At 40.5% G+C, this 72,089-nt stretch overlaps 3 protein-coding genes across 3 annotated transcripts; 1 reads left to right on the top strand and 2 right to left on the bottom strand.

Annotated features, from left to right (window-relative positions):
- Positions 1-7,096: 7,096 nt before the first annotated feature.
- On the bottom strand, positions 7,097-12,690 carry LOC120039527 (zinc finger protein 239-like; the record flags this gene model as incomplete). Its single annotated transcript, XM_038984934.1, has 2 exons — positions 7,097-8,080; positions 12,573-12,690. Coding segments are annotated over 2 exons (720 nt in total), but the record flags the coding sequence as incomplete, so codon positions are not given.
- Positions 12,691-49,950: 37,260 nt separating this feature from the next.
- On the top strand, positions 49,951-63,473 carry LOC120039521 (zinc finger protein 2 homolog; the record flags this gene model as incomplete). The annotated part of the gene is made up of 3 exons (XM_038984929.1): positions 49,951-49,965; positions 50,196-50,578; positions 62,849-63,473. Coding segments are annotated over exons 1-3 (1,023 nt in total), but the record flags the coding sequence as incomplete, so codon positions are not given.
- Positions 59,385-62,419, bottom strand: LOC120039519 (zinc finger protein 239-like). The gene is made up of 5 exons (XM_038984928.1): positions 62,393-62,419; positions 61,286-61,303; positions 60,209-60,824; positions 59,780-60,049; positions 59,385-59,410 (listed from the first exon to the last, which is right to left on the bottom strand). The coding sequence occupies exons 1-5, from the start codon at positions 62,417-62,419 to the stop codon at positions 59,385-59,387; spliced, it is 957 nt and encodes a 318-aa protein (XP_038840856.1).
- Positions 63,474-72,089: the final 8,616 nt, after the last annotated feature.

Raw genomic sequence — 72,089 nt, 5'->3', positions numbered from 1 at the left:
GTGTCTCTTCAACCTCAGGAGGCCGAAGAAATAAAATGTAATTTCATTAACGTCTGCTAACCATGTGTATGTGACCAATAACACTTGATTTGGTACTTAAACGTTTTATATCTCCACTGTCCTCATGAACAGATAGGGGAGAGTAGCGGAGGGCTTGAAGGAATGGAACAACTCTAATTCAGTCTCCACTGTCCTAATGAACAGATAGGGGAGAGTAGCGGAGGGCTTGAAGGAATGGAACAACTCTAATTCAGTCTCCACTGTCCTAATGAACAGATAGGGGAGAGTAGCGGAGGGCTTGAAGGAATGGAACAACTCTAATTCAGTCTCCACTGTCCTAATGAACAGATAGGGGAGAGTAGCTTGAAGGAATGGAACAACTCTAATTCAGTCTCCACTGTCCTAATGAACAGATAGGGGAGAGTAGGGGAGGGCTTGAAGGAATGGAACAACTCTAATTCAGTCTCCACTGTCCTAATGAACAGATAGGGGAGAGTAGCTGAGGGCTTGAAGGAATGGAACAACTCTAATTCATAGACAGAGCTGTGGATGCAAGGACCGACCATGAGATCAAAATGATCGTTTTAAATACGTTTTGAGTCAAATACAGTGTTTGTTTACATTTGCATTGTTTACACACAACGGAGCTTTACGAGCTTATATTTGGGGTTCTGGTGAGGAGCACATTTCAGTGCAATGCCCCTTTGGCTTTAAAACCACACATTAGTTCAACAACTGCAGAGTTTCTGGCTGTGTTTTTAAGACAGTACTCACGGGTGTTAATCAGATCTTCAGTCTCCTCTTCCTCTCCCTCTTCATCTCTCCAAACGTCTTCCTCCTCCTCTTTTATTGAGATAGCCTCCTCTTCCACTCCAAAAGGTTCTTCCTCTTCTTTAAACGTGATACTGATAGCCTCCTCTTCCTCCTCTTTCATTCTGAAAGCTTCTTCCTCTCCTTTTACGGAAACATCCTCCTCTTCCCCCTCTTCTTTCACGACAACGTTCAGCCACAGACCCTTTTTCTCCGTCCAGCAGACCTCTTCTTTAGCAGGAGGAGAGTAGCTTGGAGAGCTCATGGTGGGCTAGCTAGCATTGACGATTAGCTTAGGTTCAGTATAATCAACAAATGTGTAAATTGAGCAAACAAGTTACGCTTAAGTTAAATAGTAGATACGTAAAGAGGATTGTGTTAAAAACACCGAGATCAATAATGGTCCAAAGAGCTTCAATGTTTTCGGTTGTATGTTGGATACCAGGCTACGGAGGTGGTTGAATGAGTCAGCATCCGTGTTGTTGAAACAGCTTCCGGTGTCGTGTAGGCCACTAGATATGACGTCACCATCTGAAGACGCATATCGCCGTCAGCTGACTGGAATGAGTAACGCAGTTTAGAAAAATATTCACTACATTGTTTATTAAATTAAAGATGAGCAAATATGTTTTGTCTGACTTCTTACAGCCAATACTTTCGTCTATGCAGACCTGTAGCTACATGTGAATATGTACATTATGAATATATAATGATATAATAGTTCCGTGTAGCTCAGTTGGTAAAGCATGGCGCACGCAACGCCAGGGTTGTTGGTTTGATATGAGTCTGCTTAATTAATAACATTTTAATAAATTAATACCTAGTTAAGGATTTAACTCCAATCCTGACAATATAATGTCAGTTGTCAGTTGTGGCTGCTTTGCCTGATGTATTGTTGTCTCTACCTTCTTCCTCTTTGTGCTGTTGTCTGTGGCCAATAATGTTTGTACAATGCTTTGTGCTGCTACCATGTTGTTGTCATGTTGTGCTGCTACCATGTTGTTGTCATGTTGTGTTGCTACCATGTTGTTGTCATGTTGTTGTCATGTTGTGCTGCTACCATGTTGTTGTCATGTTGTGCTGCTACCATGTTGTTGTCATGTTGTGCTGCTACCATGTTGTTGTCATGTTGTGCTTCTACCATGTTGTTGTCATGTTGTGTTGCTACCATGTTGTTGTCATGTTGTTGTCATGTTGTGCTGCTACCATGTTGTTGTCATGTTGTTGTCATGTTGTGCTGCTACCATGTTGTTGTCATGTTGTTGTCATGTTGTGCTGCTACCATGTTGTTGTCATGTTGTGCTGCTACCATGTTGTTATCATGTTGTGCTGCTACTATGTTGTTGTCATGTTGTTGTCATGTTGTGCTGCTACCATGTTGTTGCCATGTTGTTGTCATGTTGTGTTGCTACCATGTTGTTGCCATGTTGTGCTGCTACCATGTTGTTATCATGTTGTGCTGCTACCATGTTGTTGTCATGTTGTGCTGCTACTATGTTGTTGCCATGTTGTTGTCATGTTGTGTTGCTACCATGTTGTTGCCATGTTGTTGTCATGTTGTGCTGCTACCATGTTGTTGTCATGTTGTTGTCATGTTGTGCTGCTACCATGTTGTTGCCATGTTGTTGTCATGTTGTGCTGCTACCATGTTGTTGTCATGTTGTGCTGCTACTATGTTGTTGTCATGTTGTTGTCATGTTGTGCTGCTACCATGTTGTTGCCATGTTGTTGTCATGTTGTGCTGCTACCATGTTGTTGTCATGTTGTGCTGCTACCATGTTGTTGTCATGTTGTGTTGCTACCATGTTGTTGTCATGTTGTGCTGCTACCATGTTGTTGTCATGTTGTGTTGCTACCATGTTGTTGTCATGTTGTTGTCATGTTGTGCTGCTACCATGTTGTTGCCATGTTGTTGTCATGTTGTGTTGCTACCATGTTGTTGTCATGTTGTGCTGCTACCATGTTGTTGTCATGTTGTTGTCATGTTGTGTTGCTACCATGTTGTTGTCATGTTGTGCTGCTACCATGTTGTTATCATGTTGTGCTGCTACCATGTTGTTGTCATGTTGTGCTGATACCATGTTGTTGTCATGTTGTGCTGCTACCATGTTGTTATCATGTTGTGCTGCTACCATGTTGTTGTCATGTTGTGCTGCTACCATGTTGTTGTCATGTTGTGCTGCTACTATGTTGTTGTCATGTTGTGCTGCTACTATGTTGTTGCCATGTTGTGCTGCTACCATGTTGTTGTCATGTTGTGCTGCTACTATGTTGTTGTCATGTTGTGCTGCTACTATGTTGTTGTCATGTTGTTGCCATGTTGTTGTCATGTTGTGTTGCTACCATGTTGTTATCATGTTGTGCTGCTACCATGTTGTTGTCATGTTGTGCTGCTACTATGTTGTTGCCATGTTGTGCTGCTACCATGTTGTTGTCATGTTGTGCTGCTACTATGTTGTTGTCATGTTGTGCTGCTACTATGTTGTTGTCATGTTGTTGCCATGTTGTTGTCATGTTGTGTTGCTACCATGTTGTTGCCATGTTGTGCTGCTACCATGTTGTTATCATGTTGTGCTGCTACCATGTTGTTGTCATGTTGTGCTGCTACTATGTTGTTGTCATGTTGTTGTCATGTTGTGTTGCTACCATGTTGTTGCCATGTTGTTGTCATGTTGTGCTGCTACCATGTTGTTGTCATGTTGTGCTGCTACCATGTTGTTGTCATGTTGTTGTCATGTTGTTGTCATGTTGTGCTGCTACCATGTTGTTGCCATGTTGTTGTCATGTTGTGTTGCTACCATGTTGTTGTCATGTTGTGCTGCTACCATGTTGTTGTCATGTTGTTGTCATGTTGTGTTGCTACCATGTTGTTGTCATGTTGTGCTGCTACCATGTTGTTGTCATGTTGTGCTGCTACCATGTTGTTGTCATGTTGTTGTCATGTTGTGCTGCTACCATGTTGTGCTGTTGTCATGTTGTGTTGTTGTCATGTTGTGCTGTTGTCATGTTGTGCTGTTGTCATGTTGTGCTGCTACCATGTTGTTGTCATGTTGTGCTGCTACCATGTTGTTGTCATGTTGTGCTGCTACTATGTTGTTGTCATGTTGTTGTCATGTTGTGTTGCTACCATGTTGTTGCCATGTTGTTGTCATGTTGTGCTGCTACCATGTTGTTGTCATGTTGTGCTGCTACCATGTTGTTGTCATGTTGTTGTCATGTTGTTGTCATGTTGTGCTGCTACCATGTTGTTGCCATGTTGTTGTCATGTTGTGTTGCTACCATGTTGTTGTCATGTTGTGCTGCTACCATGTTGTTGTCATGTTGTTGTCATGTTGTGTTGCTACCATGTTGTTGTCATGTTGTGCTGCTACCATGTTGTTGTCATGTTGTGCTGCTACCATGTTGTTGTCATGTTGTTGTCATGTTGTGCTGCTACCATGTTGTGCTGTTGTCATGTTGTGTTGTTGTCATGTTGTGCTGTTGTCATGTTGTGCTGTTGTCATGTTGTGCTGCTACCATGTTGTTGTCATGTTGTGCTGCTACCATGTTGTTGTCATGTTGTGCTGCTGCCATGTTGTTGTCATGTTGTTGTCATGTTGTGCTGCTACCATGTTGTTGTCATGTTGTGCTGCTGCCATGTTGTTGTCATGTTGTTGTCATGTTGTGCTGCTACCATGTTGTGATGTTGCCATGTTGTCATGTTGTGTTGCTACCATGTTGTTGTCATGTTGTGTTGCTACCATGTTGTTGTCATGTTGTTGTCATGTTGTGCTTCTACCATGTTGTTGTCATGTTGTGCTGCTACCATGTTGTTGTCATGTTGTGCTGCTACCATGTTGTTGTCATGTTGTGCTGCTACCATGTTGTTGTCATGTTGTTGTCATGTTGTGCTGCTGCCATGTTGTTGTCATGTTGTGTTGCTACCATGTTGTTGTCATGTTGTGCTGCTACCATGTTGTTGTCATGTTGTGTTGCTACCATGTTGTTGTCATGTTGTGTTGCTACCATGTTGTTGTCATGTTGTGCTGCTACCATGTTGTTGCCATGTTGTTGTCATGTTGTGCTGCTGCCATGTTGTTGTCATGTTGTGCTGCTACCATGTTGTTGTCATGTTGTGCTGCTACCATGTTGTTGTCATGTTGTGCTGCTGCCATGTTGTCATGTTGTGCTGCTACCATGTTGTTGTCATGTTGTTGTCATGTTGTGCTGCTACCATGTTGTTGCCATGTTGTTGTCATGTTGTGCTGCTACCATGTTGTTGTCATGTTGTTGTCATGTTGTGCTTCTACCATGTTGTTGCCATGTTGTTGTCATGTTGTTGTCATGTTGTGTTGCTGCCATGTTGTTGTCATGTTGTGTTGCTACCATGTTGTTGTCATGTTGTGTCGCTACCATGTTGTTGTCATGTTGTGCTGCTGTCATGTTGTTGTCATGTTGTGCTGCTACCATGTTGTTGCCATGTTGTTGTCATGTTGTGTTGCTACCATGTTGTTGTCATGTTGTTGTCATGTTGTTGTCATGTTGTGCTTCTACCATGTTGTTGTCATGTTGTGCTGCTGTCATGTTGTTGTCATGTTGTGCTGCACATTAAAAACACCAGCATGTTGGACATTAAAAACACCAGCATTATTCCCATGCATAATAGAGTGTGTTTTTTAACCTTTATTTAACTAGGCAAGTCAGTTAAGAACAAATTCTTATTTACAATGAAGGCCCACCAGAAGGCAAAAGCCCTCCTGCGGGGACGGGGACTAGGATTAAAAATGAATAAAAATATAGGATAAAACACACATCACGACAAGAGAGACACCACACTACATAAAGAGACCTAAGACAACAACATAGCAAGGCAGCAACACATGACAACACAACATGGCAGCAGCACAACATGGTAGCAGCACAAAACATGGTACAAACATTATTGGGCACAGACAACAGCACAAAGGTAGAGATAGCAATACATCACACGAAGCAGCCTCAACTGTCAGTAAGAGTGTCCATGATTGAGTCTTTGAATGAAGATATAAAACTGTCCAGTTTTACTGTTTTCTGCAGCTCGTTCCAGTTGCTAGACATTGAATTGACGTCTGTGTCTCTGTTGAAGGTTGTAGGTCTTCCAGCAGGACAACAACCCTAAACTCAAATCAAATCTGGAGTGTTCTGTTCTGGAGTGTTCTGTTCTGGAGTGTTCTGTTCTGGAGTGGCCAGCGAAGAGTCCTGGAGCCTCATGTATCAATATTGTGTAGAAACTATTATATAATATATATATATATATTCCAAATACTACTTTCGAATGGAATTTAGAATGTTTGTAGGCATAGAAAAGGTGTGATTTGTCAAACAACCCTACGAGTGTCACAGCACACTGGTAGGAGATAACCATTAATAAAATACAAATTGTTCTGAGCTTCAGTGCTACTGCACCACCTTGGCTATTTGCATTTCGAAATGCCCCTAATTAACCATATATGGTCAAAATCATCCCTTTGATAAAGCCCACGGGGGAAATATACAACACCGTACCATGAAATATGACACAATCAACAACAAAAAAAGCGATGAAAAAATAAAACTTTTCAGAGACTGAAATAGAGGTGCTCGTGTCAAAGTTTGAGTACAACTTGAGTACAGCTTTAATTTGTCTCCGTTGTGGCTTAAGAACACAGCGAGATTAACCAATAAGAACACAGAGAGATTAACCAATAAGAACACAGAGAGATTAACCAATAAGAACACAGAGAGATTAACCAATAAGAACACAGAGAGATTAACCAATAAGAACACAGAGAGATTAACCAATAAGAACACAGAGAGATTAACCAATAAGAACACAGAGAGAGGACTATTATAACTCAAGTTGCTTTAGCAAGAAGGTAAATATACGTTGAATGAGTAGACAACACTCCCCAATAAGCCATCCACCCTCAACAGCTTCCTCCTGTAAGGGTATAGGCAACACACTGCTGTTCTGCAGAACTGAATGAGTCGTGAGTCATGGCCACACATTCAGCAGCATCTTCTGCTCATATTTGGGAACCCATTGATGACATCATGTCAAAGAAACCCCTCTTTGACTTCAACCTGTTGTGTGATGGCGTCTATGGCAGTGTGGCAAAATGTTCCAACAGAGCAGATCAGACATCTCTCCTTCCATTTCAAAATGTATTATCTCTTAGTCTTTTAACAGTATTTACAGAATGGATTACCTTTCACACGTGCCTCTAATGTAACAAATTACTGGACTTTATACAGATTGTAATCGTTAGAAATGCATTGATGTGGTCAAATTATATATAGCCTGTCAAGATATGGAAATACAATGAAAACTAAAAATATTTTCCTTATTACTCTCACAATGTCAGACAGACGTTCTGGATCATACAAGACAAGGCTCCTGTTTCTATGAGCTGTTCTAGAAGGCTACTTACTTATATAATAATTTACATTTTGCAAATAATATAATGAACAACATCATAGGGTTGACATTTTGCATCCAATCAATCGAGGCTCATAAGAAAAATAATATACATATTTTAAAATATTTTATCTGATTTTAGACATGATCAGGTCTCCAGATAAAAAACAAAAGCAAAAGTAAAGTTTTTTTTTAATGATTTCATATAAACAATACGATTTCATTTGGCATGAACAAAAACACTAATTCTCAGTCAAAAACATAAGTCAGAACACAGCCTCTCTATTCTCTCATGTGATTTCAGGTCCTCTGACTGGGAAAATGTCTTTTCACAATGAGAGCAGTGGTATGTTGTCTCCTCCTGTGTACGTATCCTCTGATGTGATTTCAGGTTCCCCAACTGAGTAAAACTCTTTCCACAGTGGGAGCATTGGTAGGGCTTTTCTCCTGTGTGTGTCCTCTCATGCTTTGTCAGGCCTTCTAACCACCTAAAACTCTTTCCACAGTGGGAACAGTGGTAGGACTTTTCTCCTGTGTGTATTCTCTCATGTGACTTCAGGCTTCCTAACCAGGTAAAAGTAATTCCACAGTGGGAGCAGCGGTAAGGCTTCTCTCCAGAGTGTATTCTCTTATGTATTTTCAGGCTCCCTAACTGACTAAAACTGTTTCCACACTGGAAACATTGGAAAGGCTTTTCTCCTGTGTGTGTCCTCTCATGCTCTTTTAGGTTTCGTAACTTAGTAAAACTCTTTCCGCAGTGGGAGCAGTGATGTCCTTTGGCTGGTTTGGGCATCTCTGGGTCTGGTTCCCCTGAAGGACTCTTCCTGCTGTCAGAGGGAGAGTCTGGTCTTTCTCCTGCCAAAGACAAACATATTATTTAGTTAAACAGAGGCCTGAATGAAACCTCCACATGATAAAACTGTCTTCCTATGAGGTTTAATCTAGACTAGATCCCCCCCCCCCCTACATTCCTCAATAACACAAGGTCAGTTTTCACAACATTACATCATTAAACGTAAACTTGGTGAGATTTAAAAAAAAAAAAAAATGATGTAGAGCTCCAAATCTAATCTTGTTCTCATGGGTGTCATGTTTTGGTCGAAAAATGTACTAAATGGTCATAAAATTTACATTTCGACCTCCAAGTTGAACCACAAAGATGGTTGGAGGTCCACACATCAGAGAATGTTGAACTTGAATGGGAATATCAGTTGTTTTAAATTATACTGTCAACCCTCCATAAGAAACCTGTTGGAAATCATAAAAATTAAACAGAATAGAGAGGTCCATTCAAGTTGACATTCAACGGTTGGACGGACCGGCGGCCATCTTTGTGGAAGTAATTAGAAGTTAAAATGTAAATTTCATTACAATTTCAATGATGTTGTCACGACTTCTACCGAAGGTAACTCCTCTCCCTGTTCGGGCGGTGCTCGGCGGTCGGTGTCGCCGGTTTACTAGCCGCCAACGGGTCCCTTTTTCCTTTTCTGTTTGTTTTGTCTGTGATCCTTTTCACACCTGGTTTCATTTGCGTTTATTTCTGTGTGTATATAGGGCACCTGTTGCCTGCCTTAGTTCGTGCGGGATTAAGCTTGTGTGTATTTGCGCTCGATTATATGTGATGTTTGTTGTTTTCACTATTACGCACGTGTATGTAAAGTGTCGGAACTGTGTTTGTTCCTCCGTGCGTTTGCACGAGTTTCTGAATATCGAGAGCGTAGTTTTTTGGATTTTCGTCTGTGCCATTTTTGTATTGGTGGACTATATGATTAAACACGCTTCTCAGATATCCCTGCTCTCCTGCGCCTGACTCCTACACCTCTCACCGAGACGCACCTTATCACAGATGTACTGCAGTGGTCTGAAGCAGAGGTGCAAAGTACTTAAGTAAAAATACTTTAAAGTACTACCTAAGTACTTTTCCTTGACATCCAAAAGTACTCGTTACATTTTGAATGCTTAGCAGGACAGAAAAATGGTCCAATTTACACACTTATCAAGAGAACATCCCTGATCATCCTTACTGCATCTGATCTGACAAATACATTGTTTGTAAACGACGCCTGAGTGTTGGAGTGCCCCTGGCTATCCGTAAAATAACAAAACAAGAAAATGGTGCAGTCAGGTATGCTTAATATAAGGAATGTGAAATGATTTATACTTTTACTTTTATACTTAAAAGTATATTTTAGGAATTACATTTACATTTGATACTTAAGTACATTTAAAACTAAATACTTTTAGACTTTTACTCGAGTAGTATTTTACTGTGACTTTCACTTGAGTCATTTTCTATTAAAGTATCTTTACTTTCACTCAAGTAGTCATTTTCTATTAAGGTATCTTTACTTTTACTCAAGTAGTCATTTTCTATGAAGTAATCTTTACTTTTACTCGAGTCATTTTCTATTAAGGAATCTTTACTTTTACTCAAGTAGTCATTTTCTATTAAAGTATCTTTACTTTTACTCAAGTAGTCATTTTCTATTAAGGTATCTTTACTTTTACTTGAGTCATTTTCTATTAAGGAATCTTTACTTTTACTCAAGTAGTCATTTTCTATTAAGGTATCTTTACTTTTACTCAAGTAGTCATTTTCTATTAAAGTATCTTTACTTTTACTCAAGTAGTCATTTTCTATGAAGGAATCTTTACTTTTACTCAAGTAGTCATTTTCTATTAAGGTATCTTTACTTTTACTCAAGTAGTCATTTTCTATTAAGGAATCTTTACTTTTACTCAAGTAGTCATTTTCTATGAAGGAATCTTTACTTTCACTCAAGTAGTCATTTTCTATTAAGGTATCTTTACTTTTACTCAAGTAGTCATTTTCTATGAAGGAATCTTTACTTTTACTCAAGTAGTCATTTTCTATTAAGGAATCTTTACTTTCACTCCAGTTTGACAGTTGGGTACTTTTTCCACTACTGGTCTGAAGGGTCCATTCTATGAATTCTATGTGTATAATTGAAATGACACCCACCCTGTATTCAACTGATGGCAGGCGAGACCCAAAAACCTCAGATGATGTAAAGTAGGGTCTAAACTACAACATGTGCAAACAAGGAGTTTGCATGTTTTTAGATAATTGATGTTAAAAGGTTAAAAATATAATAATTTTTAAAAAAATTGGGGAGGGGGGGGATTATAAAACTGTTTAACAACCCTTTTTGTTTTTCAATGATATCAAACTCAACCGTTTGTCTATTCCAGTGATTAAAACATGGATGTCTCATGGTATGGTGGGGAATAGAAAACGGGTCAACTTTGAACATTTAAAAAAAAATGTTACCTTTATTTAACTAGGCAAGTCAGAACAAATTCTTATTTTTAATGAAGGCCTACCCGGGGAACAGTGGGTTAACTGCCTTGTTCAGGCGCAGAACGACAGATTTTCACCTTGTCAGCTCGAGGATTCGATCTTGCAATCTTTTGGTTACTAGTCCAATGCTCTAACCACTAGGCTACCTGCCGCTACCTGCCGCCCCCACATCTCCTGAATGTTTTGCCATTCAGGTCCAAAAAGTCATTTTCTGACCACTTCTTCCATGGGCAAACATCTATGGACACACTATGGATACTCTATGGACACAGGGCTAGGCTACATCCTCTATATCTACAACAGGGCTACATCCTCTATATCTACAACAGGGCTAGGCTACATCCTCTATATCTACAACAGGGCTACATCCTCTATATCTACAACAGGGCTAGGCTACATCCTCTATATCTACAACAGGGCTACATCCTCTATATCTACAACAGGGCTAGGCTACATCCTCTATATCTACAACAGGGCTACATCCTCTATATCTACAACAGGGCTACATCCTCTATATCTACAACAGGGCTAGGCTACATCCTCTATATCTACAACAGGGCTACATCCTCTATATCTACAACAGGGCTAGGCTACATCCTCTATATCTACAACAGGGCTACATCCTCTATATCTACAACAGGGCTAGGCTACATCCTCTATATCTACAACAGGGCTAGGCTACATCCTCTATATCTACAACAGGGCTACATCCTCTATATCTACAACAGGGCTACATCCTCTATATCTACAACAGGGCTAGGCTACATCCTCTATATCTACAACAGGGCTAGGCTACATCCTCTATATCTACAACAGGGCTACATCCTCTATATCTACAACAGGGCTACATCCTCTATATCTACAACAGGGCTAGGCTACATCCTCTATATCTACAACAGGGCTAGGCTACATCCTCTATATCTACAACAGGGCTACATCCTCTATATCTACAACAGGGCTAGGCTACATCCTCTATATCTACAACAGGGCTAGGCTACATCCTCTATATCTACAACAGGGCTAGGCTACATCCAGAACGTATTAAACTGAGACCTCAGTAAAAGATGTAAAAAAATACAAGTTTTCCATTTCAATTTATAAAATTTATAAATCATTAAAAAGTACCAAGAATCCATGTGAATTGTTTGAAGAGGATGCTATATCGTTACAAATGATATATGTCTAAAAATGAGCTGGATCAGAAAGGCTACTTTTGAGATTGTCAAAAATGAATATATAAAAATAGATCTCAGAATCTAGACTCTATATATTAGAGCACAATATAAGGAGTATAATGACTCCAAGATAATCTAGACTCTATATGTTAGAGCACAATATAAGGAGTATAATGACACCAAGATAATCTAGACTATATATATTAGAGCACAATATAAGGAGTATAATGACTCCAAGATAATCTAGACTATATATATTAGAGCACACTATAAGGAGTATAATGACAGCAAGATGTTGTCTGTATCATGTAGGGTTCAGAGGTCATGGGGTCTGACAGTATAATGACTAGATGTTGTCTGTATCATGTAGGGTTCAGAGGTCATGGGGTCTGACAGGAGGCATGTATAGGTCTAAAAAGTTCCTAAAAAGGCCACTTTTATCATGGTTTTCTCAAACATGGTTTGTGTTACAAATGTAAAAAAACATATCGAACATACTTCCTCCAATGAGGTTTCTATGAGAGAATTGCCAAACATTATATTCTGAGATACGAAAAATATTTTCGGGCCACGTTGGCATGGAATCACTCTCCAGTGTAATACAATGTAATTTGAGTCATGATAAGAGCAAGTCCATTCTGTGAGACATTAAAGTTGTGAATTTGCTAATCCATTGTTAAGGTTTTGTTGGTGACCCGCTCTTTGGTGGTTTACACATCTTACAGTGTAGTTATCAATTCCTCCATTAAATAATAACACATTCAAGCATCAACATTCAGTAGAACGCTGCTTTAAAACCACGCATCAGTTTATCAATAGTTTGTGCTCCTGTTTTTAAGACAGTACTTACTGGTCTTAATCAGATCGCCTGTCTCCTCCTCCTGTTCTTGTTCTTCCTTCTCCAACTTCAATGTGACAGTTATCTCTCCCTCCTTCACTCCAAAAACTGCATCCTCCTCTTCTTTTACTGTAACATCCTCCTCTTATTATTACCACCAGGTCATTATAACCACCAGGTCATTAGAACCACCAGGTCAGGGAGAAGAGCCTCACTCTGACCTCTGTCGAGTTGAAGTATCTGCTCTCCAGTTGAAATTTCAGCTCTGGTGCAGATGTGCCCATCTGCTCTCCAGGTGTAGACCCAGGGGGCCCGTTTAGAACCTTTTTAGGACATTTCGAGATGACAGATGTTTGTGTTTGGTCTATTAATGTACCTGTGAGTTGAAATTTTTATCATTTTTGCATTTGACAAAATTAGACTCCTTTAAAGTGCCAGTTTTTCGCTCAGGTAGGGTATCAGCCTGAGCTATTTAAAAACACGTTTTCAACATTTCAAGATAGCAGTTAGTTTAGTTTGATGTAAATAAAGATAGCTGAGAAGTGGGACTCTGTCATTGTTTCTGACAAGATCTCTCATTGATCTCGGGTTCAGCCACCAGGGGGCACCAAACCTCTTTGAAAAGTTCATGTGAATAGTTACCACTTCTCAGGAGATGATAGACTTAGCCTTTCAAATGTTTTGTAATGATGGGATGGCTATTGAACAGAACTTTAAAACCTGGTTTTCTTGTATGTACCAGTTCATGAAATCACACATTTGACATTTATGCTCACTGAGTCTGTACATAGTCAAAGCTTTCCTTAAGTTTGGGTCAGTCACAGTGGTCAGGTATTCTGCCACTGTGTACTCTCTGTTTAGGGCCAAATAGCATTCTAGTTTTCTCTGTTTTTTTGTTAATTCTTTCCAATGTGTCAAGTAATTATCTTTTTGTTTTCTCATGATTTGGTTGGGTCTAATTGTGCTGTTGTCCAGGGGCTCTGTGGGGTGTGTTTATGTTTGTGAACAGAGCACAATGACCAGCTTGCTTAGGGGACTCTTCTCCAGGTTCATCTCTCTGTAGGTGATGGCTTTGTTAATGGCCCATACCCTCCCCATCACCAATCAGCCCTGCCATTGTTTGTATTCATACTGTTTTGTAAAGAATGGCTTCTTGTCTTTTAGGTTGTATTCCACTGGGAAAGTGATTACAGTTTTCCTCAGTCGCTTTGGTGCATTTCTTAGATCAAAAGTGCAATTCTTGATACGACTTGTACAAATTCCAAATCATCTAGTCACTTGTGCACATCATTAAAGCAATTTCTTATTCCTTTGAACAAATTGCAATTGATAATGTACAAGTGTCAGCTTTTTTCCACATTATCAATTGCTCACGTCATGTTGATCAAAATATAGTATATGGTTCTCTGTTGAATAGTCTTACCCCTCAAAACATCTAGGCATTAGTTCCTTGCATAAGCCATTACATGCAAAATTGTTTAACTATTTGTCATAAACTGTCAAGCATAGTTTTACACATTTCTATAAGACCTTTTGTACAAAAACGTAAACTGATGAATCGTGCAGGTGAAATTGACCCTCACTCATGAAGGAATTAAGTTTTGATTTACATAGCCTGCAATTGTGACAATCACTGCATTCAAACCTGTGTAGATCAGTCAATTTTTAATATACAGACTTAAAACTCAGGATTCTGTAACAGCATACTCCATTCAAGATATGTGTTTACTGTGACAACCAGAAGTGCCTTAAGATGGTGTCATAGATGCTGTTTTGAAGGGGTAAAAGGTCAGAACTTTTCAAAACTTCATATATGTGATTAGACAACCCTCGTGAACTGTAAATCAGTCATTTCTCCCAACAGATGTCAAAGAAAAGCTCTCACACACACACACAGCAGGGATGGAGTGAAAAAATACGGTGCTTAAAGACACACAAAGCCTGCAATGGCATTACTATTATCTCCAGGCCGTGCCGAGTTCAACGAGATGCCCCGCTTGACCGTAGCTCACTCGGTCTGAGCGCAGCCACAGTGACAACAAGACGGACCCAGAGCTAGCTAGCTGGCTGGCTGGCTGGCTGGCTGGCTGGCTGGCTGGCTGGCTGGCTGGCTGGCTGTCTGTATCTCTCTCACATTCTCTCTCTCTCTCTTTCTCTACGATTAGAATGTAAAGTCTCTCCCTATCTCTCTCTCTCTTTTGGATAACTTTAGGAAATAGATTCTCTCTCTCAATTCAATTCAATTCAAGGGGCTTTATTCAATTCAAGGGGCTTCTCTCTCTCTCTCTCTCAATTCAATTCAATTCAATTCAATTCAAGGGGCTTTATTGGCATGGGAAACATGTGTTTACATTACCAAAGCGAGTGAGGTAGATAATATACAACAGTGAAATAAACAATAAAAATGAACAGTAAACATTACACATGCAGAAGTTTCAAAACAATAAAGACATTACAAATGTCATATTATATATATATACAGTGTTGTAACAATGTGCAAATGGTTAAAGTACAAAAGGGAATGAGATCCCTGAATGGTAAAAAAACATCTCCAAATAGAATATGTTTGTATCACAAATTATCTTACAGATATTTTGACCATATCTGACAGGCTCCCAAAGGCAATCAAAGGATCTAGCTCACTTAATGCCCCATACCCTCCCCATCACCAATCAGCCCTGCCATTGTTTGTATTCATACTGTTTTGTAAAGAATGGCTTCTTGTCTGTTAGGTTGTATTCCACTGGGAAAGTGATTACAGTTTTCCTCAGTCGCTTTGGTGCATTTCTTAGATCAAAAGTGCAATTCTTGATACGACTTGTACAAATTCCAAATAATCTAGTCACTTGTGCACATCATTAAAGCAATATCTTATTCCTTTGAACAAATTGCAATTGATAATGTACAAGTGTCAGCTTTTTTCCACATTATCAATTGCTCACGTCATGTTGATCAAAATATAGTATATGGTTCTCTGTTGAATAGTCTTACCCCTCAAAACATCTAGGCATTAGTTCCTTGCATAAGCCATTACATGCAAAATTGTTTAACTATTTGTCATAAACTGTCAACCTCTCTCCGCCTCTCTCCCTTTTCACTCCCTCTCTCCGCCTCTCTCCCTTTTCACTCCCTCTCTCCTCCTCTCTCCCTTTTCACTCCCCTCTCTCCGCCTCTCTCCCTTTTCACTCCCTCTCTCCGCCTCTCTCCCTTTTCTCTCCGCCTCTCTCCCTTTTCTCTCCCTCTCTCCGCCTCTCTCCCTTTTCACTCCCTCTCTCCGCCTCTCTCCCTTTTCACTCCCTCTCTCCGCCTCTCTCCCTTTTCACTCCCCTCTCTCCGCCTCTCTCCCTTTTCACTCCCCTCTCTCCCTTTTCTCTCCCTTTTCACTCCCCTCTCTCCCTTTTCACTCCCATCTCTCCGCCTCTCTCCCTTTTCACTCCCATCTCTCCGCCTCTCTCCCTTTTCACTCCCTCTCTCCGCCTCTCTCCCTTTTCACTCCCTCTCTTCGCCTCTCTCCCTTTTCACTCCCTCTCTTCGCCTCTCTCCCTTTTCACTCCCTCTCTTCGCCTCTCTCCCTTTTCACTCCCTCTCTCTCACAATTTAAATCTCTCTCTCCCTTTTCACTCCCTCTCTCCGCCTCTCTCCCTTTTCACTCCCCTCTCTCCCTTTTCACTCCCCTCTCTCCGCCTCTCTCCCTTTTCACTCCCCTCTCTCCGCCTCTCTCCCTTTTCACTCCCCTCTCTCCGCCTCTCTCCCTTTTCACTCCCTCTCCCTCTCTAAGAACATCCCATTTGAATCAATAAGGATTGCAGTTGTGGGTGACTATCTGGGTGGAGCAGACTGGGAGGCTGGTATTCTGACCTGGGCTGGAGAAGACTGGGAGACTGGTATTCTGACCTGGGCTGGAGCAGACTGGGAGACTGGTATTTTGACCTCGGCTGGAGCAGACTGGGAGGCTGGTATTCTGACCTGGGCTGGAGCAGACTGGGAGGCTGGTATTCTGACCTGGGCTGGAGCAGACTGGGAGACTGGTATTCTGACCTGGGCTGGAGCAGACTGGGAGACTGGTATTCTGACCTGGGCTGGAGCACACTGTTGGAGCAGACTGGGAGGCTGGTATTCTGACCTGGGCTGGAGAAGACTGGGAGACTGGTATTCTGACCTGGGCTGGAGCAGACTGGGAGGCTGGTATTCTGACCTGGGCTGGAGCACACTGGGAGGCTGGTATTCTGACCTGGGCTGGAGCAGACTGGGAGGCTGGTATTCTGACCTGTGCTGGAGCAGACTGAGAGGCTGGTATTCTGACCTGGGCTGGAGCAGTCTGGGAGGCTGGTATTCTGACCTGGGCTGGAGCAGACTGTGAGGCTGGTATTCTGACCTGGGCTGGAGCAGACTGGGAGGCTGGTATTCTGACCTGGGCTGGTGCACACTGTGCTGGAGCAGACTGGGAGACTGGTATTCTGACCTGTGCTGGAGCAGACTGGGAGACTGGTATTTTGACCTGGGCTGGAGCACACTGTGTTGGAGCAGACTGAGAGGCTGGTTGGCTGACCTGGGCTGGAGCAGACTGGGAGACTGGTATTTTGACCTGGGCTGGAGCACACTGGGCTGGAGCAGACTGAGAGGCTGGTAAGTTGACCTGGGCTGGAGCAGACTGGGAGGCTGGTATTCTGACCTGTGCTGGAGCAGACTGGGAGACTGGTATTCTGACCTGGGCTGGAGCACACTGGGAGGCTGGTATTCTGACCTGTGCTGGAGCAGACTGGGAGACTGGTATTCTGACCTGGGCTGGAGCAGACTGTGCTGGAGCAGACTGGGAGACTGGTATTCTGAACTGTGCTGGAGCAGACTGGGAGACTGGTATTCTGACCTGGGCTGGAGAAGACTGGGAGACTGGTATTCTGACCTGGGCTGTAGCAGACTGGGAGACTGGTATTCTGACCTGTGCTGGAGCAGACTGGGAGACTGGTATTCTGACCTGGGCTGGAGAAGACTGGGAGACTGGTATTTTGACCTGGGCTGGAGCACACTGTGTTGGAGCAGACTGAGAGGCTGGTTGGCTGACCTGGGCTGGAGCACACTGTGTTGGAGCAGACTGAGAGGCTGGTTGGCTGACCTGGGCTGGAGCAGACTGGGAGACTGGTATTCTGACCTGTGCTGGAGCAGACTGGGAGACTGGTATTCTGACCTGGGCTGGAGCACACTGTGCTGGAGCAGACTGGGAGACTGGTATTCTGACCTGTGCTGGAGCAGACTGGGAGACTGGTATTCTGACCTGTGTTGGAGCAGACTGGGAGACTGGTATTCTGACCTGGGCTGGAGCAGAGTGGTAGGCTGGTGCAGTGTCATCAGGCTGTGTGGTGGAGGCCATCCTGTTCTCGGGTTCTGCTGGTGCATTTCTTAGATCAAAAGTGTAATTCTTGATACTACTTGTACAAATTCCAAATCATCTAGTCACTTGTGCACATCATTAATTAAAGCCATTTCTATTTCCTTGAGAACAAATTGCAATTGATAATGTACAAGTGTCAGCTTTTTTCCACATTATCAATTGCTCATGTCCATACCTCTTTCGCTTCACGGAGAGATGAGTTGCAGCAGGGAGTTGCATTCCCTCTTTATAGAGGCGTGCGTAACAATTATAACCACCAGGTCATTATAACCACCAGGTCATTATAACCAAACCCACCAGGTCATTATAACCACCAGGTCATTATTACCACCAGGTCGTTATAACCACCAGGTCATTATAACCACCAGGTCATTATAACCACCAGGTCATTATAACCACAAGGTCATTATAACCACAAGGTCATTATAACCACAAGGTCATTATAACCCCCAGGTCATTATTACCCCCAGGGCATTATTACCCCCAGGGCATTATTACCCCCAGGGCATTATTACCCCCAGGGCATTATAACCCCCAGGGCATTATAACCCCCAGGTCTTTATAACCACCAGGTCATTATAACCACCAGGTCATTATAACCACCATCTGATGTAAAGAATATTTGCTGCTCTGTGGTGTGTAATGAGGAGCAACCAGATGCTGCACGCATTTATGAAATTGCTTATTCCAGTTACTAATAAGCATGCACCCATTAAGAAAATGACTGTAAAAGCTGTTAAATCCCAGTGGATTGATGAGGAATTGAAAAATGGTATGGTTGAGAGGGATGAGGCAAAAGGAATGGCAAAAAAGTCCGGCTGTACAACCGATTGGCAAACATCCTGCAAATTGAGAAATCATGTGACTAAACTGAATAAAAAGAAGAAAAACGACACAATGAAACATAGATAAATGACATAAAGAATGCTAGTAAAAAGCTTTGGAGAACCTTACATACCATTTTGGTAAAACATTAACTGAATCAGATGGCTCATTTATCACAAAGCCCACTACTTTATGATTTTTTCACTGGCAAGATTTTAAACTTAGGCATGACATACCAGCAGCAAACGCTGTTTGTTATATCTGACCAAATTATGAAAGACAAGCATTGTAATTTAGAATTCCTGTCACGATCGTCAATAGGAGAGAGAGATGACCAAGGCGCAGCGTGTGCAAAATACATCTTCCTTTTAATATAGATGAAGACGTAACACGAAAAGAAACACTCTTACAAAAAAAACTAACAAAACAAAACAAACGACCGTGAAGCTAAGAACGTAGTGCACACACAGGCTACAAACGTATAACATAGACAATTACCCACAACAAACTAAAGCCTATGGCTACCTTAAATATGGCTCCCAATCAGAGACAACAGAAATCAGCTGTCTCTAATTGGGAACCCATTCAGGCAACCATAGACTTTCCTAGACAACTACACCCAACATAGACACAGCTAGACACATTCACTCAACACAAACCCATACACTACACCCAACACCCCCTTTACCATATAACCACCCTAGACACTACAAAAAACACATACATTCCCCATGTCACACCCTGACCTAACTAAAGATAATTAAGAAAACAAAGAATACTAAGGCCAGGGCGTGACAATTCCGTAAAGTCAGTGTGGAAGAGGTGAACAAATTATTGTTGTCTATCAACAATGACAAGCCACCGGGGTCTGACAATCTAGATGGAAAATTACTGAGGATAATAGCGGACTATATTAGCACTCCTATTTTCAGTATCTTTAATTTAAGTCTACTAGAGAGCATGTGCCCTCAGGCTTGGAGGGAAGCTAAAGTCATTCGACATGTGCTATGCTCTGCATAGTTAGCTCCAGGTAAAATGTTGCACTTATTCAGCCATTCTGTGACCAAAAACAAGCTACATATGGACAGTACCAAAATAAACTGATTCTGGAAATGACAAAGCGCCTCGTAACCTTGCTGGAAATGGGACAAACGGACCCCTTCTGTGGTAACAGACTGGGACGATTTGTAATCAAATCTAATTCCCAGGAACGGGGTTCAAATGAACCACAGAGACTGTGTGGGATACAAACATGGCCGTGTCCAACCCTGCTTGTTCCCTCGACTCCACTACCAACCACCAATCTCCAACAGGGTCCTTAACCTGTATCACTAGACACCTCATAGTGAGCTACAGGTAGGAATCAGCAATTAATCCCAATAATGAGCCACCTATGGGAGGGGTAACCCTTTGTGGACAAATCTCTCAACGTATTACTGCTACCCTGGGGAGATTGATATACCCCTTGAACACCATGGAACACCGGCTCCGACCCTGTCGGATGTGGCAGGGCTTGCAAACTATTACAGACTACAAAGGGAAGCATTAGCTGCCTAATGACATGAGCCTACCAGACGAGCTAAATTACTTATATGCTAGCTTCGAGGAAAGTAACACTGAAACATGCATAACAGCATCAGCTGTTCCAGACGACTGTGTGATCACGCTCTCCGCAGCCGATGTGAGTAAGACCTTTAAACAGGTTAACGTTCACAAGGCCACAGGGCCAGACGGATTACCAGGACGTGTACTCCAAGCATGAGATGACCAACTGGCAAGGGTCTTCACTGACATGTTCATCCCCTGTCTGAGTCTGTAATACCAAGATGTTTCAAGCAGACCACCATAGTCCCTGTGCCCAAGAACACTAAGGTAACCTGCCTAAATGACTACCGACCCGTAGCACTCACGTCTGTAGCCATGAAGTGCTTTGAAAGGCTGGTAGTGGCTCACATCAACACCATTATCCCAGAAACCCTAGACCCACTCCAATTTGCATACCGCCCCATCAGATCCACAGATGATGCAATCTCTATTGCACTCCACACTGCCCTTTCCCACCTGGACAATAGGAACACCAATATGAGAATCCTATTCATCGACTACAGCTCAGCGTTCAACACCATAGTATAGGTGCCCTCAAAGCTCATCACTAAGCTAAGGACCCTGGGACTAAACACTGAGCACGCCCCCATTCTCATCGAAGGGGTTGTAGCGGAGCAGGTTGAGAGCTTCAAGTTCCCTGGTATCCACATCCTTGGTGTCCACATTATAGGCTTAGTTAACTGGTGAACTGTTGAAATCATGGAAACATAATGACGATTCTAATTCTAGATTTGGAATAGAATGTGCAGCACCTTGAATATATTGTTGTTTGACTACGAATTAATAAACCAGGGAGGAATTACTGACAGAGTAGGAGCATGGTGGAGACATCCAAGAGAGGGAAATCAGGAAGGGAAATGACAGCAAGTAGTGCAGACGAAAGGGATAACAAGTTGGTGAAGCAACAGATGTGCTGGAATGACAACAATAGAGATGGAATGACAACAATAGAGATGGAATGACAACAATACAGATGGAATGACAACAATACAGATGGAATGACAACAATACAGATGGAATGACAACAATACAGATGGAATGACAACAATACAGATGGAATGACAACAATAGAGATGGAATGACAACAATAGAGATGGAATGACAACAATAGAGATGGAATGACAACAATAGAGATGGAATGACAACAATAGAGATGGAATGACAACAATAGAGATGGAATGACAACAATAGAGATGGAATGACAACAATAGAGATGGAATGACAACAATAGAGATGGAATGACAACAATAGAGATGGAATGTCAACAATAGAGATGGAATGTCAACAATAGAGATGGAATGACAACAATAGAGATGGAATGACAACGATAGAGAGGGAATGACAACGATAGAGAGGGAATGACAACAATATAGGTGGAATGACAACAATAGAGATGGAATGACAACAATAGAGATGGAATGACAACAATAGAGATGGAATGACAACAATAGAGATGGAATGACAACAATATAGATGCTACTTTGAGAACACAAACTCTCACATCTTTCACAGCACAGAGCGAGGGAGTCCAGGGGATGACTGGAGGAGCAATGGAGGAAGCATTGTGGGATTCTCTTGGCGTGAGTAGAGTTGGTGAGACTGCATGGAGGATGGTGAAGAACAGTCACTTTAACTCTACCTACATGTACATATTACCTCAACTAACCGGTGCCCCCTCACATTGACTCTGTACAGTTGGTGAGACTGAGTGGACGATGGTGAAGAACAGTTGACTGAAAAGGGCTAAAGTTGGTAATGAAAAGCAGTTTAGGGTCGGAGTGGGAATCATCAGCAAGGATGTTTTTGTGGGGTAGCAGCAATACACCTGATGAGTGTAGTCTGACAATAAACCTCAGAGAAGAAGACATGGTAGGAACCAAAGTGTTGGTCAGTGTTTCCAGTTGACCCTAATTAGATGTTTTCTTACTTCATGTAGCTGGCTAGCTAGCCAACATATTCATACATCGCTTACTCCTCTCTGATAAGATACCGCTGCACAAACATACTTATCTAGGCCTACACCAGCACTGGTAACAGGCAGTATTAGCTAGCTACGTTTGCTCTGACTCTTAATACATTTAGCAAGCTAGCTAGCCCGCTAACTAGCGATTAGCAGCTAAGATTATTTGAGCAACACCTTGCTAAGAAAAGACAATCTTTCGCCTTTAATGTAATGGCATGAAAAGAATTTCCAGAATATTATACAATGACTTATCAACAGCTCTAACTATTTGACCCCAACAGGAAATCTACACTGGCAGTTATAGAAAGACCCATTTACTATATAACCATTGATTCTTGAAGAATATAACTTATAAATGCCTCAAATGTTTTAACCGTATTACCCCTACCAGAAACCAAAACATAAGCTCGTATAACGCCACTGTTTGTAAACAAATACTATATGGCTGAGGAGGAGGGTCGATCCAAGCGTTCTGACCTCACAATGACAGTAAAGCACCCAAGCTAACTGGCTAACGTTGGATAGCTTGCTAGACACAAATCAGAGAAAACCTCACTCTTACCATTTTACTTGCCCTAGCAGAGCTGGTTAGGCTGTTTTCATGTTATCCAGAGCGTTGGTGACTAACTGTGCTGCTGGCAACAATTTAATTTGAGCTTTTGTTGCAGAAATGTTTACTGACACCGGCCATATTCAACGGGTGTTGAGCGTTATTAAATTCATCAGTATTAGTAGAGAACGAGAGCGAATTTACGCACCTGAATTAACAAAGCACACGACCCCTTGGCTAAGAATGACATGAATAATCAAGTCAATAAACATTTGGGAGTTAGAATATAGTTACTATAATGGCAAGTTTGATGTATAAGTAGCCAACTAACGTTAGGTAGCTAGCTCACATACTGGGACATACTGCTGTAAAGACATGCTATGCGTTTTGTAAGGATAGTGTAGCTAACATAACGTGTAACGTAACTTATTTGAAAAGGCATTACTTTATTACATTGCTCAACATTTGTCATAGTTATTTAAAGTTCATTTGTATCCGCTCTCTCGTTGGACTTCGGCTGCATATTTTCCCCCATTTTCTTCAAATCTGAAAACGTTGAAGCCACAACCATTTCCTGAAGAATTGCATTATGGGCCCTAAAGTACTGCGTGTTTACATCATATTTTGACGAATTTAGTACGACATCCGGGAACTTTTGGCATACTAACTACATCATACTATGACCAATAAGCAGACTATATACTCAATTAACATCACAAATAGTACAGTTAGTATGAGTATTCTAACACAGCTCAGGACTCTGGGCAGCCATTTTGTTTGTTTAAAAACTAGGTTTCCCCTTTAAAAAGCCACCCAACAATCAATCAAATAATCTGCAGTCAACCAATAACCAAGCTGTAATTCCACCACTGTTTTGGTAATAAGATGATGGATGGGGCTGGAGAAATGTAACTACTCTCAAATTCATAGACAGACCTATGGATGAAAGGACTGACCATCCATGATATCAACATTATAGTTTTAACCATGTTGAGGCTATACAGTGTTGATTTACATTGTTTCTAAACATTGGAGTAAAAAAACATTTTTTGGGGTTCTGATGAAACAGTTGAACTAAGATCATGAGGCATTTGTTATATTCTTCAAGAATAATTATTTCACTGTAACAGCCTCACCTTCTACTTGTTTTTGTATTGTAACAGGCTCCTCCTCCCCTTCCTCGAGAGCTTCTTTCTCCATCCAGCAGACCTTCTCTTCTTCAACAGGAACGGGGTTAAATTTGAGACTGGAGCTATGAGGCATGTACTGAAGTCGCTAAGCGGTATAATTCAAAGCAGTCTCACTTTATCAGCAGCACGTGATCAATGACGTCTGAAGAATCATTTCGTCGAACACCTGATTGGTTTGGTATTGGGCTCGTTCGACATTGCAGCCGACAGTGCAGGTGGCTGCTGACTGACTAATTTACAAATCACCTTGCATCATAAATAACTACTCATTATTATTTATAAATCAGTCAGTCACCGTTTACCCACAACGTAGCACGAATTTGATGCTCTCGAACACGGCCAGTGGTTTAATATATGACATAATGGCTACGCTGCAACGGCGTGTGACTTCATCTATAAAATGTGGCTGTTCTAAATTCTGTGTCGCTCAAAGCCTTGAGTAACTAACCTATTTTTGACACAATTGGCTCGAAAGCATCAATGCTTCAGGAAGCTTTATTTCCCCATCACTACTTTTCAGCATGTTTTCTGTGAATTAGACTAGGGGAGTTTTGTAACTTTTTATCCGGTAGTTGGTCTCGCTGACCATAACCGTGCTGGTTGGCTACGCTGGTTAGGCTAATAGCTAGTTGGCTAAATAGCTAACGTTAGCTGGCTGGCTAAGATAACTGCATATAACTAATGTTAGCTGGCTGGCTAAGATAACAGCATATAGCTAATGTTAGCTGGCTGGCTAAGATAACTGCATATAGCTAATGTTAGCTGGCTGGCTAAGATAACTGCATATAGCTAATGTTAGCTGGCTGGCTAAGATAACTGCATATAGCTAACATTCTTTGATATTTGGTGAGAAGGTGTTATGTATTTCCAAAGCGTTGGTTTACTTTTATCACTCAAGTCATGAGTTCAAATGATTGGTTTAATTTGAAGTTATACATTTGAAGTTATTTCTGTTGTAGTTTACATCATAGGTAATAGGCTGGTCCTCCATATTACTTCACACCTGACTTTGGCATTCTTCTGAATTCTGTTTGGTTTAATGTAATAAGGTGTAACTTTGTAATAACTCCAAAAATAGAACAGCGAGGTTAACTTTGCATTGGGACTTTAAAAATATTTTATTTCATATTTTATAAAAATACAAAACATACAAACAACAACATCACACAAACATTAACTACATCACACCTGCCCAGACCCACTAGAACACCTCTCCATGTCCATTAACTACATCACACCTGCCCAGACCCACTAGAACACACCTCCATCTCCATTAACAACATCACACCTGCCCAGACCCACTAGAACACACCTCCATCTCCATTAACTACATCACACCTGCCCAGACCCACTAGAACACACCCCCATCTCCATTAACTACATCCCACCTGCCCAGACCCACTAGAACACACCTCCATCTCCATTAACTACATCACACCTGCCCAGACCCACTAGAACACACCTCCATCTCCATGAACTACTTCACACCTGCCCAGACCCACTAGAACACACCTCCATCCTATGTAAAAGAGATAGAATAATGCACGATGGTCAATGCTATCCAGGATCCTTGGGACATCCCTACCCTAAACCCTAACCTTAACCCCTACCTTAACCATTTTAAATGTCAACTTCAACAGGCTAGGGACATCCCAAGGATGTATCTCTATCTGAAAATACATGATCTAAGTGATTGATAGTTGGTATTCAGCAGTCATAAAGCTTTATTTACTTTAATGAACTAATAAAATATTGATTTTGTCAGACAGCAGCTCTACACTTTATTGACTGACTGATCCATTCATCCTTCCATCCCTCCTCAGCCTTCCTCTCCTCTGAAGACCCAGTGAGGGTGGAGCTCAGTCAGAGAGCTGTTGAGGGACTGGTTAGGAAGAACACTTCTACAGCCAGAGAGGTGAGAGGTCACACATGGTTTAGATGGAAAATATTTATGTCCCCTTAGCGGTTCATCACGTAAACAAAAGGGAATATGTTCCATCTATGTTATTTACATTAGTGCAAATTGTCCACTGATATTGATGAAATTTCTCAGGCACACAAATTTGTTCTTTGATATTATGAAGGTCTAAAGGTATAAAATGTAATTTTCCCCACTCATTCACCCAATCTCTTTATTTTAAATATTTATAAAATGGAATATTTATATTCAGTGGGCTGACTGCATCCAAACTATGTCAAAGGCCCAGCCTGGTAGATCTGAACCTAATGCAGCTTGGAGTGATCAGATGACATAAGTCACATTTAGGTGCCAGGTGTAACTGAGGCCATAGATGCTCCATATCCATTACTTTGAGTGTTGTATATAATATGACTAAATGTGTTTCTGTGTTACAGGGGCAGTCAAGAAATGAAACAGCAAGGCCACAGAACATGACATAAGCAGAGCTGTGGGAGACCACCTCAAGCCCCTGGTAGAGCCGGGGGTGGTGTTTATAGTGGAAGGTATACTGACTTTATACTTTTTTTTCATACTAAGATATGTTTTGCTTTTGCACATATTTGTTCATTGGTTTTGCCTGAGATGTACCAGAGTCTGTTGATTGGGGGACCAAGAGTCTGTTGATTGTCAGTCATTGGGTTCATTTGTCTTACAATATGTTAAAATCAAGCTTTATTTATACAGCACATTTCAGACACGGATACAACAACGGATTTACAGGAAAAAACTATGAAAATAAACAGAAATATTTAGTACACAAACAATAATAACTGAAAGACTAATGAGCATTGTAAGGAAATGCCATTGATTAAAATATTAATAGGATGCAATATCCAACCCAAAATATAAGCTTGTTTTTTAGGAGGGGTTCTGAAAGACACTATGGGGGTGTCGACTGAAAGTTGACTGGTAACAACAACTGGGACCTAAAAGACACCCACCATGAGACCCACTAAATCTACCCAAGAAGAGGAAAACAAGAGAAAAACCCACACCAAACTTAAAGACAGGAAGCAAACCAAAAAGGTGACGCAACTAAAGGTGTTGCCTCTCCACATCTATCAAGACAACTGGAGCACTGGGCCAGACACTCTTAAATAGAACCTGGACCAGCTCAGGTGAAACACCTTCCCACTAACGAGATGGACAAGCCAACACAGGTGTAACTCATACTGACTAACGAGGTGACACCAATCAGTGCGCCCTACGTGCTAACGAGCTATACGTGCTAAAGTCCAACCTCAAAACATAAATGTAAAAACCCAAGACTAACTAACACCTTAAGAGTTTGCTCACCAACAACAGAAAACAACTTCCATTTCACATTATAATCAACTACAATGCTTTACCGTCACCAATATAAACATGGTGTCTGTCTACTGGCAAACAACAATAAAAACAATATTTATTTTTTATTATTCCCACAAAGATTTTTCTTTCTATAGCTTCTAGAACTCTCGTCTTCCTAAAACTCACTCGCTTCTAGAACTCCCGTCCCCTTGGAACGAGCCCAAACAAAACTCATCTCCAATACGGAAAAACGTGCAGTAAAAATAAACTGTGATCCATGGCAATGCCCTGGCTAAACGCAAAACACAAAACATTTTGACTGCCCCCCTTGAGACAATCAGCAACCAGGTTGTTCTCACCACGGACATGTCTGATTTCAAGAGGAAACTACTGCAATATCCGTAGTAACTTTCCACCTCACTGCGGAGCTTCTCTCTCTTCTCAGGGTTCACTAGATAGGCATGTTGTTGGATCTGGGCCCAGTCCCCAATGTCATGCTCTAGTACATTTGGTTTGGCACATGTGAAAATGACCCTTGATTTTCTAAAAACAGGGCAACAATGTCAATATAATTGTACCAAAAAATTGTCAGTTGGTTGCATGAATAATTTTCATTACTAAATGTAAATATGAAATATTTGATTGCATAGTATTATTTTCAACAGCTTTTCAAGTACATTTGCTAGGTGGGATAGCCCAAATGTCAAAACACAGTTTTAACGTGTCCAAATCAATACCTAATATGCAGAAACAGTTTGGGATAAATTGAAAACCTAACATGTGGTATATACACAAACTTCTGCCACAATAATCATATTACTTAAACAAGCTCCTTAAAAACTGCACAAGCACCAGAAATGCTGTTGTTTTGACAAGTAGCAATAAATCACAGATATCAATTAGGGGGGAAATCCGGTTGTACGTGCTGTTGAAACTAACAAAAAAAGAAAAACATGGAAATGGGAGATATCTTTCACCTCACTGGTTAGAGGACAACCTGCAGAAGACAGTCAGCTACATATTGGAGTGATGCATTTAAATGTAGGGGTAGCTAAACAAAGGAACACAACACTTATTTGTCATAACTCATCGATATCATGTTGAAATAAGTTGATTCTGGAAATAATGTGTACATCACTGGTTAGAGGACAACTCTTTTTTTGTTAGTCACTTTGTGTTAAATCACATAAATAGTACTCTTTCAATTCAGAGCCTGGATTTCCCCCAATGAGCCTAATATCCATATCATGTTGAAACCAATTGATAAGGGAGCAAACGTTTAGGGTTCTACATTGTGACATTCTGACTGACTGACTGTAGAGTATATTAATATACTATATATTAAAACATTCTACATTGAGACATTAAAATACTCCTACTACAATGTTAAAACATTCTACATTGTGACATTAATTCATTGATATCATGACACAACTCCTTCATACATTTTCTGATATTTGATCAGATATCTTTTATCAGATTATCTATGGTCACAGCTAAAAGGTGTGTGTGTGTGTGTTCTATGGTGTATATTTAGATAGGTAGAAGTATAAAAACTTTTCCCACATTGATCACAGCTAAATGGTTTCTCTCCTGTGTGTATTCTCTGGTGCACTGTCAGAGAGCTAGATTGACTAAAACTCTTCCCACATTGATTACAGCTATAAGGTTTCTCTCCTGTGTGTGTTCTATGGTGTATAGTTAGATAGGTAGAAGTAGAAAAACTCTTCCCACATTGATCACAGCTAAACAATTTCTCTCCTGTGTGTATTCTCTGGTGCACTGTCAGATCTCCAGATTGACTAAAACTCTTCCCACATTGACCACAGCTAAATGGTTTCTCTCCTGTGTGTATTCTCTGGTGCACTGTCAGAGAGCTAGATTGACTAAAACTCTTCCCACATTGATTACAGCTATAAGGTTTCTCTCCTGTGTGTGTTCTCTGGTGTAAAGTCAGCTGGCTGGATTTAGCAAAACTCTTCCCACATTGATCACAGCTATATGGTTTCTCTCCTGTGTGTGTTCTCTGGTGTTCAGTCAGATGGCTAGATTTAACAAAACTCTTCCCACATTGAGCACAGCTATATGGTTTCTCTCCTGTGTGTATTCTCTGGTGCACTGTCAGAGAGCTAGATTGACTAAAACTCTTCCCACATTGATTACAGCTATAAGGTTTCTCTCCTGTGTGTGTTCTATGGTGTATAGTTAGATTGCCAGAAGAAAAACTCTTCCCACATTGACCACAGCTATATGGTTTCTCTCCTGTGTGTGTTCTCTGGTGTACAGTCCGCTGGCTAGATGTAGTAAAACTCTCCCCACATTGACCACAGCTATAAGGTTTCTCTCCTGTGTGTTTTCTCTGGTGTACAGTCAGCTGGCTAGATTTAGCAAAACTCTTCCCACATTGATCACAGCTATATGGTTTCTCTCTTGTGTGAATTCTTTGATGTATTTTAAGTTTTACTGAGGAGTTTAATCTCTTCCCACAGTCAGAGCAGCAGTGAGTTATCTTCCCTGTGGATCTCTGCGGGTGTTTCTTGAGGTGTTCTGATCTGGAGGGACTTTTCTCTGCCTCTTCAGCCTCATGTTGTTGTTGAGGCTCCCCAGAGGATCCACGATAGTCCCGTATCTCTCCTGTGTGAACAACAAAGTCAGACGGTTAAAGGCCCACAACAGCAGAAATCCACTGTTTATTTGAGGTAAAAGGTGATGCCCAGAGGTCTGTTAAATTATTTTACAATTGTCTTAAGACAGTCAAGACCTAAGCAGTGTGCCAGATGACCTTTGGTCTCCAAAAAAGGACCCCTCTGTGTTCTGTGCTAAAATTGCAGCGATGCACATGCATTGTAATTGTAAGACTTGTTTGAATCTCCTATATGTTTGTGTTATTGTCGCAAAATCAACTGCTTTATCCTGAAACACTTCAACCAGTAAAATGTTATTTGGCTATCGTTGCCATCAGCCTGAAACTGAGGGTTTGTACATTAAGTGTTTAACAAATTGGCCCATAACTTCACCTAACAATAACATAGACCTACTATAGGACCCATAACTTCACCTAACAATAACATAGACCTACTGTAGGACCCATAACTTCACCTAACAATAACAGACCTACTGTAGGACCCATAACTTCACCTAACAACAACATAGACCTACTGTAGGACCCATAACTTCACCTAACAATAACAGACCTACTGTAGGACCCATAACTTCACCTAACAATAACATAGACCTACTGTAGGACCCATAACTTCACCTAACAATAACAGACCTACTGTAGGACCCATAACTTCCCCTAACAACATCATAGACCTACTGTAGGACCCAAAACAATAACAGACCTACTGTAGGACCCATAACTTCACCTAACAACATAGACCTACTGTAGGACCCATAACTATAACATAGACCTACTGTAGGACCCATAACTTCACCTAACAACAACACAGACCTACTGTAGGACCCATAACTTCACCTAACAACAACATAGACCTACTGTAGGACCCATAACTTCACCTATCAACAACATAGACCTACTGTAGGACCCATAACTTCACCTAACAACAAGATAGACCGACTGTAGAACCCATAACTTCACCTAACAACAACATAGACCTAGGACTATAAATCATTTAATATTTCAGGTGAAACATGGAAACTAAAATGTCTGTCATGACATTTCATAACCTGATCACTAGATAATTTTGTGAATAATCCCACTAGACTACTCTGTAATGTGTTGTAATTATAAATGTCCTGAATAAAGGAAAATAGCTCTGTGTGTTGTACAATAGCCTATCCATCAAGGAACAGTTCTCTACACATTATGAGCTAAGTATCTCTGTGTCCAAACAGACTAACGAGAGCCTACAGTAAATCAAGCAGACAATAACACATTATAAACAGAGGTCGACCGATAATGATTTTTCAACGCCGATACCAATTATTGGAGGGCCAAAAAAGCTGATACCGATTAATCGGCCGATTAAAAAAAATATGTTTTTATTTATTTGTAATAATGACAATTACAACAATACTGAATGAAAACTTAATACATCAAAATACATCAAAATCAATTTAGCCTCAAATAAATAATGAAACATGTTCAATTTGGTTTAAATAATGCAAAAACAAAGTGTTGGAGAAGAAAGTAAAAGTGCAATATGTGCCATGTAAGAAAGCTAACGTTTAAGTTCCTTGCTCAGAACATGAGAACATATGAAAGCTGGTGGTTCCTTTTAACATGAGTCTTCAATATTCCCAGGTAAGAAGTTTTAGGTTGTAGTTATTATAGGAATTATAGGACTATTTCTCTCTATACCATTTGTATTTCATTAACCTTTGACTATTGGATGTTCTTGTAGGCACTTTAGTATTGCCAGTGTAGTCAGATACTTAGATACTTGTATGCTCAGTATAGCTTCCGTCCCTCTCCTCGCTCCTCCCTGGGCTCAAACCAGGAACACAACGACAGCCACCCTCAAAGCAGCGTTACCCATGCAGAGCAAGGGCAACAACCTCTCCAAGGCTCAGAGCGAGTGACGTTTGAAACGCTATTAGCACGCACCCCGCTAGCTAGCCATTTCACTTCGGTTACACCAGCCTCATCTCGGGAGTTGATAGGCTTGAAGTCATAAACAGCGCAATGTTTGACGCACAACAAAGAGCTGCTGGCAAAACGAACGAAAGTGCTGTTTGAATGAATGCTTACGAGCCTGCTGCTGCCTACCACCGCTCAGTCAGATACTTAGATACTTGTATGCTCAGTCAGATTATATGCAACGCAGGACACGCTAGATAATATCTAGTAATATCATCAACCATGTGTAGTTAACTAGTGATTATGATTGATTGATTGTTTTTTTTAAAGATAAGTTTAATGCTAGCTAGCAACTTACCTTGGCTTACTGCATTCGCATAACAGGCAGTCTCCTTGTGGAGTGCAACGAGAGGCAGGTGGTTATAGCGTTGGACTAGTTAACTGTAAGGTTGTAAGATTGGATCCCCCGAGTGGACAAGGTGAAAATCTGTCGTTCTGCCCCTGAACAAGGCAGTTAACCCACTGTTCCCCGGTAGGCCGTCATTGAAAATAAGAATGTGTTCTTAACCGACTTGCCTAGTTAAATAAAGATTAAATAAAGGTGTAAAAAAAAACGTCCAAATCGGTGTCCGAAAATACAGATTTCCGATTGTTATGAAAACTTGAAAATCGGCCCTAATTAATCGGTCGACCTCTAATTACAAACATCAATTTGTTAGGGATGTTGGATCCAAGCACGGCATACTGTCTTTACCAGAATAATGAATGAAGAAGCACTTTGGTTGTTGTTGCATGTCGTGATGTTTGTCATTTGACTGGCATTCAGAAAATGATTTCCTGGATCAGCGGATGATAGTTGAACATGTGACTAACTAAACAGCTACAGTATTAAGAATTATGTGTAATTATTGAAGAACCGCGTTAATGACAGTATCCATTTGGGTGTTGTCCATAAAATACCTGATTACTGTCCAGAACTCACTGGAGCAGGAAACTGAGGGCCTAGAATATTTTATACAATGTTGCAAGCTTGCTATCCGAGTTTCCTGACCCAGTTGATAGTTGATACAATGTTTCAAGTTTGTTGTAGATTGGCCATTTGCAGCCAATGTGATTTCTAGGATATTTATTTCTATCAGGATATTTTCTACCTGCAGAATGCAATGTTTTTATTTGTTGGCTTTATGTAGGCTATTTTTTTACATAGTTGGCAATGGCAATAAAAGTTATTTAGATTTGTATAATTTTCATTTAGATAGAATGTAGATTAATCACAGACAATAATTTTGAGATACTATTATAAATTAAATGAAACTGTTCCAGTAAAATGTGCATATGAAAATCATAACTGGCACCAGATCAGTAGAAATGGTCAGATAAATTGGCACTCCAACTGGAAAAGGTTGTAGACTGATGGTGTAGTCTATTACTCGATCTATCTGTAGACTATTAGTCTATTACTGCAAACTTCAGGAGCAAAACGGCAGAATTTACGAAGTCCAGCAGCGGAGGGGGGACTCCCTCTGGTCGGGTCGTGTTGACGACCGGCTCCCTCTGGTCGGGTTGTGTTGACGACCGGCTCCCTCTGGTCGGGTTGTGTTGACGACCGGCTCCCTCTGGTCGGGTTGTGTTGACGACCGGCTCCCTCTGGTCGGGTTATGTTGACGACCGGCTCCCACTGGTCGGGTTGTGTTGACGACCGGCTCCCTCTGGTCGGGTTGTGTTGACGACCGGCTCCCTCTGGTCGGGTTGTGTTGACGACCGGCTCCCTCTGGTCGGGTTGTGTTGACGACCGGCTCCTACTGGTCGGGTTGTGTTGACGACCGGCTCCATCTGGTCGGGTTATGTTGACGACCGGCTCCCTCTGGTCAGGTTGTGTTGACGAGCGGCTCCCTCTGGTCGGGTTATGTTGACGACCGGCTCCCTCTGGTCGGGTTGTGTTGACGACCGGCTCCCTCTGGTCGGGTTGTGTTGACGACCGGCTCCCTCTGGTCGGGTTATATTGATGACTGGCTCCCTCTAGTCATTTGTGTGTATAATTTATTTAATCAAACAGCCTGCTTAAAGCATCAGACAAGTTCAGTACATACAGATTTTATAAAAACACATGGGGCGATTGGTAGAAAGAACAGATGACTCGTGGTTGACCAAGATGTATTTTAGTTGGGGACAGCACTAGAACATGATTTTGGGGCTCCCGAGTGGCGCAGCGGACACTGCATCTCAGTGCTTGAGGCGCCACTACAGACACCCTGGATCAAATCCAGACTGTATCACAACCGGCTGTGATTGGGAGTCCCATAGGGCGGCGCACAATTGGCCCAGCGTCTTCCGGGGTAGGCAGTCATTGTAAATAAGAATTTGTTCATAACTGACTTGCCTAGTTAAATAAAGGTTACATTCAAATAAATAAGTAAATAGTGTTTCATGACAAACCATTTTTTACAAATCTGTCAAGGCACCAACTTTGAGAAGGGTTTAAAACAAAGGTTTCAAACCAATTCATGAATGTAATTGCATCTAGGTATGTCTTGCCTTTAATGTAAGGGCATTAAAAAGAAATGGCTGAATATTATACAATGACTTATCAACAGCTCTAATAATTTGCCTCCACAGGAAATCTTCACTGGCAATTCTAGAATATACTATATAGCCTAGAAACCTGGTTAAACTATCACTATGACATCATAGATGAAATCTAGAACATACTATATATCCTAGAAACTTGGTTAAACTATCATTATGACATCATGGATGAATTCTAGAATATACTATATATCCTAGAAACCTGGTTGAACTATCATTATGACATCATGGATGAATTCTAGAATATACTATATAGCCTAGAAACCTGGTTAAACTATCATTATGACATCATGGATGAATTCTAGAATATACTATATATCCTAGAAACCTGGTTAAACTATCATTATGACATCATGCATTGCCAGTCCTTGTATTCATAGTGTAGTGAATTCAGGGGGCAGCCCTGAGCTGTACTCAAACCTGGGTCCAGCGACTGTCAAGCCAACACCTTATAACTGTTACACCAAGATGTCTGAACTTCTTGACGAGGTCGCTAGGTGTTGGGTTACGGTTGCTACAATAGCTTTCTCTATGAATTTGAGAGTGGTTACATTTCTCCAGCCCCCATCCCTCAGCTGTTTACCAAACCAAGTCTCTTGGCAGCCATTTTGTTCCTGTTTAAATACTAGGTTGTCCCTTTAAAAAAGCCACTCATCAATCAACCAATCTGCAGTTGAAACAATAACAAAGCAGTCATTCCACCACTGTTTTGGTAATAAGATGATGATGGGCCTGGAGACATTTAACTACTCTCAAATTCATAGACAGACCTACGGATGCAAGGACTGACCATCCATGATATCAACATTATAGTTTTAACCATGTTGAGGCTATACAGTGTTGATTTACATTGTTTCTAGACATTGGAGTAAAAAAGCTTATTTTGGGTTCTGATGTGGTACAACAGTTGAACTAAGCTCATGAGGCATGTGTTATATTCTTCAAGAATCAATGACTATAAAATAAATAATTTTAAAGTCAAAATATGAATGTGGTAATTGCAGATTTCCCTTTTAACACCAAACATCAGTTCAACAACTGCAGAGTTTGTACCTCTGTTTTTAAGACAGTACTTACCAGTGGTAATCACGGCCCGGTTTCTCAAAACCATCTTATGGCTAAGTTCATCTTTAGAACCACTGGATGCCTTAAATTGCGTTTGGGAAATCGGGCCCAGATATCCAGTCTCTTCCTCCTCTTCTTCCGATGAGACCGTAATCTCCCCCTCCTCCGCTTTCAATTCAAAAACTGAATCCTCCTCATCTTTCACTGTAACACCCTCCTCCTCTTTCACTCTGAACGCCTCCTCCTCTTCTTTCACTGTAACGTCTTTCTCTTCTTCTTTCCCTGTAACAACCTCACCCTCTACTTGTTTTTGTATTGTAACATCCTTCTCTTCCTCCTCCTCTTTGATGAGAGCTTCTTTCTCCGTCCAGCAGACCGTCTCTTCTTCAGCAGGAAGAGAGTAATTTAGTGAACTCATGGTCTGAGATGTTAGCTAGCTAGGCTAATGCTAACTTAACCAGCCCGCCAGCTGAATAATAACAACACCGTAAATATGAAATGAAATAGGATAACTAACTAACTAGACGACAGACGAGGGTTTAAAATACAGTGGCTAATATACACTAAAGCGTCTAAAGAGCTTTATGGGTTCGGCTATTTTGGCTAGCAAGCTACCGAGGTGGCGGACTAACAGTTGCTGCTGCTGAAAGAAGCCTTCCGTCCACTAGATTATACGTCACACTAACAGCATTGCCTTAAAATCGCACACCGCCATCTGCTGACTGGAGTGGGTAACGCTCAGTCTGAACCTCTGACTGCGATGGAGATGTGCGACTTTAAGACAATGACGTGTGTGACGTGTGACGTAAAATATATATTATAATGTTCAGACAAAAAGTTAGTGTAGGAAGCATGAGTTTTTACTCACCAGTGTAACAATACAGTGTGGTTAAAGACTTAGTAACTTAGTTGTGTTCACGATCTGGTTCCCTATAAACACAACCAGTTATGTTTTTTGAATGATCACATATGTATTAATTTATTTCGGGATTCTGGGTAATCCACAGCAGATTTATGGAGAATTGCTGTGGGTGAGTTCAAAATTGAATAGTCCCGGGATAGAAATATATAAAGTTGACATTACATCATAAAATCCACCTTTTAAATCATACATTAGCAATTTATGTTTTAGTAACTACTGTTGTTGGTTTGGCGTCAAATAAGCCTCTCTTTATATGTTATTTGCCAAATCTCAGTTTTCCATGTGGGTTTTATGCTAAAGTTCCCTCTTTCAAGTTGGTATCTAACTGGAAAATGCATCTTCTTTAGGAGTGCTATTTTTACCCTGTCGACTACTGATCATTCATCCACACTGTGTGTCTCATCAATGCAGGTCATTTATGACAAATGTATAAAGTACATGTTTTATAAACTCATGAACACCAGCCAGTTTATCAGCCCGGTTTTGTTAGTTTAGGTGTATTATACTTCTTCGCCACCAGAGGGGGACATTGAGTAAATCTTCAGGTTAATTTGATATATTTTGATAGTAAAATGGATGACAGTTTATTCTGATGTAGTGAATATGAGACACATGGAAACAATGTATATATTTATTTTAGTAAATTAGGAATTAGTAGGAATTGTTAAATCCACTATACGATCACAATGACTTTGATTGACATTTCAATTGTTTTTTTGTTAGTATATTATAGGGCAGATTAATGTAGACTTGCTGTGGGAGTGCTATTTATATCCCGTCACTACTGATCATTCATCCATACTGTGTGTGTCCCATCATTGCAGCTTTGGAAATAAATGAACTATCCATCCATTGCTCCTTCCTGTGTTGACTCACTGACTTGAGAGACCAGGAAGGTCACACCAGCTCGATAGGTTGATATCTAGCTCAAGCTTCACCTCATGCTTTTCATTAACTGTGTGGTTGTGTTATCTAGTGGGAACCTGTTAGCACGGTGGGCTCTGGTGCGTTCTTGCCGTGGGCTCAAAATGACAGAGGAAATCAACCTGCTTGCTCCTTTTTGTATTGTCAACTTTTCGGTGGGGATGTTATGTTTGATACCGGAGGTACGAGGCCTTGAAAGCATTAAACTTCAAAGCAGTGTGCTGATGGCTGTATCACTTTATCAGCAGCACGTGATCAATGACGTCTGAAGATTCGTTTCATCGAACAACCACCTGATTGGTTTGGTTTGGTTCGACACTGCAGCCGACAGCCAACTGACTGCTCTACAAATCACCTTACATCATAAATAACTACTCATTATTATTTAAGCAGTGTGTCACTTTATCAGCATTGATCAATGACTTCTGAAGGTTAATTTCCTCCCATCATTCTGTTTGTCTCTGATCTTTTGATCTGCAAACACGTTTAGGTTTTGTTAGTTTGGTTCTAAATGGTCTCGGTGCTGGTTGGCTACACTGGTTAGGCTAATAGCTAGTTGGCTAAATAGCTAACGTTAGCTGTTTGGCTACGCTGGTTAGGCTAATAGCTAGTTAGCTAAATAGCTAACGTTAGCTGGTTGGCTACGCTGGTTAGGCTAATAGCTAGTCGGCTAAATAGCTAACATTAGCTGGTTGGCTACGCTGGTTAGGCTAATAGCTAGTTGGCTAAATAGCTAACGTTAGCTGGTTGGCTACGCTGGTTAGGCTAATAGCTAGTTGGCTAAATAGCTAACGTTAGCTGGCCGGCTAAGATTACTGCATATAGCTAACGTTAGCTGGCCGGCTAAGATAACTGCATATAGCTAATGTTAGCTGGCCGGCTAAGATTACTGCATATAGCTAACGTTAGCTGGCCGGCTAAGATAACTGTATATAGCTCATGTTAGCTGGCTGGCTAAGATAACTGCATATAGTTAACGTTAGCTGGCTGGCTAAGATAACTGCATTTAGCTAATGTTAGCTGGCTGGCTAAGATAACATACTTTGATATTTGGTTAGATGGCGTTTTGTATTTCCAAAACGTTGGTTTACTTTAAATCACTCAAGTCATGAGTGCAAACGATTGGCTTAATTTGAAGTTCTACATTTTGTTAGGATTTATGTTTATGCACTATAGCCTGTTGGCATATTGAATCAAGGGGAGACACAAGACGGAGCTACTCTACCCAGCAACCAGATGTGGACAAAGAAAAGCGCCAAGGGGCTTGGACAAGTTCGGGTGCCCCCAAAAGCGGAGCAAGAGTATTAACCATGCTAAGCCTCTACTATGATAGGCCAACGGGAAGAGTTGGAACTAAAACTGTCATAGTATAAAAACTACTATTTGAGTACATTCCACAGTTCTCTGATCTACCCTGCGTGGTGATACAGTGAACCCGTATATACGAGAATTGCATTTACCGTTTGAGTTTAATTAAAATACTTAAAATATTTTCGGTGACTCTGAATCACATTTTTGTCCTGATGCCAGAAATCTCTTTACATTTGAAGTTATTTCTGTTGTAGTTTACATCATAGGGAATAGGCTGGTCCTCCATTTTACTTTACACCTGACTTTGGCATTCTTCTAAATTCTGATTGGTTTAATGTAATAAGTCCAAAAATAGAACAGTGAGGTGTAACTTTGCATTGGGAAAAATATTTTATTTTATCTTTTTATAAACAATACAAAAACATACAAACGACAACATCATACAAACATTAACTACATCACACCTCCATCTCCATTAACTACATCACACCTGCCCAGACCCACTAGAACACACCTCCATCTCCATTAACTACATCACACCTGTTCAGACACACTAGAACACACCTCCATCTCCATTAACTACATCACACCTGCCCAGACCCACTAGAACACACCCCCATCTCCATTAACTACATCACACCTGCCCAGACCCACTAGAACACACCTCCATCTCCATTAACTACATCACACCTGCCCAGACCCACTAGAACACACCTCCATCTCCATTAACTACATCACACCTGCCCAGACCCACTAGAACACACCTCCATCTCCATTAACTACATCACACCTGCCCAGACCCACTAGAACACACCCCCATCTCCATTAACTACATCACACCTGCCCAGACCCACTAGAACACACCTCCATTAACTACATCACACCTGCCCAGACCCACTAGAACACACCTCCATCTCCATTAACTACATCACACCTTCCCAGACCCACTAGAACACACCTCCATCTCCATTAACTACATCACACCTGCCCAGACCCACTAGAACACACCTCCACATCTCCATTAACTTCATTCCATCACCTTTTTTCTGTCAGATGCCAACTCACTTTCAACTTTTGGATAATAAAGCATTTGACCTTTCTATTGAATTAACAACAGAGGATTGGTTGATTTCCAGGTTTAATTAAGTATAATATTTAAGATGATTTATGAGAAAAGTATCGTCCAACTCTGGGGTATCTCACTGCACCCTCAAATGTCCTGTTTTGAAATATACAGACAGACGGATTAAAAGTAATTTTACATTGTATAACTGTACTTCTGACAGCCAACTTTCTAACTCCGCCCATAACTTTATGACATCATAACATTCCCAGAAGGATTATTGAGTCATTGTTAGTTTTACACTGAAGACATGACTCTGCCGTTGTGCTGTACAATTTGTGAATTTTGTCTCTTGTATAATAAGGGACTATCATTTGTCCCACATCACAGGCCACAGACTTTGATGCAGTTGAAGACTTCCAAAATGTTTTCTGCAGTTTAAGATCAACTGAGTTTTTTAAATGAGGTTTCTCCCTGTTCACCTGCCAATGTTAATCTTTTGAACGAGACAAGTTACCAGACAGGACATATTGCTAATGTTCTTCCCATTAATAACCTGAATGACAATTAACTTGTGGGCGGTTGTGGTGATGACGGGCCTATTGGATGACGTCGTCCATCGGGATTCCCCCAAAAAAGAAGGCGCTCTGGATTGATCACTGGAGTCAGATGTGAAGGAGGAGGTTGATCATCAGGAGTCAGATGTGAAGGAGGAGGTTGAGCATCAGGAGTCAGATGTGGAGGAGGAGGTTGATCATCAGGAGTCAGATGTGAAGGAGGAGGTTGATCATCAGGAGTCAGATGTGAAGGAGGAAGTTGATCATCAGGAGTCAGATGTGAAGGAGGAGGTTGATCATCAGGAGTCAGATGTGAAGGAGGAGGTTGATCATCAGGAGTCAGATGTGAAGGAGGAGGTTGATCATCAGGAGTCAGATGTGAAGGAGGAGGTTGATCATCAGGAGTCAGATGTGAAGGAGGAGGTTGATCACCAGGAGTCAGATGTGAAGGAGGAGGTTGATCATCAGGAGTCAGATGTGAAGGAGGAGGTTGATCATCAGGAGTCAGATGTGAAGGATGAGGTTGATCATCAGTGAACCTCTAGGATTGTGGCTGGGCTGGCGTTTCCACTTCCAGCTTGGTCATATATTTTGATACATTGAATGTTGATACTGTGAATCTATGTTATATATTTGTACCTCCTGTTTCATGAAGTGATGTCACTAAGTACTGCCCCTATATATACAATGCATTCGGAAAGCATTCAGACCCCTTCACTTTTTCCACATTTTGTTACGGTACAGCCTTATTCTAAAATTGATTCAATAACTTTTTTCCATCATCAATCTACACAATACCCCATAAGACATCACATTGCCTCATAATGACATCACATTGCCCCATAATGACATCACAATACCCCATAATGACAAAGCAAAAACATGTAAATAAATGAAAAAATTTGATTTTCCTTCAAAAACAAGGACAATTCAACGTGACCCCAAACTTTTGAATGGTAGTGTACATCTACATGATGTATTGTTACACCATGTAGGAGCAGTATGGACCTAGTCTGTTCATTATATACATCTACATGATGTATTGTTACACAATGTAGGAGCAGTATAGACCTAGTCTGTTCATTATATACATCTACATGATGTATTGTTACACCATGTAGGAGCAGTATAGACCTAGTCTGTTCATTATATACATCTACATGATGTATTGTTACACAATGTAGGAGCAGTATAGACCTAGTCTGTTCATTATATACATCTACATGATGTATTGTTACACCATGTAGGAGCAGTATAGACCTAGTCTGTTCATTATGTACATCTACATGATGTATTGTTACACAATGTAGGAGCAGTATAGACCTAGTCTGTTCATTATATACATCTACATGATGTATTGTTACACAATGTAGGAGCAGTATAGACCTAGTCTGTTCATTATATACATCTACATGATGTATTGTTACACCATGTATGAGCAGTATAGACCTAGTCTGTTCATTATATACATCTACATGATGTATTGTTACACCATGTAGGAGCAGTATAGACCTAGTCTGTTCATTATATACATCTACATGATGTATTGTTACACCATGTAGGAGCAGTATAGACCTAGTCTGTTCATTATATACATCTACATGATGTATTGTTACACCATGTATGAGCAGTATAGACCTAGTCTGTTCATTATATACATCTACATGATGTATTGTTACACCATGTAGGAGCAGTATAGACCTAGTCTGTTCATTATATACATGATGTATTGTTACACCATGTAGGAGCAGTATAGACCTAGCCTGTTCATTATATACATCTACATGATGTATTGTTACACCATGTAGGAGCAGTATAGACCTAGTCTGTTCATTATATACATCTACATTATGTATTGTTACACCATGTAGGAGCAGTATAGACCTAGTCTGTTCATTATATACATCTACATGATGTATTGTTACACCATGTAGGAGCAGTATAGACCTAGTCTGTTCATTATATACATCTACATGATGTATTGTTACACCATGTAGGAGCAGTATAGACCTAGTCTGTTCATTATATACATCTACATTATGTATTGTTACACCATGTAGGAGCAGTATAGACCTAGCCTGTTCATTATATACATCTATATGATGTATTGTTACACCATGTAGGAGCAGTATAGACCTAGTCTGTTCATTATATACATCTACATGATGTATTGTTACACCATGTAGGAGCAGTATAGACCTAGTCTGTTCATTATATACATGATGTATTGTTACACCATGTAGCAGCAGTATAGACCTAGTCTGTTCATTATATACATCTACATGATGTATTGTTACACCATGTAGGAGCAGTATAGACCTAGTCTGTTCATTATATACATCTACATGATGTATTGTTACACCATGTAGGAGCAGTATAGACCTAGTCTGTTCATTATATACATCTACATGATGTATTGTTACACCATGTAGGAGCAGTATAGACCTAGTCTGTTCATTATATAGGAGCAGTATGGACCTAGTCTGTTCATTATATACATCTACATGATGTATTGTTACACCATGTAGGAGCAGTATAGACCTAGTCTGTTCATTATATACATCTACATGATGTATTGTTATAATATTATAATTCAATGAAGAATAAAAAAAGTTTTCCCTCCTCAACTGCGGTTCCTCCCTCCAGACAGCAGATGGCGATATGTGTCTTTCAGGCGATGTTTCTAGTGTGACGTATAATCTAGTCGACGGAACGCTTCTTCAACAACTGCAGCCTCCTCGGTAGGTCGCTAGCCAACAACGTCGGAACATTCAAGTTCTTTAGACAATTTCGTGGTTTATTTGCCACTATGATTTAAACATACCAATGTGGAAACAACTAGCTACCGCATTTCATGTAATATTTACGTTGTAAGTCAACTAGCTGGCTGGTTAAGTTAGCACTAGTCTAGTCGCTAATGCTAACTAGCTATTATCCCCGACCATGAGCTCACTAAACTACTCTCCTCCTGCTAAAGAAGAGGTCGTCTGCTGGACTGAGAAAGAATCTCTGGTTGTCGTGAAGGAAGAGGAGGGTGTCACAGTAAAAATAGAAGTAGAGGGGGAGGCTGTTACAGTGAAAGAAGAAGAGAAAGACGTTTCAGTGAAAGAAGAGGAAGACGCGTTCAGAGTGAAAGAGGAGGATGATGTTACTGTGAAAGAAAATGAGGAAGATGCAGTTTTTGGAGTGGAAGATGAAGTGAAAGAAGATGAAGACGTTTTTGGGATTAAGGATGAAGAGGGGGAGATTACTGTCACATTAGAGGAGGACGAAGAAGAGAAGACTGGAGAACTGATTAACACCAGTAAATACAGTGAGTACTATCTTATAAAACAGGGACATTGATCTGATTAACACCAGTAAATACAGTGAGTACTATCTAATAAAACAGGGACATTGATCTGATTAACACCAGTAAATACAGTGAGTACTATCTTATAAAACAGGGACATTGATCTGATTAACACCAGTAAATACAGTGAGTACTATGAATATTCATTATTCTTTTTAAAATCCTTCCTGTTGTGTCAAGTTGGTTGTTTATCATTGCTAGAAAGCCATTTTCAAGTCTTGCTATAGACTTTCAAGATGATTTAAGTCCAAACTGTAACTAGGCCACTCAGGAACATTCAATGTCATCTTGGTAAGCTCCTCCAGTGTAGATTTGGCCTTGTGGTTTAGGTTATTGTCCTGTTAGTACATTTTTTTGTATTCAGATCTCTGAAATGCACTCTAACTACTTAACATTTAGTTTCCTTATATTACGCTGGGAAAACAGTTTTCATGGGCACAGAAATCCTAAATCATTTCACAGTTTGCAAAATCCAATGGATTTAACTGATTAATGTAGTTCTTCAATAATTACACATAATTCTTAATACTGTAGCTGTTTAGTTAGTCACATGTTCAACTATCATCAGCTGATCCAGGAAATCATTTTCTGAACGACAGTCACATGACAAACATCACGACATGCAACAACAACCAAAGTGCTTCTTCATTCATTACTCTGGTAAAGACAGTTATGCCGTGCTCCACGTTGGATCCAACATCCCTAACAAATTGGTGTTTATAATGTTATTGTCTGCTTGATTTACCGTAGAGTCTCGTTAGTCTGTTTGGACACAGAGATACTTAGCTCATAATGTGTAGAGAACTGTTCCTTGATGGATAGGCTATTGTACAACACACAGAGCTATTTTCCGTTATTCAGGACATTTAGAATGACATCACATTACAGAGTAGCCTAGTGGGATTATTCACAAAATTATCTGGTGATCAGGTTATGAAATGTCACAACAAAGACATTTTAGTTTCCATGTTTCACCTGAAATATTAAATTATTTATAGTCCTAGGTCTATGTTGTTGTTAGGTGAAGTTATGGGTCCTACAGTAGGTCTATGTTGTTGTTAGGGGAAGTTATGGGTCCTACAGTAGGTCTATGGCAGGTATTCCCAAACTGGAGTATGCCGTCAGGGATATGTGTTGGTATCCACTATGTCTCAAAAGCCATGACATTGAGACATAGTGGAGTGGTAACGCGCGTACAAGCAGTTGCTCCCAACGCCACTTGGGTACACTGCAGCATCCACCGAGAGGCTCTTGCTGCCAAGGGAATGCCTGACAGCTTGAAAGACGTTTTGGACACAACAGTGAAAATGGTTAACTTTGTTAAAGCAAGGCCCCTGAACTCGCATGTATTTTCTGCACTATGCAATGATATGGGCAGGGACCAGGTAACGCTTTTACAACATACAGAAGTGCGCTGGTTATCAAGGGGAAAAGTATTGACACGTTTTTTTTAAATTGAGAGATGAGTTTAAAGTTTTCTTTACTGGCCATCATTTTCACTGGTCCGACCGCTTGCATGATGACGAGTTTCTCACACGACTGGCCTATCTGGGTGATGTTTTTTCTCGGCTGAATGATCTGAATCTAGGATTACAGGGACTCTCCGCAACTATATTCAATGTGGGGGACAAAATTGAGGCTATGATTAAAGAAGTAGGAGCTCTTCTCTGTCTATGTGATATACTGTAGCGAAGCACCTGAGTGAGTTGGCTGCGCAATTTACGCAGGTACTTTCCCGAAACAGATGACACAAACATCTGGATTCGTTATCCCTTTCATGCCCTGCCTCCAGTCCACTTACCGCAATCTGAACAAGAGAACCTCATCGAAATTGCAACAAGCGGTTCTGTGAAAATTTAATTTAATCAGAAGGCACTGCCAGATTTCAGGATAGGGCTGCACTCAGAGTATCCTGCCTTGGTAAATCGGCTGTTAAGACACTGATACCCTTTGCAACCACGTACCTATGTGAGAGTGGATTCCCTCACTAGCATAGCAACTAAATACAGGCACAGATCATAGTTGTGACAAACTTATGTTTAATAAATGTATTGTATAGTGTGTGTGTGGCAGGCTTACAATGATTGCAAAAAACAACAGCTAGAGGTACGAAGCTGCAGGTTGAATGTTTGAAGGGGTACAGGACTATAAAAAGTTTGGAAACCACTGTTCTATAGTATTGGTATAATTTGTTTCCTCATTAGCAGAGAGGTGTTTCTGCAACCAAGTTGTGTGGATTTCTGCTGTTGTGTGCCTTTAACCATCTGTCTGACTTGTTGTTCACGCAGGAAAGAGACATGACAATCGTGGATCCTCTGGGGAGCCTCAACAGCCTCATAAAGCTGCCGAGGCAGAGAAGAGTCCCCCCAGATCAGAACACCTCAAGAAACACCAGCAGAGAACCACAGGGAAGAAATCTCATTGCTGCTCTGACTGTGGGAAAGGTTGCAAATCTTCATCAGAACTTAAAATACACCAGCGAGTACACACAGGAGAGAAATCTAACCACTGTTTTTACTGTGGGAAGAGTTATTTAAGATCAAATTCACTAAAAGTACACATGAGAATTCACACTGGAGAGAAACCTTATAGCTGTGATCAATGTGGGAAGAGTTTTACTACATCAAGCCATTGGATTGTACACCTGAGAACACACACAGGAGAGAAACCTTATAGCTGTACCCAATGTGGGAGGAGTTTTACTCAGTCAAGCAACCTGTTGTCACACCAGAGAAAACACACAGGAGAGAGATCTTATAGCTGTAATCAATGTGGGAAGAGTTTTACTCAGTCAAGCATCCTGGTATCACACCAGAGAACACACACAGGAGAGAAACCTTATAGCTGTGATCAATGTGGGAAGAGTTTTACAACATCTAGCCATCGGATTGTACATCAGAGAACACACACAGGAGAGAAACCTTATAGCTGTACTCAATGTGGGAAGAGTTTTACTCACTCAAGCAGCATGTTATCACACCAGAGAAAACACACAGGAGATAAATCTTATAGCTGTAATCAATGTGGGAAGAGTTTTCTTACATCTAGCCATCTGACTATACACCAGAGAACACACACTGGAGAGAAACCCCATAGCTGTTATCAATGTGACAAGAGATACTCTGATAAAAGATCTCTGATCAAACATCAGAAAATACATACATGAAGGAGTTGTTTCATGATATCAATGAAATAATGTCACAATGTAGAATGTTTTACCATTGTAGTAGGAGTATTTTAATGATGTCACAATGTAGAATGTTTTAACATTGTAGTAGGAGTATTTTAATGATGTCACAATGTAGAATGTTTTAACATTTTAGTAGGAGAATTTTAATGATGTCACAATGTAGACCCCTAATCGTTCGCTCCCTGTTAAATGGATATTAGCCTCATCAATGGAAATTGTTTTGTACTTAGCTCCGTTCATCTTTCCCTCGATCCTGACTAGTCTGCCAGTCCCTGCCACTGAAAACATCCCCACAGCATGATGCTGCCATCACCATACTTGACCGTAGGGATGGTGCCTGGTTTCTTTCAGACGTGACGCTTGGCATTCAGGCCAAGAGTTCAATCTTGATTTCATCAGACCAGAGAATCTTGTTTCATGGTCTAAGAGTCCTTTAGGTGCCTTTTTGCGAACTCCAAGTAGTCTGTCATGTGCCTTTTATTGAGGAGTGGCTTCCGTCTGGCCACTATCTATCATAAAGGCCTGATTGGCGGAGTGCTGTATAGATGGTTGTCCTTCTGGAAGGTTCTCCCATCTCCACAGAGGAACTCTGGAGCTCTGTCATAGTGACCAGCAGGTTTTTGGTCACCTCCCTGAACAAGGCCCTTCTCTGATTGTTCTGTTTGAACAGGGGCTCTAGCTCTAGGATGAGTCTTGGTGGTTCCAAACATCTTCCATTTAAGAATGATGGTGACCCCTGTGTTCTTGGGGACCTTCAATACTGCAAAAAAAATTGGCACCCTTCCCCAGATCTGTGCCTTGACACAATCTTGTCTCAAAGCTTTACGGACAATTCCTTCGACCGCATGGCTTGGATTTTGCTCTGACATTAATTTATGGCAGGTAGATTCCAATCAAGTTGTAGAAACATCTCAAGGATGATTAATGGAAACAGGATGCACCTGAGCTCAATTTTGAGTCTCATAGCAAAGGGTCTAAATAGTTATGTAAATAAGGTATTTATGTTTTTCACTTTGTCATTATGGGGTATTGTGATGTCATTATGGGGTATTGTGATGTCATTATGGGGTATTGTGTGTAGATTGATGAGGAAAACAATATTATTTAGAACATCTTAGAATAAAGCTGTAACGTAACAAAATGTGGAAAAAGTCCAGGGGTCTGAATACTTTCTAAATGCTCTGAATATGCTGTTGGTTTACTGTTAGAATAAGTTGTATGACTACACCAATACTGTTAAAGCGACGATGCATAGACCTAGAAAATGCATGGCCAATGTTGCTACTAGAGATCTAGCTACTGGGTGTGCAGGTTTCTGTTCCAGCTCTGCACTAACACCTGCCATTGTGCTGATTATTTAGGATTAGACACTATTCAACTATTCAATCATGTCTTGTTTTGGAGTCAGATGGATGTCTAAATCCACGGCCCATTTCCACAGGTGTTCTTTATGATAGGAAATAAAAGGCTGATTCACAGAATGAAGTATTTTGGGGTCATTGAACATTTCCTGTGTGTCTGTTTTATTTGGTTGTTACTCTAATTTAGTCTGATGAAATTGATGCACAATCACTGTCTAGCTGACAATCTGTGAACTGAGTCAATCTAGTACCCACAGAATGAATGTTGTGGGTATTTAATTCGGCTACATTTTAAAATGATTTTATTCATTTAAGTTTCATTTAACTAGACAAGACAGTTAAGAACAAATTCTTATTTACAGTGGCGGCCTACCGGGGAACAGTGGGTTAACTGACTTGTTCAGGAGGCAGAACGACAGATTTTTATCTTGTCAGCTCGGGATTCGATCCACCAACCTTTTGGTTTCTGGCCCAATGCTCTAACCACTAGGCTACCTGCTCTAACCACTAGGCTACCTGCTCTAACCACTAGGAGGCTGAAGAAATTCGGCTTGTCACCAAAAGCACTCACAAACTTCTACAGATGCACAATCGAGAGCATCCTGTCGGGCTGTATCACCGCCTGGTACGGCAACTGCTCCGCCCACAACCGTAAGGCTCTCCAGAGGGTAGTGAGGTCTGCACAACGCATCACCGGGGGCAAACTACCTGCCCTCCAGGACACATACACCACCCGATGTCACAGGAAGGCCATAAAGATCATCAAGGACAACAACCACCCAAGCCACTGCCTGTTCACCCCGCTATCATCCAGAAGGCGAGGTCAGTACAGGTGCATCAAAGCAGGGACCGAGAGACTGAAAAACAGCTTCTATCTCAAGGCCATCAGACTATTAAACAGCCACCACTAACATTTAGCGGCCGCTGCCAACATACCGACTCAACTCCAGCCACTTTAAAAATGGGAATTGATGGAAATTATGTAAAAATGTACCACTAGCCACTTTAAACAATGCCACTTAATATAATGTTTACATACCCTACATTACCCATCTCATATGTATATACTGTACTCTATATCATCTACTGCATCTTGCCATCTTTACGTAATACATGTACCACTAGCCACTTTAAACTATGCCACTTTATGTTACATACCCTACAGTACTCATCTCATATGTATATACCGTACTCTATACCATCTACTGCATCTGCCATGCCGTTCTGTACCACCACTCATTCATATATCTTTATGTACATATTCTTTATCCCTTTACACTTGTGTGTATAAGGTAGTAGTTGTGGAATTGTTAGGTTAGATTACTTGTTGGTTATTACTGCATTGTCGGAACTAGAAGCACAAGCATTTCGCTACACTCGCATTAACATCTGCTAACCATGTGTATGTGACTAATAAAATTTGATTTGATTTGATTTGTATACTCTGGGCATCACCTTTTACCTCAAATTAACAGTGGATTTTTGCTGTGGGACTTTAACCGTGTGTCTGACCTTGTTGTTCACACAGGAGAGAGATGTGACCATCGTGGATCGTCTGGGGAGCCTCAACAACCTCATGATGCTGACGAGGCAGAGAAGAGTCTCTCCAGATCAGAACTCCTCAAGAAACACCAGCAGAGACCCACAGCAGAGAAATCTCATTGCTGCTCTGACTGTGGTAAAAGATTCAATTCTTCATTAAAACTTAAAATACATCAAAGATTACACACAAGAGACAAACCATATGGCTGTGCTCAATGTGGGAAGAGTTTTGGAAAATCTAGCCATCTGACTGAACACCAGAGAACACACACAGGAGAGAAACGGTATAGCTGTGATCAATGTGGGAAGAGTTTTTCTTCATCTAGCTATCGTATTAGACACCAGAGAACACACACAGGAGAGAAACCTTATTGCTGTGATCAATGTGGGAAGAGTTTTACTACATCCGGCTCTCTGACTCTACACCAGAGAACACACACAGGAGAGAAATTGTATAGCTGTGATCAATGTGGGAAGAGTTTTACTAGATCTGACCATTTGACTTTACACCAGAGAATACACACAGGAGAGAAATCTTATAGCTGTGATCAATGTGGGAAGAGTTTTACTAGATCTGACCATCTGACTTTACACCAGAGAATACACACAGGAGAGATATTTTATAGCTGTGATCAATGTGGGAAGAGTTTCACTAGATCTGACCATCTGACTATACACCAGCGGATACACACAGGAGAGAAACCTTATAGCTGTGGTCAATGTGGGAAGAGTTTTACTACATCTGGCTATCTGACTATACACCAGAGAACACACACAGGAGAGAAACCTCATAGCTGTGATCAATGTGATAAGAGATACTCTGATAAAAGGTGTCTGATCAAACATCAGAAAATACATACATGAAGGAGTTGTTTCATGATATCAATGAAATAATGTCACAATGTAGAATGTTTTAACATTGTAGAAGGAGTATTTTAATGTCACAATGTAGAATGTTTTAACATTGTAGTAGGAATATTTTAATAATGTCACAATGTAGAAGCCTAAATGTTTGCCCCCTGTTCTATTGATTTCAACATGATATGGATATTAGCCTCAGGGGGAAAATCCAGGCTCTGAATTGAAAGAGTATTATTTATGAGATTTAACAAAAAGTGACAACCAAAAAAAGAGTTGTGTTCCTAGCTGTTTACCACGTTAGTGACCCACTTGAATTAAAATGTAGCTAGCTGTTTTCTACAAATTGTCCTCTAACCAGTGATGTACACATTATTCCCAGATTCCGTGTGGTTTTTGAGCTGTTAGTTTTAACAGGACGTGCAACCTCATGTCCCTCCTCTCGGCACAATTGATTTCAACATTATATCGATGAGTGATGACAAATAAGTGTTGCGTTCCTTTGTTTAGCGACCCCTAAATTTAAATGCATCACTCCAAAATGTAGCTGACTGTCTTCTGCAGGTTGTCCTCTAACCTGTGAGCTAAAAGATATCTCCAATTTCCATGTGTTTTTTTTGTTGTGTTAGTTTCAACAGCACGAACAACCTGATTTCCCCCCTAATCGATATCAGTGATTTATTGCTACTTGTCAAAACAACAGTGTTTTTGGTGCTTGTGCAGTTTATAAGGAGCTTGTTTTAAAAAAGACAATTATTGTGGCAGATGTTTGTGTATTTACCACATGTTAGGTTTTCAATTTATCCCAAACTGTTTCTGCATATTGGTTATTGATTTGGACACTTTAAATCTGTGTTTTGACATTGGGGCTATCCCACCTAGCAAAATGTAATTGAAAAGACGTTGAAAATAATACTATGCAATCAAATATTTCATATTTACATTTCATGTAACATTTAGTAATGAAAATTATTCATGCAACCAACTGACAGTTTTTTGGGTACAATTATATTGACATTGTTGCCCTGTTTTTAGAATATCAGGGTTAATTCTCAGATGTGCCAACCCAAATGTACTAGAGCATGACATTGGGGACTGGGCCCCGATCCAACAACATGCCTATTGAGTGAACACTGAAAAGAGAGAGAAGCTCCGCAGTGAGGTGGAAAGTTACTATGGATATTGCAGGAGTTTCCTCTTGAAATCAGACATGTCCGTGGTGAGGACAACCTGGTTGCTGATTGTCTCAAGGGTGGCAGTCAAAATGTTTTGCATTTAGCCAGTGCATTGCCATGGATCACAGTTTATTTTTACTGCACGTTTTTCCGTATTGGAGATGAGTTTTGTTTGGGCTCGTTCCAAGGGGACGAGAGTTCTAGAAGCTAGTGAGTTTTAGGAAGACGAGAGTTCTAGAAGCTAGTGGGTTTTAGGAAGACGAGAGTTCTAGAAGCTAGTGGGTTTTAGGAAGACGAGAGTTCTAGAAGCTATAGAAAGAAAAATCTTTGTGGGAATAATAAAAAATAAATATTGTTTTTAATTGTTGTTTGCCAGTAGACAGACACCATGTTTATATTGGTGACGGTGAAGCATTGTGGTTGATTATAATGTGAAATGGAAGTTGTTTTCTGTTGGTGGTAAGCATTCTCTTAAGGTGTTACAGTCTTTGGTTTTTCATTTATGTTTTGAGGTTGGACTTTAGCACGTCTAGCTCGTTAGCACGTAGGGCGCACCGATTGGTGTCACCTCGTTAGTCAGTATGTGTTACACTTGTTCTGGCTTGTATCTGGATAAGAGCGTCTGCTAAATGACTTAAATGTAAATGTCAACACCTTTAGTTGCTCCACTTTTTTGGGTTGCTTCCTGTCTTTAAGTTTATTGTGGGTTTTTATTTATTTTTCCTCTTCTTGGGCAGATTTAGTGGGTCTCATGGTTGGTGTCTTTTAGGTCCCAGTTGTTGTTACTAGTCAACTTTCAATCGACACCCCCATAGTGTCTTTGAGAACCACTCCTAAAAAAACAAGCTTATATTTTGGGTTGGATATTTCATCCAATTAGTGTTTTAATCAATGGCATTTCCTTAGAATGCTCATTGGTCTTTCAGTTGTTAATCTTCTGTTTTTTTTTAATCCTGTTATTTTTGTGTACTAAATATTTCTGTTTATTTTCATTGTTTTCTCCTGTGAAGCCATTGTGTTGCATCCATGTCTGAAATGTGCTGTATAAATAAAGCTTGATTTGATTTCAACAAATGAACCCAATGACTGACCAATCAACAGACTCTTGGTCCATCTTAGTATGAAAATCAGTATCAATCCCACTTTTCCAGCCTGCTGAAGGCGTGGTGGAGTGTTACACACCACCCCCGGCTCTACCAGGGGCTTGAGGTGGTCTCCCACAGCTCTGCTTATGTCATGTTCTGTGGCCTTGCTGTTCCATTTCTTGACTGCCCCTGCAACACAGAAAGAAACACATTTAGTCAGATTATATAAAACACTCAAAGTAATGGATATGGAGCATCTATAGCCTCAGTTACACCTGGCACCTAAATGTGACTTCTGTTGTCTGATCACTCCAAGCTGCATTCGGTTCAGATCTACCAGGATGGGCCTTTGACAGTCTGGACGCAGTCAGGCCATTGAATATAAATAAGCAATGTAAAGAGATGGGGTGAATGAGTGGGGAAAAGTACATTTGATACAAATTACCTTCATAATATCAAAGAACAAATGTGAATAGAAGCTGTTTTTCAGTCTTTCAGTTCCAGCTTTGATGCACCTGTACTGACCTCGCCTTCTGGATGATAGCAGGTGAACAGGCAGGGGCTCGGGTAATAACAAAGAACAAATGTGTATGCCTGAGAGGGAATTCACTTTCATACAGCCAAAAGGGGTGAGAAATTACACCAATATCAGTGGACAATTTGCACTAATGTAAATAAACATGGATGATGGAACATATTCCCTTTTGCTGACGTGATGAACCACTAAGGGGACATAAATATTTACCATCTAAACCATGTGTGACCTCTGACCTCTCTGGCTGTAGAAGTGTTCTTCCTAACCAGTCCCTCAACAGCTCTCTGACTGAGCTCCACCCTCACTGGGTCTTCAGAGGAGAGGAAGGCTGAGGAGGGATGGAAGGATGAATGGATCAGTCAGTCAATAAAGTGTAGAGCTGCTGTCTATGCTGTCTGACAAAATCAAAATTTTTGTTGGGTTTAGGGTTACAGGGTTAAGGTAGGGGTTAAGGTTAGGGTAGGGATGTCCCAAGGATCCCAGGTAGCATTGACCATTGTGCCTTCTTCTGTCTCTTTTACATAGCAGGTGATGGGTTCTGACTTCTGAACTTGAAAATATGAAATATCCTTATTATGGGAAATTGAATGAAACAATAATGTATGTTGATGCTAATATGATGTACAATATTCCATGATGTTTCTATATGATAACAATAGAGTAATATATTTAATATGATGTACAATATTCCATGATGTTTCTATATGATAACAATAGCATAATATATTTAATTTAAAGTTTCACTAATACATTTTTATTAACTTAATTATTATGATTCAACGTCAGTTCACCGTCTCACCTCATACTGTATTGGAGCAGCAGCAGCTGACTTGATCGTTGATGCTAATCAGCATGTTTTGAATCTGAGAGTAAATAGAGCCGACTACAACTCTAAACATGAAGGGTTCAACTGGAGTTGTTCTCAGATCCCCTAAGAACCGTAGGGTTCTTGGTCAATGAAAAACAGCCCCAAAAGGTTCTTCAAAGAACTTGTTAGAAGGTGGGTTCATCGAGGAACCTCCGTTGTTGCTGGACTTCTTCCGGGAACTTCGCAATTACAACTGAAAGCGATGGTGGCGAGTTTGGATGCGACAACAGTTAAAAAGGTTAAGTTGGGTTGATGTTTGGCTCTGAATATGTCTCGAAATAATTTATATAATAATATAACATACTAATAATGAATAACGAAGACAATGATGGTTTTCTGTGAATATCTTCCATAACGTTACTATAGTTAATTACCGTAAATATTAGAAAGCCGGGTTTGACCGTCGGCGTTGTATGAGCTACAGTACAGTACCGTTATCTAGCTAGCTAACGTTATGTCCTAACTAGGCACAACTAGATTTGGATTATTTCCCCCAACTATATTATTTCCCATATATTGTATATCGTTTCCATAAAGCCAACATGTCTTTACACTCATTAACGTAAGTTTCCAATCTAGAGCAGTTCTCACTTTTGTGATAATGAACTAGCTAACGTTAACTAACTAACTAACTAACTAACTAAGGACGGTGACCTGTCCAGACGAGATGTTACAACGAACTGAATCGTCAATGGAGGTCTTCCTCTTTATATAGCCTGCTGTAGCATGCAATACTATTAACTCACAAGGGGGCATAACGTTACATGGACAATACTATCCCATTTTGGAAACGTTACATGGACAATACTATCCCATTTTGGAAATGTTACATGGACAATACTATCCCATTTTGGTATCTTTACATGTACAATACTATCCCATTTTGGAAACGTCACATGGACAATACTATCCCATTTTGGAAACGTTACATGTACGCCCCCTTGTGGAGGGAAATTAATATCTTAGATGGTAACTGTAGATCGGATTCAATGCATATTGGTATTAATACAGTGTCTAGACTACCTCTTTTGTATAAATGCCCTTCATAATCCAATAACAGTATTGCCACGCAGCAAAATGTTGCGTATAATCTTTCAAGTCAGCCTGATAAAATATTGAACAATTTGTGAACAAAGATATCTTGAAATGTGATATTAGGCCTGTATGGCAGTACTGTTACTGTCTGGCAGTACTGTATTGGCTAGTGCTTTCTCCAATATGTTCTTCTATTTTACATTACATTGTATGTTGATGCCATTTATCTTTCAATATTTATCTTATATAAATATATATGTTTTAATGCTTGTAAGAATATTATTTGACACATTTTCTCTTCCTTTGAAACTCTTATAGGACAGAACATGGACACAATGCAATTGGGATCAAGAAGAAGGTACAGATCTGTTGTATGACAGCTGCATTTTAAGTGTACATTTAACCTACATAGCAGTCAATACAAACTGACATCTATTAGCATACAAATGTGTGCAAATGATCTTTTCAGATCTTCTCAGAAATGAATCAAGTCCATGGAATGGATATAGACAAAAAGATAATTGAAGGACTATCAGAGGTCGAGAGGCGAGGCAGGGGTGAGGACATCATCCTGCTATGTTGACAGTCCCTGAAGGACAATACAGAAGAGGGATTTGCTCTTATTCCTTCCCTTTCTCTAATGTATTTTGTAATAAAATTAGCAAGTGTAGTAATATAATTGGTTTACTTTACTAGGACTGGAGACCACAGCATCGATTCTGCTCTTGCCCTACCTCTTCAATGAGGACCCGAGTGGCCTTTATGTCCGTGACAAGGTATGCCTATGCACCAATCATCTGTTTCTTCATAAACATAGGTGTGCATGCTGATATAAAACTACAGCTGAACATTTGTTATGTTCTTTGTTAATTGTGTGTATTAATCTTTTCTTACTTTTGTTGACACACAGATTTCACCGCTCTTCACTCCTTTACTGCACATCGGCGGAAATCCATTTCACCATGAGAGTGAAATCCTGCTGGCCTTTGATGGGGAGAACATCCACGCCCTCGAGTACGTCCCCATGGGACTTGGGGCTCTGCTAGGGCTGTATTTTTTTATTCTCCCTTAAATTTCCCAAAATGTCAGAAAAACACTTATGTTGTTAAGTTACTGTGTTCTGGGGAGAAGAGAAGTTGGGGTGAAGTTACCAGGGCCGGTCATAAAGATGGCAAACTTCCTAACATAACTAAGTGGATACGATATACACACTAAAGCTGAAAAATCTGTATTTAGCATCAAGTCTACAATATTGTTAGTTTACCTATGATTCATTTTTAATGTATGTTGTTTTTATTGTACATCATTATTTTATATTTTTTAAATGTCATGAAAAGCACTATACAAAGTAAATGTATTATTTATTATGGTCTGACATGTTTGCAGAAATGTTGCAATTTTGTAATGTGTTTTGTTTGGTAAATTGTTTTGTAAATATGAATTCACATTTGTGGTGCCACTAAATAAACAATGAATTATTTAAATCAATATTGTTATTAAAATATGTCTTTATAAGGGAGGGTGGACAGGGAGTTAAAATAATGAACCCCAAAAGGTGTTTTGAGGAACCTATATTTAGGGTTTATTCAAATAACTTATAGGGGTTCCCCCACAGTTTCAATTTGAGGACCCCCTAAAGGATACTCCAGGAACCTTTACTTTTTAGAGTGTATATTGATGAAAGTCACCTTGTCCGAGAGACATTTACATAGTTACACACAGCCCAATTTGGGATGACTGTTTTGGGGCAAAATAGCGGCCACAACAGACAGACCTGATATCGCCCATAATTCAATGTCCTTGGACGTCACGTGCTGACTGGGTATGACCAAAGTTATTTAATTTAACTACACTTTGTAGTACATTTTTACACTATAATAAATGTTTCTGATGCCACATCGCCCGTTTTCAAAGGGAGTCGTTGGTTTTTTGAGGCAGTTGCTTTTTAGCTTTTTGTCTGAAAGTATTTTCTCAACTGCGATACCAACTCCAGTCAGCAGATGGCGATGTGCGTCTTTCAGGTGATTCTGCCACTGTGACGTATAATCTAGTGGATGGGATGCTTCTTCAACATCAACAGCTAGTCAGCCACCTTGGTTCACTAACTTTATGGAAAAAGGTTTATTCAATCAATCTAGCAACTCCTCTCATACTGGGAAAATACAGGAATACACACTCAGAGCCTCCTGACTGGGCCCTGTTTACACCTCCACACAGGAATACACACTCAGAGCCTCCTGACTGGGCCCTGTTTACACCTCCACATTGGAATACACACTCAGAGCCTCCTTACTGGGCCCTGTTTACACCTCCAAGGTGCCCCCCTCACACTGGAATACACACTCAGAGCCTCCTGACTCGGCCCTGTTTACACCTCCACACAGGAATACACACTCAGAGCCTACTGACTGGGCCCTGTTTACACCTCCACACAGGAATACACACTCAGAGCCTACGAGGCTTAACTCCACTTTGCGAGTTTCCTCTTAATTAAAAAAAAACTACTTTCGAGATGTGGTGTCCACTCGGCTCGCTGCCTCTCAGATCAAAGGTGGGTCCATCTGCTCCGTTCCCAGAGTGTGGTCTCTGAGATCCCAAGTTTGAGGGATCGCTCGTGCACGATTTACCCAGGTCGTCAGGACCGGTCACCAAGTGAAGACTCACACCCCCATCGCCAAATGTGGTTAATTTCTTTAATATCAAATGAGGAGACAAACTTATCACACAAGTCAGAAATATTCTAAAACTAAATCTTTATTCACTTAATAATAAGGGAGCAGGTCAATACAACGTACACAAATAAAGTGAATCAATTGAGTGCTCTACGATAATGGCTGGTCGACAAATCACCCCCAGATGATTCGTTGAGAGGCACGAGACAAAAGTACAAAGGTCTTTTACAGCCAAGATACACCCCTTTCAATCTATATGACGAACAACAGATGTATAGAACGGGTCACAAGATTAATATTTGCATGAAAGATACCTATAATTCTCAGCAGACAGTATCTGCTGTAAAAACAGTACTCTTTGTGTAGAGACCAGGGTCTGGCCCTGGGGTCATCTCTCCCTGGTACAATATAGAACAGAAACATTAACTCATGCTCTGGAATGTGGTCTCTTTAGGTTTTAATCACCCAAAAGACATTGTAAATCTCCTGTCAGTGTTTTCTCCCAGAGGCCCATCCTCAGTAGAACACACAGAAACAATAGTTCTAAGAACCCTCTATTCTGTTGCATAAAACAACCATTTGATGCAATAAAAGTTTTGCTCTCAATGTCCACTGAAAGTTGACAAGTAACAACAACTGGGACCTAAAAGACACCCACTAAATCTGCCCAAGAAGAGGCAAACAAAAGAAAAACCCACAACATACTTAAAGACAGAAAGCAAACCAAAACGGTAGCGCAACTAAAGGTGTTGACTCTCCACATCTATCAAGACAACTGGAGCACTGGACGTGCTACCGAGCTATACGTGCTAACGAGCTATACGTGCTACCGAGCTATACGTGCTACCGAGCTATACGTGCTAACAAGCCAACGAGCTATACGTACCAACGAGCTATACGTGCCAACGAGCTATACGTGCTACCGAGCTATACGTGCCAACGAGCTATACGTGCTAACGAGCTATACGTGCTAACGAGCTATACGTGCTAACGAGCTATACGTGCGAAATGTAAGATGTAAGATTGTTAATAAAATTGATTATAGACCAATTTATTATACTACGTCCATGTGTTTAGGCTGCAAGTATGTTGAAATTAAGTTGTTTTTCATTGGGGAAAAAAACTACAACTGCAACCGAACATATATTTGACTTTGGGCTTAATAGTCTTATTTTCAACATCTTTTCAATGACATTTGGCTAAATGGGAATAGCGCAATGTTAAAACACAGTTTTAACGTGCCCAAATCAATACCCAATATGCAGAAACAGTTTGTGATATATTGAATATTGAAAACCTAAACATGTTGAAGTGTTGCATTTTGATTCAAGTGGGTCACCAACGTGTTAATTAAGTGTAACACAATTTTTTTTGTCACTTTTTGTTAAATAAATAGTACTCTTTCAATTCAGGGCCTGGGTTTTTCCGCTGAGGCTAAAATCAATAGATAGATAATATCAACTGAACAGAGGACAAACGTTTATGGTTCTACATTCTGACATTCATTCAAATAGATCAAAAATTATTAAAATTCTCCTTCTACAATGTTAAAACATTCTACATTGTGACATCATTAAAATACTCCTACTACAATGTTAAAACATTCTACATTGTGACATCATTAAAATTCTCCTTCTACAATGTTAAAACATTCTACATTGTGACATCATTAAAATACTCCCACTACAATGTTAAAACATTCTACATTGTGACATTATTTCATTGATATCATGAAACAACTCCTTCATGTATGTATTTTCTGATGTTTAATCAGAGATATTTTATCAGAGTATCTCTTCCCACATCGATCACAGCTATTAGGTTTCACTCCTGTGTGTGTTCTCTGGTGTACTGTCAGCTGGCTAGATCTAATAAAACGCTTCCCACATTGATCACAGCTATGAGGTTTCACTCCTGTGTGTGTTCTTTGGTGTCTAGTCAGATTGCTAGATGTAGTAAAACTCTTCCCACATTGATCACAGCCATAAGGTTTCTCTCCTGTGTGTGTTCTCTGGTGTTCAGTTAGATTGCTAGATGTAGTAAAACTCTTCCCACATTGATCACAGCCATAAGCTTTCTCTCCTGTGTGAATCCTCTGGTGTATAGTTAGATTGCCAGATGTAGTAAAACTCTTCCCACATTGATCACAGCTATAAGGTTTCTCTCCTGTGTGTCCCCGCTGGTGTCCTATCAGGCTGCTTAAGTGAGAAAAACTCGTCCCACATTGATAACAGCCAAAAGGTTTCTCTCCAGTGTGTATTCTTTGGTGTGATTTCAGGGTTTGTAGTAGAATAAATCTCTTCCCACATTGATCACAGCTATAAGGTTTCTCTCCTGTGTGTGTTCTCTGGTGTATAGTCAGAGAGCTAGATATAGTAAAACTCTTCCCACATTGATCACAGCTATAAGGTTTCTCTCCTGTGTGAATTCTCTGGTGTATAGTTAGATTGCTAGATGTAGTAAAACTCTTCCCACATTGATCACAGCTATAAGGTTTCTCTCCTGTGTGTCCCCGCTGGTGTCCTATCAGGCTGCTTAAGTGAGAAAAACTCGCCCCACATTGATAACAGCCAAAGGGTTTCTCTCCAGTGTGTATTCTTTGGTGTGATTTCAGGGTTTGTAGCAGAATAAATCTCTTCCCACATTGATCACAGCCGTAAGGTTTCTCTCCTGTGTGAATTCTCTGGTGTTCAGTTAGATTGCTAGATGTAGTAAAACTCTTCCCACATTGATCACAGCTATAAGGTTTCTCTCCAGTGTGAATTCTTTGATGTATTTTAAGGTGTGATGAGTAGTTGAATCTTTTCCCACAGTCAGAGCAGGAGTGAGATTTCTTTCCTGTGGGTCTCTGCTGGTGTTTCTTGAGGAGTTCTGATCTGGAGAGACTCTTCTCTGCCTCGTCAGCATCATGATGTTGTAGAGGCTCCCCAGAGGATCCACGATAGTCACGTCTCTCTCCTGTGTGAACGACAAAGTCAGACAGATGGTTAAAGGCCCACAACAGCAGAAATCCACTGTTAATTTTAGGTAAAAGGTGATGCCCAGAGCGTACCCATGAAGTTGTACAACAATTGACGTCTGTTCAATTTGAAAATTAAGCCAGTCAAGACAGCAACAATAGTCATATTTAGTCTTGTTTTCACATTAGTAGTAACATTGATGATTGCAGGCTAGAAACACGTTTTTCAAGTTGTTGAAACTCTAAGCAGTGTGCCAGATGACTTTTGGTCTCCAATATAGGCCCCTTTCTGTGTTTGCTAAAATTGCGGCACGAGGGCATAGCACACACAATGCAAATGCTTGATTTACAGGTAGGGTCTTGTAGATCTGTTTGGACACAGAGATACTTAGATCATAATGTGTAGAGAACTGTTCCTTGATGGATAGGCGATTGTACAACACACAGAGCTATTTTCCTTGATTCAGGACATTTAGAATGACAACACATTACAGAGTAGTCTAGTGGGATTATTCACAAAATTATCTGGTTATGAAATATCATGACAAAGACATTTTAGTTTCCATGTTTCACCTGAAATATTAAATTATTTATAGTCCTAGGTCTATGTTGTTGTTAGGTGAAGTTATGGGTCCTACAGTAGGTCTATGTTGTTGTTAGGTGAAGTTATGGGTCCTACAGTAAGTCTATGTTATTGTTAGGGGGAAGTTATGGGCCCTACAGTAGGTCTATGTTATTGTTAGGTGAAGTTATGGGCCCTACAGTAGGTCTATGTTATTGTTAGGGGAAGTTATGGGCCCTACAGTAGGTCTATGTTATTGTTAGGTGAAGTTATGGGTCCTACAGTAGGTCTATGTTATTGTTAGGTGAAGTTATGGGTCCTACAGTAGGTCTATGTTATTGTTAGGTGAAGTTATGGGCCCTACAGTAGGTCTATGTTATTGTTAGGGGAAGTTATGGGTCCTACAGTAGGTCTATGTTGTTGTTAGGTGAAGTTATGGGTCCTACAGTAGGTCTGTGTTGTTGTTAGGTGAAGTTATGGGTTCTACAGTAGGTCTATGTTGTTGTTAGGTGAAGTTATGGGTTCTACAGTAGGTCTATGTTGTTGTTAGGGGGAAGTTATGGCTGATGTTAAAGCTAGCCAAAGAGCATTTTACTGGTTAAGTGTTTTTTTAAGTATATAGCAGTTAAATTGTGACGACAACACAAACATATTAACCAGGACATTCAAGCGAGCCTTACAATTTATAATCCAATAGTAATGTGAAATGCACTCATATTCAACCTGTAAATGGAGGCTATTATTGCTGTCAGCCTATGAGAACTCCCCTGAGTTTTCCCCCACGGTGGTGAATTAGTGAATAGACACAGAGCTTAATGTGAGTTTCCTTGAGTAGCACTCCTGATCTTGTGCTGTAATGTTCAGAATACATTGTGAACAATGAAAATCTCCTTACCACAAACACAGAAAGGCCGAAGGTCATCTGGCACACTGCTTAGGTTTTGACTATCTTAAGACAATTGTAAAATAATTTAACAGACGTCAATTGTTGTACAACTTAATGGGTATACTCTGGGCATCACCTTTTACCTCAAATTAACAGTGGATTTTTGCTGTGGGACTTTAACCGTCTGTCTGACCTTGTTGTTCACACAGGTGAGAGACGGGACTATCGTGGATCCTCTGGGAAGCCTCAACAACAACATGAGGCTGAAGAGGCAGAGAAGAGTCTCTCCACATCAGAACTCCTCCAGAAACACCTGCAGAGACCCACAGGGAAGAAATCTCATTGCTGCTCTGACTGTGGTAAAAGATTCAATTCTTCATTAAAACTTAAAATACATCAAAGATTACACACAAGAGACAAACCATATGGCTGTGCTCAATGTGGGAAGAGTTTTGTAAAATCTAGCCATCTGACTGAACACCAGAGAACACACACAGGAGAGAAACGGTATAGCTGTGATCAATGTGGGAAGAGTTTTTCTTCATCTAGCTATCGTATTAGACACCAGAGAACACACACAGGAGAGAAACCGTATAGCTGTGATCAATGTGGGAAGAGTTTTACTAGATCCGGCTCTCTGACTCTACACCAGAGAACACACACAGGAGAGAAACCGTATAGCTGTGATCAATGTGGGAAGAGTTTTACTACATCCGGCTCTCTGACTCTACACCAGAGAACACACACAGGAGAGAAATTGTATAGCTGTGATCAATGTGGGAAGAGTTTTACTAGATCTGACCATTTGACTTTACACCAGAGAATACACACAGGAGAGAAATCTTATAGCTGTGATCAATGTGGGAAGAGTTTTACTAGATCTGACCATCTGACTGAACACCAGAGAATACACACAGGAGAGATATTTTATAGCTGTGATCAATGTGGGAAGAGTTTCACTAGATCTGACCATCTGACTATACACCAGCGGATACACACAGGAGAGAAACCTTATAGCTGTGGTCAATGTGGGAAGAGTTTTACTACATCTGGCTATCTGACTATACACCAGAGAACACACACAGGAGAGAAACCTCATAGCTGTGATCAATGTGATAAGAGATACTCTGATAAAAGGTGTCTGATCAAACATCAGAAAATACATACATGAAGGAGTTGTTTCATGATTTCAATGAAATGATGTCACAATGTAGAACCCTAAATGTTTGTCCCCTGTTCTATTGATTTCAACATGATATGGATATTAGCCTCAGGGGGAAAATCCAGGCTCTGAATTGGAAGAGTACTATTTATGAGATTTAACAAAAAGTGACAACCAAAAAAAAGAGTTGTGTTCCTAGCTGTTTACCACGTTAGTGACCCACTTGAATTAAAATGTAGCTAGCTGTTTTCTACAAATTGTCCTCTAACCAGTGATGTACACATTATTCCCAGATTCCGTGTGGTTTTTGAGCTGTTAGTTTTAACAGGACGTGCAACCTCATCTCCCTCCTCTCGGCACAATTGATTTCAACATGATATCGATGAGTAATGACAAATAAGTGTTGCGTTCCTTTGTTTAGCGACCCCTAAATTTAAATGCATCACTCCAAAATGTAGCTGACTGTCTTCTGCAGGTTGTCCTCTTATCAGTGAGGTTAAAGATATCTCCAATTTCCATGTTTTTTTTGTTGTTGTGTTAGTTTCAACAGCACGTACAACCTAATTTCCCCCCTAATCGATATCAGTGATTTATTGCTACTTGTCAAAACAACAGCGTTTTTGGTGCGTGTGCAGTTTATAAGGAGCTTGTTTTAAAAAAGACAATTATTGTGGCAGATGTTTGTGTATATACCACATGTTAGGTTTTCAATTTATCCCAAACTGTTTCTGCATATTGGTTATTGATTTGGACATGTTAAAACTGTGTTTTGACATTGGGCTATCCCACCTGGCACAATGTAATTGAAAAGATGTTGAAAATAATACTATGCAATCAAATATTTCATATAACATTTAGTAGTGATATTTATTCATGCAACCAACTGACAATTTTTTGGTACAATTATATTGACATTGTTGCCCTGTTTTTAGAATATCAAGGGTCATTTTCAGATGTGCCAAACCAAATGTACTAGAGCATGACATTGGGGACTGGGCCCCGATCCAACAACATGCCTATCGAGTGAACCCTGAAAAGAGAGAGAAGCTCCGCAGTGAGGTGGAAAGTTACTACGCATATTGCAGGAGTTTCCTCTTGAAATCAGACATGTCCGTTGTGAGGACAACCTGGTTGCTGATTGTCTCAAGGGGGGCTGTAAAAATGTTTTGTGTTTTGCGTTTAGCCAGTGCATTGCCATGGATCACAGTTTATTTTTACTGCACGTTTTTCTGTATTGGAGATGAGTTTTGTTTGGGCTCGTTCCAAGGGGACCAGAGTTCTAGAAGCTGGTGAGTTTTAAGAAGAGGAGAGTTCTAGAAGCTATAGAAAGAAAAATCTTTGTGGGAATAATAAAAAATAAATATTGTTGTTTGCCAGTAGACAGACACCATGTTTATATTGGTGACGGTGAAGCATTGCAGTTGATTATAATGTGAAATGGAAGTTGTTTTCTGTTGTTGGTGAGCAAACTCTTAAGGTGTTAGTTAGTCTTTGGTTTTTCCATTTATGTTTTGAGGTTGGACTTTAGCAAGTCTAGCTCGTTAGCACGTAGGACGCACTGATTGGTGTCACCTCGTTAGTCAGTATGTGTTACACCTGTGCTGGCTTGTCCATCTCGTTAGTGGGAAGGTGTTTCACCTGAGCTGGTCCAGGTTCTATTTAAGAGTGTCTGGCCCAGTGCTCCAGTTGTCTTGATAGATGTAGAGAGTCAACACCTTTAGTTGCTCCACTGTTTTGGTTTACTTCCTGTCTTGAAGTTTGGTATGGATTTTTCTTTTATTTACTTTTTTTTTTTTTTACTTGCCTCTTCTTGGGCAGATTTAGTGGGTCTCATGGTTGGTGTCTTTTTGGTCCCAGTTGTTGTTACTAGTCAACTTTCAGTCGACAGCCCCATAGTGTCTTTGAGAACCCCTCCTAAAAAACAAGCTTATATTTTGGGTTGGATATTGCATCCAATTAGTGTTTTAATCAATGGCATTTCCTTAGAATGCTCATTGGTCTTTAAGTTGTTAATCTTCTGTTTTTTTTATCCTGTTATTTTTGTGTACTAAGTACTACTGTTTATTTCATTGTTTTCTCCTGTGAAGCCATTGTGTTGCATCATGTCTGAAATGTGCTGTATAAATAAAGCTTGATTTGATTTCAACAAATGAACCCAATGACTGATCAATCAACAGACCCTCCATCTTAGTATGAAAAACAGTATCAATCCCACTTTTCAAGCCTGCTGAAGGCGTGGTGGAGTGGTAAACACCACCCCCGACTCTACCAGGGGCTTGAGGTGGTCTCCCACAGCTCTGCTTATGTCATGTTCTGTGGCCTTGCCGTTACATTTCTTGACTGCCCCTGCAACACAGAAAGAAACAAATTTAGTCATATTATATAAAACACTCAAAGTAATGGATATGGAGCATCTATGGACTCAGTTACACCTGGCACCTAAATGTGACTTCTGTTATCTGATCACTCCAAGCTGAATTAGGTTCAGATCTACCAGGATGGGCCTTTGACAGTCTGGACGCAGTCAGGTCACCACATATAAATAGGCAATGTAATGAGATGTGGTGAATGAGTGGGGGAAAGTACATTCTATACAAATGACCTTCATAATAACAATCAACTAATGTGTGTGCCTGAGGGGAAATTAATTTTCCTACTGACAAAATGGGTGAGAAATTACACCAAAACCAGCGGACAATTTGCACTGCTGCTGAAAAACATGACAGCATGATGTTGCCATGACCACCGCTTCACCGGGATGGTACCGACTTTCTCCAGACATGAGACATGACATTCAGGCCAAAGAGTTGGTTTAATCAGACCAGAGAATCTTGTTTCTCATGGTTAGAGTCCTTTAGGTGCCTTTTGGCAAACTCCAAGCGGGCTGTCATGTGCCTTTTACTGAGGAGTAGCTTCCGTCTGGTCTCTACCATAAAGGCCTGATTTGTTGGAGTGCTGCAGAGATGATTGTCCTTCTGGAAGGTTCTCCCATCTCCACAGAGGAACTCTGGAGCTCTGTCAGAGTGACCATCGCGTTTTTGGTCACCTCCTTGACCAAGGCCCTTCTCCCCCGATTTCTCCGTTTGGCCGGGCGGCCAGCTCTAGGAAGAGTAATGGTGGTTCCTAACTTATTCCAGTTAAGAATGAGGGCGGACACTGTGTTCTTGGGGACCTTCAATGCTGCATACATTTTTTGGTACCTTTCTCCAGATCTGTGCCTCAACACATTCTTGTCTCAGAGCTCTACGGACAATTCCTTTGACCTCATGGCTTGGTTTTTGCTCTTCCCAGAGAGGGGAGAGGTCGGGCTTGTCTTCATAAGTCAATGTATCTGTTAAACCATGTGGTGCTAAGTAGAATATCAGAAGGGAAGAGGACAGTTGTTTTCTTATGGGAACGTTGTTTTCTTATGGGAACGTGTCTGTAACTATTCCTAAACCATGTGACGGGATGGAGTTATTAATTGGGGAACCAGTTAGTTATCTCATACAATGTCTGTACGCCAGTCACTCCCTACTTTTCTCATAGGGGGAAGGAGTTTGGCAGTGTTTGGAACCATTGTATTTCCCCTCTGAAGTTGCCCTTATCTTGACCTAGTATTTGATCTAAGAGGCTCACTGTCTGATTTTTAGTTTGTCCAGGTTTGGAATATCTAGAAATGACAATTGATATATGCCATTGGATGAGGTAATGTTTTGGTAGACAGTGAAGTAACAAGCATGAGATTTAAACCTTGTCTTGGGAGATCAAACTGAACAATGATTTATAGCTGATGCTGTCTAGCGATAGGATACTCCTCTTTCGGGTAAAGGATTCTTTGTAAGTTGAGAGGGGTGTATCTTGGCTATAAATGAGACTAAGAATTGTTTTGTAAGCACTCTCAGAGAATTCATTTATAGACACTGAATTGATCTGAGAGTCAAAAAAGGGCTTTGGTGAAGCTTGTATATATATTAAAGATGGAATATATAATTTAACTCTGACTTGTGTGTGGTTGGCTCTCTCTCTCTCTTTATTGAGTAATACAGGAAATTACCACGACACATGCACTGTAAACTGTGGGACTTTATAAAGACAGGTGTGTGCCTCTCCAAATCATGTCTAATCAATTGAATTTACCACAAGTGGACTCCAATCAAGCTGGAGAAACATCTCAAGGATGATCAATGGAATCAGGATGCATCTGAGCTCAATTCGAGTCTCATAGCAAAGGGTCTGAATACTTAAGTAAATACATTTGCAAAAATGTTTACAAACCTGTTTTTGGTTTGTCATTATGTGGTATTGTGATGTCATTATGGGGTATTGTGTGTAGATTAATGAGGGGAAAAATATTCAATTTTAGAATAAGGCTGTAATGTAACTGAATGTGGAAAAAGTGAAGGGGTCTGAATACTTAACGAATGCACTGTATACAGCTGGCAGAGTTTTCTACCATTAGCAGTTTTGTACACAGTCACGTGATACGTGGTATAGAAAAGTCCAATCTTAGGAGAGTACATGGGAGGCACTATACTGTGTGTCTGCAGGTGTCTATCTGGTCAAAACCACTGATACAGGTGCCCCTCCACCCTCTGGCGGGATGGATCATGTCTACAGAGAAACCTAGATTCAAATACTTAGATTTGTGTGTATGGGTTGTGAAATTGTTAGATATTACTTGTTAGATATTACTGCACTGTCGGAGCTAGAAACACAAGTATTTCACTACACCCGCCAATAACACCTGCTAAACACGTGTCTGTGACCCAATAAAATGTGATTTGAATTTGATTTGAAATAAATGTCCTATTTATCAAAGGTGCTTTTGGCTGGGGTCAAAATGACTCCAAAGGATTTGAATTTGTTAAAAGTACATTTTGATACAGAAACACTAAACCATGATTTAGATTATTAACCAACCATTTGATTGTGGGTGTAAAATCTTGTTTTAAATTCTCACTCATTAAACACGAATCAAGCAACACATGCTTCTCTTTGAACGGCATAATATAATATTAAACTTTATGAAATAAATGAAAAATAACATTTGGTTCCTCAACTGCGTTTCCCACTCCAGTCAGCAGATGGCGATGTGCGTTCTTTTAGGTTCAGGCAGATGCTGCCAGTGTGACGTATAATCTAGTGGACGGGACGCTTTCTCAACAACAACAGCTAGTCAGACACCTCGGTAGCTTTCTAGCAAACATAGCTACAAACATTCACCCGCTTTACACTGTTGTGGTGTATATTAGTCGATGTGTTTTAAACACACTTCTGTCGTATGTACTTGTTGGCCCATTTAATTATATATTTACGTTGTTTGTCAGCTAGCTGGTTTGCTAAGTTAGCTTAGAACTAGGCTAGTCGCTAATGCTAGCTAGCTAACATCTCCGACCATGAGTTTCACTAAGCTACTCTCCTCCTGCTAAGAAGAGAAAGAAGCTTTCGTGAAAAAGGAGGACGAAGAGGAGGCTTGTTTCAATAAAAAAACAAGTCGAGAGTGAGGCTGTTACCGTGAAAGAAGAAGAGAAAGACGTTTCAGTGAAAGAAGAGGAAGATGCGTTCAGAGTGAAAGAGGTAGGATGCGATTTTTGGAGTGAAAGAGGAGAAGGAAGAGGAGGCTGTTACAATATTAAAACACGTAGAGGGTGAGGTTGTTACCGTGAAAGAAGAAGAGAAAGACGTTTCAGTGAAAGAGGAGGAAGTTACAGTAAAAGGAGAGGAGGATGCAGTTTTTGGAGTGAAAGGGGAGGAGGGGAGATGACTGTCACATTGGAGGAAGAAGAGGAGGTTGGAGATCCGTTTAACCCCCAGTAAGTACCGTCTCTGCAGTCGTGAACCAATATGCAGTAAAGGGGTTCTACACTTTAATGTTGTTCATGTAGGAAGTGGCCTGAAGCTACACTGTAACGTGTAGAACATCAAGAGTGGACCATCAACAAAACGTTAACAATTGATAAAATGCATCCAATGACAATACCTGAAATACTGTAGTCCTCAATATCTCCTATTAGATTAGCCCAATATGTAGTCTTAAAGGGGCAATCAGCAGTTGTTACATCCATTTTGGGACTTGTACATTAATGATATGTACCCATTGTTTCTTTAAGAATTCACTTATAAATGCCTCATGAGCTTAGTTCAACTGTTGTACCCCATCAGAACCCAAAATATGAGCTTATTTTTACTCCAATGTTTGTCAGTAAATATAAACAAACACGGTATATCCTCAAAACATGGTTAAAACTATAATGTTGATATCATGGATGGTTGCATTTCTCCATCCCCATCCCTCAGCTTTTTACCGAAACAGGCAGGGAGTACGCTTTGTTATTGTTTCTACTGCTGATTGCTGCCCCCGTTACTCCTCAGGGTCCAAGGACTGTATGTTATTTTCAGAGGTAGACTGGCTCTGGCAGCTAAAATTGTCAAATATTCCATCTAAATGTGAATCCATTCTCAATTGCGATACATTTCTAGAAACATAAATCGCTGCACTTTCATATCAATTGAGAATAATTTCACACAATACTTTCATATCACATCAAAATAAGTAACCAGTCGCAATACCCCAAACGGTAAACCAAATTAGTTTCTCGTAATTTCACCTTCTTTTAGGCTTATTTTTCTTCTTTGGACTTTATATGGCGGTTGGAAACCAACTTTAAGGTGCATTACCACCATCAACTGGACTGGAGTGTGGACCTCAGTTCATCTTTCAATCACCCAGGTGGGTATATACCAAGACAGTCATGAAGAGGGCACAACAAAACCTTTATCCCCTCAGGAGACTGAAAAGATTTGGCATGGGTCCCCAGATCCTCAAAAGGTAATACAGCTGCACCATCGAGAGAATCCTGACCGGTTGCATCACCACCTGGTATGGCAACTGCTCGCCATCTGACCCTAAGGCGCTACAGAGGGTAGTGCGAACGGCCCAGTACATCACTGTGGCCAAGCTTCCTGCCATCCAGGACCTATATAATTGGCGGTGTCAGAGGAAAGCCCACAAAATTGTCAGAGACTCCAGTCACCCAAGTTATAGACTGTTTTCTCTGCTACCGCAGCGCCAAGTCTAGAAAATCTGTAAAATCACCACCGGACAATTTACATTGACCCCCCCCCACCCCCTCCCTTTTGTGCACTGCTGCTACTCGCTGGTTGTTTGTTACCTATGCATAGTCACTACACTCCCCTACCTTCATGTACAGATTACCTCAACTAGCCTGTAACCCCGCACACTGACTCGCTACCGGTGCCCCCTGTATATACCCTCCACATTGACTCAGTACCGGTGCCCCCTGTATATAGCCTCCACACTGACTCGCTACCGGTGCCCCCTGTATATAGCCTCCACACTGACTCGGTACCGGTGCCCCCTGTATATAGCCTCCACACTGACTCAGTACCGGTGCCCCCTGTATATAGCCTCGTTATTCTCATTGTGTTACTTTTTATTATTACTTTTTATTTTAGTCTACTTGGTAAACGTTTTCTTCTTCTTGAACTGCACTGTTGGTTAAGGGCTTGTAAGTAAAGCATTTCACAGTAAAGTCTAAGTTGGTGTCTTGACGGATTTGTAAAAAAACGGTTTGTCATAAAACACTATATATTTATTTATATTTTTAAATGATGCTGACATCCCTCCCCAGAGGTGTCTCATTATTGTGATTCATTGCTGATTCCTACCTGTAGCTCACTATGAGGTGTCTAGTGATACAGGTTAAGGGCCCTGTTGGAGATTGGTGGTTGGTAGCGGAGTCGAGGGAACAAGCAGGGTTGGACAGGGCCATGTTATTATCCCACACACAGTCTCTGTGGTTCATATGAACCCCATTCCTGGGAATTAGATTTGATTACAAATCGCCTCTGTCTGTTACCACAGAAGGGTTCCGTCTGTCCCATCTGTCCTGCTTTGTCACCAGTACCTTGACTGGTTGATAGGGGAACCTCCATGCTTAATATAGAAACAGTAATTAGGGGAAAACTGTTTAGTAAACTGAAATAAAATAACAAACCTGTTTGACTCCAAAACTAAAATAGCCTAAAATAATAACCAGCATAAATTATGTTCCGTTTGAATAATTTATATCTTAACTTTGGACAAAAATAGAATTGGGTTTTAAATATATTTTACATGGGTTTTAAATCTTCTGAACCTGGTGGCTGGTAAATGCTGCCATGGAATGGCAATGTTTCAAATAGACCTAGCTTGTGTATCACTATCACCTGCTATCACCAGAAATACTTTAAGAAATTAGGATATCGGAAACTACTTTCAATTTGTATTAACAGCTTAAAGAAAAGTACATTGGCATTAATTACCCTCCGTGAACAAGAAGCACAACAATACAAATATTTTCAGAGATAATTAGAGATATTTAACTTGTTCTCTGTAATATCGTATAGCTTTGCAATCGTACCATTACGTATTTTCAAGGAAAATAGGCATGTTTCTCGACTTATACCCTGACTTTAAAAAGATTTTGAAGATAGATTAGATGTTAGATTTTTTAGTTAGATTTTCGTGAGAATTAGGAACTGCGTGTCACAGCATGACAA

The sequence above is a fragment of the Salvelinus namaycush genome, unplaced genomic scaffold (assembly GCF_016432855.1).
Source record: "Salvelinus namaycush isolate Seneca unplaced genomic scaffold, SaNama_1.0 Scaffold277, whole genome shotgun sequence".
NCBI lineage: Eukaryota > Metazoa > Chordata > Actinopteri > Salmoniformes > Salmonidae > Salvelinus > Salvelinus namaycush.
Note: the sequence above shows the minus strand (reverse complement) of the source record. Positions and strands in the feature narration are given on the sequence as shown.

Excerpts from the sequence above, each read along its gene's own strand:
- LOC120039519 (XM_038984928.1), bottom strand. The coding sequence starts at position 62,419 with ATGACCTTCGGCCTTTCTGTGTTTGTG. Across the intron at positions 60,050-60,208 it reads TGGAGAGAAACCTTTTGGCT|CTTATGGCTGTGATCAATGT; the intron begins GTTATCAATGTG and ends CAGGAGAGAAAG. Across the intron at positions 59,411-59,779 it reads ACCTAATAGCTGTGATCGAT|CCTCAGCGGAAAAACCCAGG; the intron begins GTGGGAAGAGAT and ends TATTGATTTTAG.